This window comes from Manacus vitellinus, unplaced genomic scaffold (assembly GCF_001715985.3).
Source record: "Manacus vitellinus isolate BGI_N305 unplaced genomic scaffold, ASM171598v3 scaffold_57_pilon, whole genome shotgun sequence".
NCBI lineage: Eukaryota > Metazoa > Chordata > Aves > Passeriformes > Pipridae > Manacus > Manacus vitellinus.
The window spans coordinates 855,239-927,327 of NW_021940666.1; the positions used below are offsets into that span (position 1 = coordinate 855,239).

The window sequence follows — 72,089 nt, forward strand, 5'->3', positions numbered from 1 at the left end:
TTTGGGTTGGAAGGGGACCTTAAAGACCATCTTGTTCCAACCCCCTGCCATGGGCAGGGACACCTTCCACTAGACCATGTTGCTTAAAGCCTTATCCAACCTGACCTTGAACACTTCCAGGGATGGGGCATCCACTGCTTTTCTGGGCAACCTGTTCCAGTGCCTCACCACCCTCACAGTCAAGAATTTCTTCCCAATATCCAGTCTAAACCTCTCTCAGTTTAAAGCCATTCCCCCTTGTCCTATCTCTACATGCTCTTGTAAAAAGTCCCTCTCCAGCTCTCTTGTAGTGCCTTTGGGTACTGGAAGGCTGCTGGAAGGTCTCCTCAAAGCCTTCTCTTCTCCAGGCTGAGCAGCCCCAGCTCTCCCAGCCTGTCTCCATAGCAGAGGTGCTCCAGCCCTCTGAGCATCTTTTCTGGACTCACTCCAGCAGCTCCATGTCCTTATTATTTTAGGGGCCTCCGAGGGTAGAGTACATATGTGTACAAAAGAGACATACATAGCTTATAAAAAACTCAGAAGGCAAGTCTTTCTAGACTGCTTAGCATCTAGAATATTCAGAATATTTGAGACATTACAATTTTTGCAACAAATGCCTTTTTAGTGTTGGAAAGGCCGAGTTATTTCTCAGGATTCCTCTCTGGACAAATATGTCCCTCTCTGGACAGCGCTTACATTTGTTAAACTTCTTAGTGCTGTCCTTGATACAAAGCACTGCACCTGAATGGGTCTGTTAGAGCACTTGTTTATTTATGTAATGAATGGTTTTCTGAAAGCACAGCCTCCTCTGCTTTCTTGTTTGTCTTGTAACTGAGAAGAAATAGAATTCATGGGAATAAAGCCTGAAGAAAGCACCAGATCACTTGAATTTTTTTATTTATTACAGGGCTGTTCCAAGTTCAGTATGTTCTGTCTGACTGTTAATATTAAAAGATGGAAAATTCCTCTCTTGTGAGAAGGTTTCTTCAACACCTAACCATCCTAATGGTAAAATTGGTTCCTAATTCTAAGCTTGAATTTGCTTTATTTCTTCTTGCACGTTTTGCCTTAAACTGTTGTGTTTTAGTGTCTGATATATACTGTTAAAATAAACCCTGAATGTTGGTTGGGTTTGATAAAATTAAAAGATTGAGCATGTTTAAGTCACGCACAGATGGATGTTTTATCTTAAATAATTTTTGTAATTGTTCTTCATTTTTTTCACCTTTGTAACGTGGCAGTTAATATCACCAATTAATTAATGTGGCAAGTAATAATATGTATTTCACTAGGGGGTCTCACTGATACTCCTGGTGTGCTGTTTTCATCCTGGCTGTTTAAGTCAGTACAGTGAGAACAATTTTTTCAAATGAAGTTTTCTGTCAGAACTATGGCAGACAACTGACTCAAAAAAGTGCTAAAAGGGAAAATTCTGATTCTGTTTCTTGGGAACAATCAAGAGAAAATAATTTGTTCAACACTGGACAATGTTGAACTTCTTTTTTAATCTAGATATTAAAAATCCTTGAAAGAGTTAGGATTATTTTAAAATTAATAGTGGATTTTGTTAATAGTGGATTTTTTTCCTCTTTTTTTTTTTTTTTTTTTTTAAGAGAAGGGGGTCAGAGATCTGAGTGTTAAGTTCTTCCAGAATTTGTTTTAATTGGATCAGGTTTGTCAACAGTAAAAAGGAAAAGTTTTGTCTCCCAGGAGATGTGCATATGATAGACTAAATGTCATAATGATGTGAACAAATGAGATGTAACATGCACGGAAAATATATGTTTTCCATTAAATTTCCACAAAAATGATTGAAAATGTCTTGGGAACTATTTAAGCAATTTACAATATTGTTTAAAAAGGTACATCTGGGCACACTGAGTACAGTCTTTTGTCGTTCATTAGCAATGTATTTAATGAGGGTTTTTTTAAGTGATAGATAGTTAAGGTAACAGACAAGTGACAGATTGTTTGTCTTTAACGATTTCCCTATTTCAGGCCCATTACAAAGCAATTAGAAATCTGACAGCATTTTTACTCTGCATTACTGATCATCTAAAGTGATGAGAAATGAGAGGTGATGAATATTAATTGTATATTTTCATATAATTATCATAAATTATTACCTTGTCTAGTGCGCTGCAGGTGGAGTAAAATCAATGGATGAAAATTCAGTCAAATTTGATAATTTGAAAGATTTCATGACTTAGTTTTTGTCTTTAAAGTGCAGTGTCAATCAGTGTAAACCAGGCATACATTAACTGAGGGAAAGACAAAGATACTCACACCTTTCCTCTCTCTGCTAGCACTGCTCAGCATGGCATTTACTCTTGTGCCCTGTGACAAATTATTTACTGATGCTCAAAATCAGGTATTTAGGAAATGTGACTAGTGCTTGTGTTTTTCCTGGGAAAACCACTTTAGTCTTTTAAGACAAAAACAAGAATGAAATCACATTTTTCTGAGGCAGCAGACCTTACCCATGAGATAATTCACTCTTTTACTGCATTTTCCTGCGTATTTCTGGCTCAGAGAAGTGACTGACTTGGAGGAATCATAAAAAGAAGTTATTATGTCACTAAGCCTGCCAGAATCCATGTACTTAAATAAAAACTGCAAGTGCAAATTTATGTTTTTTTATCTTGATTTTCAGTGCTTGATTTTGCAAACTTGATAATTTAAACAAACTGCATTTGAAAAATCACATTATTAACGTGATGTTTTACTTTCCAAAATTGCTGTGTCAGTAAGGAAGTGTGTGGTGTAAGGGTGTGGAGTGTTTTCTCATGGTGGCAAACCTCACAATCATCTACTGCCTTAATTTGCTTTCTTCAGTGACCACAAAACCAGGGTTAAGCATGTACTCTGATAGTGACCAGAGGTGGAGTGAAAGGGTAACAAGAAAGAGCACTAGTGTAGATAAAACCTTCAGGGGTTAAATCCTCTGAAATGTGTATTTTTCATATATGTATTAAACGCTTTCCTGGGTCAACAGCACACTGTTGTTTGAAAGTAAAGGTCTCATTCGTCAGTAGACTGCCATTATTGGTCACACTTGGTCAGTGTGGTATATTCTAACCCCCATTTTCATCCTAAAATGGAAAAGGTAGCATGACTAGGCTGGTACCACCAGGCATCATGGTCATTGTAAGGCATCTTATTTAAGAGTTGGACCTTGTCTGAAGTCAAGGTCCAGTTCTGTTCGAGTTTAAATTACAGATACATAAAAGTTAGCTTATTTCCACCCCCACCCCCCCAGTTGTATGCTAGTACATTCTGTAGTAACTGTTTTCAGATGTTGTAATTTCAGTCCTAGTTTTGTCATGTAGGCTCAGTAGATTTACTAAGGAATTGTGTGATGCTCTGTGAGACTGTAAGAAAGGACTGCTCTGTCATACACATTTTTCTCAATATCCTTCTGCAACTGTGGAAGGAAAGAGTGCCATTTTATGGCTTTCCTTTTTTCGTGTCTGTCACTGAACACAGAAGAGTTTTAATACCCATCCACCCTCTCAGTATTAAAATTGCAGTTGTGCCTGTCCTGCATGTGGATTTTTCAAACAAAAGGACCTCTTTTCTTCCTCTCCCTCTTGTCAATATGTTCACATTCTGCTTGGTCACATGCTGCTACCCATGTGTGTAGAGCCACATGTTCTGTCATATTCTTTTTTAAAATTCCTGTAATGAAAAGACTGGATAAGACTCCTTTTGTTGCCATACCTGGATCTTTATTCTGATAGACTTAAGCCAAATATTCAGGGGTTTGAAAAGCCTTTTCAGAACTGGGTGTGTTTAATGTCACTTTGGTCACTTGCTACTGCAAACTGCAATATACACAAAGGCAAGGGAGCAACAACTGTGGTGTCCACAAAGCCTGAAAACATGACAGATTGACAGTATTTCACAGCTTATGTTAAAACCAGCTTCTTTAGAAAGGTAGTTATAAAATGAAATATTTAGTTCTGGTATTCATTTTATTCGTTTTATTTTAATGGGCTCTTTCCAAGATAATTGGTTATGTTTTCACATGTTTGTTCAAAAAAAGTACCAGGCTAATTGGCTTTTTGCTTATTTCCTTTAGAGATACAGTTTATAATTTATCATTTGATGTACACTTTTCCATTATGTGGATTCTTTTAAAGACCAAAGTACTTTATGAGTATGGCAACAAGTAGTAAAGTGCCTTTTAGTATTACAGGGAAGAATATAGTTGCTGTTCCTCAAATGCCATTTAATTATATATTCCTATACTACATATATTTTTCAGTCTTACCTTAAGGAAAACTGTTGCCTCTTCAGTTTGAACTGAAAGGTGTAGTTTGAAGATACAGCTGTGCTGATCTAATGACCAGTTGTCAGCCAAAGTGGCAAAATTCTCCTGCCATTCCTTCTTCACCTGCTTCAGTCGTGTGCTATAGATCAACCCAGTCAAATGGAAATAAATGTTACTGAATAAAATTTGCATTTCTTTCTGATTTTTGTAACTGGTACTGAGATTCACCTGGTTTAATATTAAAATTTTATTTCAGCTGTACAGTTGGGGTTTTTTTGGCTCACAGAATTACTCTGGTCTACTTTATTATGTTATTGGTACCAGTTACCTTAATGTTGATTGGGGGCTGGGGGAGGTTTTCCGTGGATGTTTCAGGCAAGTTCAGGGCCCATTGTGTCAGACTCTGTACAGACAAATCATTAACAAAATCCTCTCAGCAAAAAAATCAAGTCAATCTATTTAACAAAAGATCTAAAAGAAAGAGTAATTCAAGAAATTTGGGAGGGCAATGAAGCAGCAACCTCTTTGCATCACTAGTCAAATGGATCAGTTTGTGAGACTTACAGGTTTTGTAGCTGTTTTCAATGAACACAATGTTAAAAGTTGGTCTTGCTAATCTAAATGACATGATGATGTGTCTGCATTTTGTGGACTGTGAAAATGATAATATATATATTCTTCAAATGCAAACATTCATTTAAGAAATGCACAACAGGGCTTCAGTCCTGCAAAGAAGTGTGTATACTTCTATTTGCCCTGCAGTAATGGGCACACTGACATGCTTAATATTAAACAACTGTGTGAGTATGTGCAGAAATTGGCTCTTAAACTGTAAGGCCAGCTTCAGGTTTGCTTTAGTGTTTACTGCTACTGTTAGTTTTTTACTGGTAACTGTGATTGCTAAGCTGTTACACACATCAGCCCAGAAAATCTTGTCCCTGAAAAATAGTGCAGCCGACTGTGTATGTAAATTGTGTGTTGTTTTTTTTCATTAAAAGGAAACATATTTTCAAAAATTGATCTTGGTGCAATATTAAAGCAAGCACTCAATTTAAGAGCTTACTTTGTTAGACTTTGCCAGCAGAGCTTTTGCAGTAACAGCATGAAAGTTTCCTTTTCCCAGGTAATGGATGGCAGATCATATAAGTAAGAAAAAGATAATTTAAAGTTTTCTCAACTGTCCAGCCTGTATGAATCAATTACAGGTAAAATATTAGACTCTTTGTATGTCCAAAAGTCAGTGATCTGCCTTAGGTTTGAATTAGGTGTAAATTCTGACCTGGACTCAGATAATTTTATCTGAAGGTCCATTGCATACTTTTCTTCTCCTAAATTATAAATAAAAAAGAACCCTTCCTATTAAAAGAAATAAATAATTACAAAGCTCATGATTTCCTGGTGATGTCTATGTAGAGACAACTTCTGAAACACAGAAGTTTCTCCATTTCAGTAGAGGTAGAGGAGATGGGGGCAGCAGGGAGAAAACAAGAGGTGAAAAGATGGATTTATTGAAAATCTGTATGACTTCAGGTGTTTCTGATTTGATTGTATGTACAGATAATCAGATTAATCTAAATCCACAAAGAATGCAATTTCTCTCTTTATTTATAGCCTCCAAATTTTCATTTCAGTTTCAAATCTTGCAGCTCCAGAAAAGAGGAATATGCAAAGTATAGAGAGATTCCAAATGAAACTGTCTGAATCCCACCATTTTCTCAAAAGCTGTAGAGAAAATAATGATAAAAGATTGGTTCCATTTTTTAAATCACTGTTTTATCATCAGTCTTAAAAAATTAACAAATAGCCTTCACTTTCACTTTAGTTACAATCTTTTGTACTTCTAAACAGGAAATGGCAAACAACAGAAGTCTGATAAGTGCTCAGGAAAAATGCCATATGGCATGTGCATCATCACAAAAAATACGATGAGCTCCAAACTCTGCAAGTGTCTTCGTGCCACAGGGATGCACAACCTGCATTAGCAAAAAAAAGTGTGAGTAAAGAAAACCATGGCAACTTTTCACTCATGTAATTTGTCAATGATGCTTCATTTGCTTCTGCGTGATAAGTCGAAAAAATATAATTGACTAAATATTTTGTTAGCCTCAGTCTCAGAGTAAGGATCAAGAGATGTGGAACATTTAAAATATTTGTATAGTTTCCCTGTATGATGCACTCTCAGTTTCATTCGATATATCTCAAAACCCTACAGGCACACTGATTTTTAACTTTGGTTCTCTATTTAAAATTTTTTAGTTCTGAAAAGTGTTTGTGAATCCTTCATTCTGGGTCCACCTGCAGCTGACTTAGTGGTCCTGGAATGTAAAATAATTTTCTTTGTCTTCTCACGTCTCTTTGTCTCCTTAGATACCAGTTCTTGCTCTTTGCTCGAACAGCAGACCGGAACCCCGAGCCGTGGTGTTTAGAGTTGATTTCGGTCAGGAGAGCTGAGGATACTTTTGTAGCAGAGGAAGTATAAGAACGATTAAAACCGACGAGGTACGGCGCGGCTTTATTGAAGGGGAGCGATCCCAAAGTGTCTGGAGACCCTCAGCAGGGCTGTGCCAGGCGGGCAGCCTTGCCATGGAGGGGCGGGAGCGGGGCTCAGGGGCACAGCCGTGTGGTGCCGGGGTCACAGCGGGGCGGAGGGGCACTCCTGGAGCGGAGCAGCAGGACGGGGCAGGACGGGGAAAGAAGGGCCGCGTGTGTGGGGCCCGGGCAGCCCCCGCGGGAAGGAGCGGCCCCGCGGGGCCGTCTGGCGGCTCCCCCCGGGCCCTGGGAAGGGGGATGCGCTCGGCTCCGCTCTGGCAGAGCTGGCTGTGAGCCCAGCAGCCAAAGCCCAGCGCCAAACCCCTCCAGCCACCGCGGATCCCAGGGTGCTGCTCCCCTTGTTCCTCCGCCGCACAGAGAGCAGATGGCAGACACCAACTTGTGCGAGTACGAATGACACTTCAGTCTCAAACTTCTGTAGCTTTTATTTGGCCTTGTTACCTACCCAGCTAGTACAACTACACTATGGTAGCTCAGTTATCAATTTCTTTAGGAGCACTTGTGTATATTCCCATTTTTCGCCCCTGTTTCTTTTCCGTAGTGTGGCATCTTCATTCCTTGGACATAAAGTAGTTTTTGTCTGATCCGTGTCTCTGGGGTGAGACAGAAGAGATGCACTGGGTGCTGTCTAGTTTCTTGGCTAATTTCTAAGAAGAGATAGTAAATGCTCTCAGATTATTGCTATGACCAAAAAGAACTGATCAAACATTTTCTTGTGCATTAAGCACCAGTTGCTTCCCTGAGCAGTCTGGTTTCTTTTCTTTAGTGTACTGGAGAAAAAGTTTCTGTGGCCAGAGGTCTGTGGGATGCCAAGGTTTCAGTGGGGAAGTGACAGAAAGGAGAAACAGTTTTTTTCTATTCATCAACTCAGAGATCCAGTGTAAAATTTTCATTCAAGCCTTTGGCAAAATTCCCAATAATTTCATTGGGACAAGAGTTTCACTCGCAGCCTGCACTTACTAGGTTATTACTCAGCATGTACTCATTTAGAATGGATTCTAGTTTTGTGATAGCCTGTAATTGGAAAGAGTGTTAGGAGAAAGGTAGAAGATATGTTTTGTTTTTGGTTTTGTTTTTTTAATAAAAGGAAAACAATCATCACTTTTTCTTTCCAGCTGCTGTATGAGCTGAGATCAATTTAGTTTACTTGGTAGGTGTGAGGTTTGCAGCATTATTTGTTGAAGAAGGTCCTTCTCAAAATGATAAAGATTGTGTGTGTAAAGCTGTCCTTTGTTGAGTGAGTTATTATGAAGGCAGCTTCCCAAACATTGAATTTGATAAACTATCAGGCTTTGGTTTTTACCTTGTAAAACATGTATACTGTGGGTTTCCTGTATAATGAAATGAAATTTAGAATTTTCACAAGTCTTATGATGATGTTAATGCAGACCTGTACCAGAAAATGTTTCAGGACCATAATATATGAAACATCCTCTGCTTACTTATCAATATAAAAATATATTAATATGGTTATCTGGGATATACATGCATGCAGTGCAACAATAATGTAAATGCAAACAAATATGAAACTCATATGACGGCTCAAGAAAAACAACAATGCAAACAAATAATGAATAATATAAGATTTGCTTAATCCCTCCATCATGGTTAAGATCTGATATTGCCATTATTTTAATTTTTATTACCTTTAATAGATAAACAAAATGTCTTTGCTGTTCAGACAATGCTTTTCTTGAGAAATCCAACACAAAGTACAAGTACAGAAATAAAAATAAGGTAAACGTAAGTAGCAGAATATTGAAATAAATCCCCATATCTTTGGAGTAACTACTGAAAAAAAATAAAGCAAAGAATACATGCTTGTCAAATATGCAGTATAAATAAATAATTTAGGTGCAAATGGATGACTAGAAATAACAAAGAGACGACCAAATAATGAAAGGCTAAAGGGTGGTTGTTATATCTGATGTACTTCATTGGATATTGTAAGTAATTGCTATCCATAAAAAATCCCATGGCTTCAGTATAAGAAAAAGAGACAATTTGACAGGCAACACTGGCAGCAAGAGACAGCAAGTACAAATCCTTGGCAACTGTCATTATCCTGCTGTTGAATTCACATCCCAAACTGTGTGATAACTTTGACCTGTATCACTGTTACAGAACCAATGTCTGTTACAGTAACTATATTTTTCACTTATCAAAGGAAATCATTAGCCATGTGCAGATTTATGTCTTAGAAAACTGTATGGACTATTTATTTACTTCTCCTTAGTACACTGTTGTTTTCTATTTAGAGAAGAAACATGGAGATGTGCTTTAGTTACACAATAATGAGTAATTAGAAAATTGCACCAGAGCAGTAGAATGGAAATTTGGGTCTGATGTAGCTAAACAATTTCAGCATGTAGAACTAACTGAAAGTAGAAGTTCCTTTTGCAATAATTACAAAAAAGCCTCAGTGTTTTGGCCATGAATAAACAGCAGTTTAATTGCTTTTGTATGGGAAAAAAGAGTTGTTAGAGCTCTGCAGGTTTTTAGTTGTTTTCGTTTCTTTTCCTGTTTAAAGTTCTGGTTTCAAAATCTTTTCTCTCTGTTTCTCTATCTGGGCATCTTTCCTTGCGCTGTAGAAATAGGATCACAACATCTTGGTGTTAGCAGCTAGCAAAATTTTCCTTTAATATGGAATAACATTCTTCCTGACTTGTGAATGCCATTTCAAACTGACTCTTTTATGCAATTTCTACATATTAAAACTTTAATTTTATGGTGTTCAATCTCCAGGAGAACGGGCACTGGAGTTACATCTAAATCTGAGTTTTCCCAAACTATAAAACAGCTCAGCAGTGCAAGGGTAAGATTACTTTTGGTAATTGCACTCTTGCATCTTCTGTTTGAAACCACCTCAGTGAAGGAATTGGAGTGTGTGCACAAGTACCCTAAGGTTTACATACACTGTACACACAAATAGTTGTTATGATGGGGGAAATTGTAAGGAAAAGCTGGCCTAGGACTGGGGAACAAAAATACCTGTGGTATATTCCTTGTATAGTGTAATTTAGTGACAGTAGGTTTCGTAGGTGTATATATATTGTTGAAAATATATACTTACAAAATGTGTGTTGAAAATATTTGCTACACCAACCCTCTTACATGAGGGTTTACTTGTCCTGTAAGCAAGGTCCTTGGTAGGTAATGCCAACAGTACTGTTTTTATTCCATCAGAGTAGTTTGTGAGTGGCAAGTTACGATTTTATCTGGTAAAGAATCAAGGAATCTACGGAGTAAATAATGGCAATTAATACATTTTTATTGTATAAAGACATTTCTTCCTGGTTTTGTGGTTATTTTCTGCTTTTGAAGTGGGTAACAAAGTGGTCTTTTAAGGAAAAGGGTATTTGCAAAAAATAATGTCCTCTTGCTGTCACTAGTCAGAATGAAAACACAGCATAGTGTAGATCTCATAATACTAAAACAAGTTTTCTTTGATTGAACTCCAATATTTAATATTCCTGAGACAGTATATTAGTTTAAGATTTCCTAGGAAGAAATACTGCAATTCATGTGGACAAATGTTAAAGTTCCCATTTGTCGTGATATCATTTTTGTAATTTATAATGGGAATGTTCTGATACTTTGGAGTTATTTGAATATGAAAGGAGAATGAGGGCTTGATCTTATCCAATTCCTTTCTTGCTTCATCTTGATCTTTAGTACTGCTCTTGGCACAGTTACACTAGTGCTGATTTGGATCTCCCAAAGACTGGATAAAATTAGATTGCTTGATCTTCATATGGGTGAATATTCCATCCAGGCTTTTGGCCTATGGCACAAAGTAATTTTGTGCCATTAATAGTAGCCTCAAATTGAAAGTTGGAGGCTTTTGTTCTCATTATCTTTAATGTCATATGCAAATAAAACCTTTTTTTCTAGCTTATGAGGTAATTTAATGTTCATTTTGTACAAAGGAAGGCTAGCACAGACTTCATGCTAGTGCAGTGTGGCATAGCTGGAATACCTGCTGTACTTCACCATAATCCTGTCCTACAGCACTTTATACATTTCCCTTCTGATCTGGGCTTGTGCAAAGATTAATTCAGCTGAATTATGAAATAATGTTACAGTTTGCAGAAATAGGAATCGGTTTCATAAGGTATTTTACAACTTTAATTAAGATATTTTAGGCTTTTCTGAACTCTGTACAGTTAATTAGTACTAATTTAAAGTAGTTGAAAGTCCAGAGCAAAGAGATAAAATTTTAACCACATTTATCATATTTTTGGGTCAGAAAACCTTTCCCTCCCTACTCAAAAAAGCTGTTAAAATACTGAAGGGAAGCAGAGCTCTAGACAACTTCTATTTGCCCCCAACATTCGCCTGCAATCAGCAATGGTATCAAGCAGGTCAAGACTTCAAGATTGTTTTACACATCAAACCAAATCAGTTCAGAGCTGTGATGGAGTATCAGATGTATAGACAGCTACAAATCAAGCAGTACAGACAATTTCTGTCTTATATCACCATCCAAGAGAAACAGAGCTGAAAGTGTTCCCCCAGGTCAACTAAGGTAATCAAAGCTCCTCTCTGTTGCTTTTAATCAAGAGTGTTGCAGTTCAGTCACCTTGTAATAACCATTCTGTTGATATTCTAAACCAGACCCTGCTAATTTTTATTAAGATTTCTTGACCTAGCAATTTCTCAGGACACATAGTTTTTAAAAAACATATTGATTCCATCAAACGTTCCTGGAAGACCCAGTTACAATAATCAGATTTCCCGCTTGGTTTTACAAATTTTTAAGACTTAACAGTAGATAGGTAATATCCAACAAGTTGACCTCTCTGCAAAGAAGAATGTGATTCTCCATAATTAATCCAAAATGAATTGATCCTGCCTGTCTGGAAAATCCAAGGGAGCAATTGGATTTTGCAATGTACCATAAAGGTGATTAAGGAGAAGACTTGGTGAACAAAAGTGTACTATAACGTGTTCAGTTTAGATCTCCTCATCAAAAGCTTTTTGTTGTATCTTCTGTTTTGGGGAAGGAAATTGTTATAAACTGAGGCAAAGCTAGATGATTAAAGTTGTCATGGTTTAGTACTCAACACTGAAGTAGCCACGTTGATTTAATAGCACAACTTGCATTACAAATACTAAAAAGAAGACAAAAAAGCTGGGATTTTTATGTGGTCATTTGGTCTTCCAAGAGATGTGGAAACTGTAAAATATGTGAGATTCACCTGGATGTCATTATGGTTTAAGTGAAGTATCAGTTCAGTGCTGATTTAAATGAATGGGAAAATTTGCAAGTTTTTTTTTATGGGAGAGGAATTCACATCTCAGGCCTCAAACCAGTTTTGAGTTGTGCATGGGAACCTCTTGTTGAAGGTTGGAAGAGAGACTGTGTGCACAAATGTTCTTGTCACAAATGACATTTTGTTATAAATCTGCTTTCCTCTCCTTTTTTTTTTTTTCTTCTTAAAAATAGTCTTACTGTGTTATTATGCAGGAGTCATTTGTGGAATGAGGATTTTAAAACAGTATTATGATGTTTTTATATCGATTATTAGTTTATTTAATTTTATTCTGGCAGCTGTATTGAATATATTTTGCTCTCTGGGAAACAGAAACAATTAACAATAAGCCCCACCTCTGCAGTCACTGTACAGGCATAATTGCTGTCAATTTGATTGAAATTTTGCCTGAGAAAAGATTGTCACCAGTTCTTACTTTTTAAACTAGAAGCAATAGCCTACATACTATACACTGAAAGCACTCTTTAATTACAAGTTTGCTCAGAATCAAAATTTTTTTCCTATATTTATTTGAGCTGATAAGTTGTGAAAAATACTTTTAAAATTAGGTGATTTATTTTCTTGTGAAGTTCTTAAGACATTTCATAAGAGGACTTTATAGCAGCTACTTTTCAGTATTTTAGAAGTTCTGAATAAGCTCCACGTGGCATAGGTTAAGTCTATTTTGTTTAGAAGAGTTCAATTTCTCTGTATTTTCTACATTTAGAACTTAGATGCTGTGAACTAAATTCTTACACTGTGGAGAATTTTAGTGACCATGCGCTCAGATTGTTTTTTTCACACAATTACAATAAAAGTTCTAAAAAAAAAGTAAAAAATAATAATATTGGATTGTTTCTTTAGAATCCTAAACTGAATTTTCTATTTCAACAGAACTAACTGTGCTCTCTGTTTCAAAACCCTGGCAAATCCACAGAGCATTTGAAGTATCCAAAGTTATTAAACAGCAGCCAAATGTAATCAAAGTCACAGCTCGCAAAAATGGCACAAGAAAGATCTTTGCTAAAGTTTCTGAGTCCTTAATTAAGCCAAGAACCTTGAATGCAAGTTTTCTTGCAAGCAGAAAGTTTCTCTGCAGCTTTTGCTTCAAACCCTAATGTAAATCCTTTTTTTCCTTTAAATCAAGCTTGATGAAACTTTGTGCACTATTTCTGAGATGCATGACTTGTTAAAAATATTTATAAATGCTAAGTGAAAGAAGTTACAGAATAAAGCACAGTATTATTTGGCATTAAAAGGCAAGAGCACAATCCCTTTAAAGCAACATTTTTAAGGTTATGTGTTTTTCTCCTCCTGTGCTTTCTAGTAACAATCTAGTAATAATTTAGGAATAAAACACAGTTAATACGAGCATTAAATTTTTTATTTCCAGTTTTATTTTTTCTAACCAAATATCACCCATGAAACAAATATGTCTGTAAATCAGTCTTCCTTACCTCTTGCCTTCATCTAGCTGCTGGGGGAGTGCTCTGAAAAGCTGAGTCTGAACATGGCTGCACAATGAGTGTTCTTGGCAGGCAGCACTGCAGCACGAGAACCCAAAGACGTGCCCCGCGATGCCGAAGTTGAGATTTCAACTGGAGAAAACCTTTCTGTGCCCAGGAGAAAAAAAATGAGAGGTAAAAACCTAAGGAACAAAACTCAGAAACACCCCCCCACACACACACAGCAAAGTGGCTTAAGGGGTGCAATTAAAAATTATTTTCATCCTGTCTTTTTGCATGGTTTAACAAAACTAATGTTTACTCATTTACAGCTCAGTAAGAGGATAATGTGCTTAATGAAAGAAAAATCTACTGACAGCCACATTTATTGCCCTTCATTAGCATTGGTACTTAATTTAATATAGATCTGAATAGACATTAGGGAGCCTGCAGGAGGTTAAATGGTGAAAATGTAAAGAGATTATTGAATTTACTGTTTAGTTTCAGTGACATCAAACAGACATAATTAATTAGGCTTATTCCACTAGCAAAATAATCCAGAATGTAAGATTGGATTAATTAATGCAGTTTTTTAGGGTTTTTTGGAAAGTTTAATACAACAATATGGAATATCTACTTTCCTATGCTTTATTAATTTTAGATATTTTGATAAGACCATATTAAAATTTTTCTTCTCTCCTTCTCATTCTTTTACCAAAGTGGTAATTAATTATGTTTTAGTTTTCACCAGAGGTGAAAAATATTTCTGAATCCTCTACAATTTAGATATGAATGTAAATGTTTCTCACTGTCATTTTAAGACCATGAAGTACCTTGTGAGATTTCTGCTGCAAATTTGTGGTAGCATTTTATAACCATAGCTCAAGTAGGGTTCAGTATCAAGGTAAAGATACCAGTTGAGTATTTTATTAAACTATGAATTCAACCAGCACTTGTGACGAAGAACTGTTAATTGATAGAATCTTATATATTCTGAAAAGCTAAATTATTACTAAGGTAGTGTATGTGTAGGTAGGAATCTACAATTCCAGTGTACACTTCCAATGAGAAATGTAAATAAGGTCAGTTTTTTAACAGAACATGAAACATCCCGATTTTTGTAATCTTATAGTGGTAGAATGTGTGATAGGTTTTTTAAAAAATGAGGGATTGCAAAGAAAAACAAAAGCAAATAATTCACATAGTTTGCATATTTCGTACATATGTTGTATGTATTTTATATATCAATTACTTTGCACTTTGGGGCAATTTTTTTTCTTATGTACTTTCTTTAGAAACAAGGCTTTGGTTTTATTTTCCTACGTATTTTTTAAATAGCATTTGTTGTCTTGGGAAGTATTAAGAGACATATTTTAGTGTTAAATTGTTCATTCAACATTTCAAAGTATTCAAATGAGCTTTCACTAATTCTTTTGCAGATTGCTAATACTACAAATGCATTTCAAGAAGATATCCACATTATACTCATTACTGGCTCTTTGACTAAGAAAATTACTATTATATAGCTCTCTCTATAAACACAAAAATCTAACACTAATTAGTAGAGCCTTTATAATCTAAGTCCATTAATTAAAGGTTTGTTTACGTGTTCATGGATATATTTATAAAAGAAGCTTATATTTTAAACCTGTCTCTTACATAATCAATTTTATATACTATAAGGTGGTTTTGGTAACATAAAAATTATTCTGAGTACAATTCAGGTGATCCAGTCACTAGGATGGTTGTAATTAATGGCCTATATATTCAATAAAAGGCACAGATCACTGTGTTTATTTTTGCACAAGTGGATGACAGAACTGCTGTTTGTGCTGAATGAATCCTTTCCACAACCCTATTGTGGCAGTGTTTTATAGGAGTACTGCTATTTGTTACAAAGTCTTCACTGGTACATATATTACAGTTTCTCCATGCACACGACTTGAGTGTTGTGATAGATTTCCAAAGTCATTAAGTGAGTCTTTTTTTTCTATCTCTCATTTTCCTCTTGCAAGCCAAGTTCAAAACAAAAACTTCTGTGCTTTGTCTGCATCTCTTTGGCTGTGTTTCACTGTGACATGCACTGCTGTTCCTTTAGCACCAAAATGTTGGCACACATTACTGAAAATTTCACACCATCTCTTGCTGGATCAGCAAGCTTAACCTACCAAAATCTGGTGTTGTTGAATGGTTTTTGACTGATAATCAATCTTTTTGCTGCTCGACAGTTGTTGCTGGGACACAGACTAGAGCAGGTGGCAGATGTGCCTTGTCTTTTGAGAAAAGAAAGAGTAGGTGAGCTTGGGCACGGAGTAACATATTGTGTGTCCATTAAAAGGGTAAGTATAACAGCAAAAAGTCACTGCTATAAGTAGAAAAGCCACCAATACCAGAAAATAGGCCTTTTAACACCTCTGTTTGCAAGTTTAATAGGACTGGAAAATGACAGTTCCTAGTGGAGAATTCCATGTTCTCAAAAATCAGAGCTGATGTTAAAAACATTCACAAATTCTCTGTATAAGATTCCATAGTACTTTTTTTTTTTTACTTTTTCTGTTTTAATTTATACATACAATTACATTACAATGGTAATATATGTATTTTTAAAAAGCTACAATACATTGAAGAGAGGTTTTAGAGACATATGGAGATAGACAGGACCTATTTTATAATTTCTTTCTCTAGCCCAGGAGTGGGAAGAGAGTGTGGAGTAGCATGACTTTTCAGTGTAAACATACTAATGGCTGCATTTGAGTCCTTACCATACAGATAACAAGGTCAAATGTCAGTAGCAAATCTTTTTTGAATGACAATGGAAGGTCAGTGATATATAGTGTAAAGCCTTAACCCTGCATATACACGTACAGGTGATCCTGTGGAAATCAGACAGACCTTTTATATGTGTAGTTAAACATAAATATTTGCAAGACCAACATCTTTGTAGAAATTCGTGTTTCAAGTACTGTATAAATCACAAAGTCTGTCAGAACTGTATCATCTTGCATATAATTTTACTGCTTCAAGTGGCATCAATACTTGGATGAAATATAATTCCCAGTGATGTTGATGTCTTGGCTTATTGGGATTTATTCTGCTTCTTATCTTTCTGATGCCCTAAAATTTAACTTGAGGTTTTGGTTAAGTGAATAGGGATTCAAACATAAGGTGACAAAAGGTCTTGGATAAACAACAATAATAAAAAGTTCTTATATTCTTCTAATATAATTCAATTTTTATGATAAATACATGTGACATATCGGTTATAGGGTTCCATTCCAACAGGAATTTAGCAATCAAAACCCTGTCAAGTTTCAAGCATTTAAAACATATTTTTTGGCAGACTATTGTGGAACTAGTGTGGTGCAGAACTGCTCCAAAGAGTTTATTCTCTGTAGTGTGTTGTTCATCTGTGTAATTTGGTGATGGTCAATGGTTGTATTTAATTAATTATCCTTTGGAAATTTATGGGAGAACACATACCTCAGTGTTTGTTTGCAGACATTTATATATTTAGCAGTTACTGAATTTCAAAATACAGTGGGTGTTCTTATTTATTCTTCTAATACCTTGTGTTTCTCCTGCCAGCTTTTATTGTACCTCCACACTTCTTTACAATTGAATTTCAGATGTCCCCAGTGTACTGCTTCATACTTTTTTCTTCAGTACTTACCAATTTCTTAAACTGATACTAATTTATTTCTATTGAATTTCATTGCAGTGACTTTAGCAACCTGACCTAATAAAATAGTCAATTGTCCATCACTCCTTCATAAAATAATTATGCACTTTCTCAGTCATACTATTGTGGAAAAAATGTCTTCTACACTTTGTCTGCCATTCAGTAATTTTTCAGTTTCTGTATTTGCCATTTACCTTGATCTTCCTTCAGAGAGTGACTACATTTAAAATAGGACATGTTTTCTACAAGGAGTGTCAGTGAAATGATGGATTCTTACCACTCTAACTATTGACCAATTTGGAAATGGTCCAAATGGTCCAAATTTCAAGCAGCACTCTAAATAATATGTCTTTTTCTCATCAACACATACAAATCAAAGTTGTGACATCTTATTTTTCAGAAGAAATGAATCTTCTCTGTGAACTTGAAATTAATACACTTTATTGCCAATTTTTCTGTAATTCCTGTATTATAGGATGTCATTTCAGTGCATTTGTACTGGAATTCTGATCTGAAAAAGGAATATGCTATAAAAATAGTCATGAAATATGCAGAAATATGTAGCTCATCATATATTATGAGCCAGTCCTTCTTGTAGGTTGAAGATCTCAAGGTTGACAACAGAATGATTCAAGTTCTCTCTTGAATCATCATATGTCAAATCATAGAGGTGATTAGTTGGAAAAGAGCTTGATCAGGTCCTGAAAGATAAAATAGCAAAACCATGATCTTTCAGATGCCAGCAACACCTAGATTGCATTTTAAGTGTTTCTGACAGAAAACTGATTTTACTACTTTACTATGGAAAATTTAGATTCAAAGTGTTATTAAAGATTCTTTTTCTGTTTTGAGTACCTTTTTGAAATCCGAAATATGCCCTTTTATGAGCTATTTTGGAACCCTCACAATACTGAAGTCTCCCTCCTGGCCACTCAGTGGCATTGAAGTCTTTAGCTTTTTTTTTTTATACAGGAATCTGGTGGTAATATTAACGAATTCTACTGCTTCCTTTGGCACAAGAATCAAAGGTACATAGAGTGTTCCCTCAAGAGCTTCCACAGCAGATTTTGATAAATATGGTCTCCCAGACAACATATATTGATGGCACAATAACCCATTGCCAATGTGTGTTGTCAGGCTTTAACTTTTCTGCTCTTCAGCTTCACCCACCTGTCCATTAACTTGGGTGGTTTGTTAAAGAAAAAGGAGAAAACTTTGTGATACTTTAGTTTGATGATTTAATGGTTTGCAAAGACATTTTCCAACATGCTGGTTTGAGCAGATGCTGGATTTCTGGGAGCAACCAGTAGGCTTTATGGAGTAAACATGACAACTTACCTAGATGCTGTAAACTGATAGCCAGAAGTTATAATATATTTATACACACAGACACACAAACACATATATGTAAATAATGCCAAGTAAGGCAAGTTGATCAGGGTAAAAAAATCACCAGAGGGAATACTTTTTCTGTAATAGCTTGGAAACTTTTTTTTCCAATCAAAAAATTCAAAATTTACATAAATTCTACAAATTGATTTGTTTAGGTAACCAGTAAACACTCACTATAATGTGAGAAATGGCTAAACCCTTTAAATGTAGGTTCCAGTTTTTCGACTGATTGTTTGTAATGATAGCATCTACTACATTTTATATATATATATTTGCACATATATATGTGTGTAAACAAAATGCCCTAATTTTTACCCTTTTACCCTCTTAAAAAACGCTGTTTCCTATTATACTTTGGTTTAGGGCAGCAAAGTGCAAGATGATACTGTATTAACTAGTTAGGTGTCAGTACTATGTTTTGAGGGAATGCAGACTGATGCCTTTCCAAAAACCTACTTGAATTTAAAGGGAGAGATACAACTTCCTTCACAAAATTCTGCATTGGACTCAGGCTATAAAATGTCTGTATATTTTTGTGATATCTATATTAGTGGAAACATAATCCTGATAAAGAAGTCAGCAATTCTGCAATAATAATAATGAAAAAGAATAATTCTATTTTCTAGGCTGCAAAAAATGCTTTCCAAATACGACTTAAAATTGCATTTTGAATAAAAGAACATGGAAATAATAAGCTACAACCCAAACAATGTAAATTAAATGTTAGAAGTACGGCTCTATTTAATTAGTAGTTGAACTTGTGCTAACACCTCCCCAATGGTATCCCAGAAGACAAATCCAGGGAAAATTCTGAGACATCCTTGTGTGTAAAAATGACCAGGAGTGGTAAGAAAGTTTTGTCCATACCTTTTACATAACAACAGATAAGGGTCTCGGCCTGTAGAACCTTTGTTGTAGTCCCTTTGCACTCAGCCAGGGTGTTTAAAAGACAAACACTTCAAGAAATGCAAAACATGAATATCTGCATCCCCACTAATCTGTAGATTGCAGTAAAAATCTGTTTAAAATAATTTATGTTTACATCTCTGACCTCTGCTATAAAAAAAAAAGCTAAACCAAAAATGTTTGTCAACTGTGCTGAATGGAGAAACTCATCCCAATCCTGAAGAAGACAATCTTCCAACCATTATCATTCTAGACCCAGTGGACATAAGTTCAGGAGGAAAAATGGAGAAGAATGGAGAAGATAAATACAAAGTACTGATGAGTGAGAGGCATTTTCTCTCTTCTCTCTGCCAACTGGACTAAAATGGTTTGCATTGTAAACTATCAACTGATCCATTGAATTTTGGGTTGGCAGCCAAAAAGCCAGGGAGTTTTAACATTTCACCCAGTCTCTATGTGTTTTCATCATTCTGCATTGTTGCTGTAGTCTCTTCAGGGCTTGTCTTATTTATTCTGTTTGGCATTGACACCTGTTTAATCCCCAAATAATTTTATGTTTACTTGAGTGTAAATAAGGGAAGGATTCTCAGGAAATTGCATGGCCAAATGTTAATTGCTTCTTTTTAACTCTTCCAAAGCCAGGTTTTTTTATTTCTTCAAATAGTGTTCATTACCTCTGGACTGCTCAAATATAATCATAGGAATTTTTACTGAGTTTTTAGTATTAATGCCCCGATTGGTGAGACATGTTGGCAGTTTTAATTGCTGATAATTTACATATTTTCGATTATTTTCCGAAGTAAAATGTAACTTCCTTTTTTGAAAGGAATTCTAGTGTGATTTTTGCAAAGTAAGGTTTACATTTTAGATTCCTCTCACACAAAAAGTAGTAAAAACCACTGATCGTTCGTTGATGAACCTAAATTTTTATTTGTGTTTTGTGAAAAGCCTCTAGGAGCATTTTCACAATCTGGGGGCCTTCTTTAGTTCAAAAGGACACTAAGGCCATGACCTATTTTCCTTCAGAGTTCATAGAAAAGTTCAGGGCGAGGGGATGAAATACGTTGATTGGCAGAGAAGATGGGATGTTTGTAATTTTAATCAAATTTAGTATTAACACATACCTCAAATAATATGTCAGACTAGTGTTAGTGAGTTTAAAATCTAATGACAACTGCTGTCATTATTAGTTAAATATAGCCATTGTGCCTGTGGCAATAAATGATGGCACTTCAGAACATGCAGAAACAAAAAGCTAAAAAACTCTCAAGTATTTAAAAAAAAAAGGGAGTGACTGTAAACATAGTTAAACACAGGAATGTGACCTGGGCATAATATGTTTCCCAAATACAGAGGCATCTGGAATTTGAACAGGGGACATAATTGAATGGAACATTATGTGTTGTTACTGCTAGGGTTTAAATTTTAGGAAACTTGTGCCTTTCTTCCTGTTTCATAAATATAGATCAGGGAGTTTCATATTTGTTATATTAACACTTATTTGTATTACTACATAAGATATATTTCAGATTCATGTCTCTGTTACTGTTCTGTGACCTTTAAAATGTATCACTCAATTTTTTGGAATCTTAAAAATTGGGAGCTGAGAAAAGTCAGTCCTGTTTTTAATAGATGAAAATACTTTTTCCCAGACAATATGTTTTGGATTCATGAAATTATGGGGTTTCTTCATGGCATTGATTGATATTTATTTCAAGGTGAGGAAAGAGAAAGAAGTTAATGCAAGATGTGTCTGAGTACATAGGCATAATATATACTGCACAATATCACTATATGTGTAATACCATATGCTAGTCCCTTTCAACCTATAAGTTTATTCCTTTTTATTATTTAAAGCAAGTTTCTTACAACTCTGTAAATCTTATTTAAACAATGACAGTAAAAAGGAATTGTGGATGAAAGGGATAGATGTCAGGAGACTAAGAAAACTGAATTTTGGAATAAGTTCAATGTAACATGCAAACCTGGGCTCAGACCATGAACAGTGTAGTTCTTAGATAGGGACTTAGGAGCTGTCAAATGAGGATTTTAGTGCTCTGTGAGTTTATACTGTTATTGTACAAGTGCTGTTCCTCAGTCCTAATAGTAAACTTCTGTGCCATCATATCATTAAGAACTCTTCTACTGGAGGAAGGTATTTCTTGACATAGGGATTTGAACTATAATTCTACTGTCTTGAGCTGATGAAAGATTTACAGCTACTTTAACCAACAGTAACAGTGTTACTGTGTGGTTTTTTGGAGGGGTTTCTTCCATTTAGGTAATATGTTCTGTTTGTCCACAGTTCTCAGTGTAATATCTGTTTGTTAAATTAATCTCCACTGTCTGTACCAAATTATTGACTAGTGTCGTTGATCTTGTTTAAATAGTTTTAATATCTGACACATAATTTAATTTTTGAAAATTATGGTGAATTCTTGCATAAAAATTTATGAAAAAGATGAGTATAAAAACACCAAGGTTAAGATTTGTAAATTTGCATTATCAAGCACTTAGTGTTCACTTAGTGGTTATCAAATTAAGGTACATTATGTTTGGTAGTAGCCTGTACAACTGTCTGCTACATGGTGGCAGATTACTGAGGATCACAGAATAATTTGCCTTGAAAAGGACCTCTGCAGGTCACCCAGTCAAATCTTCAACTTGTGTTGAAGTAATGGTAGCAGGTCCTTGTAGATGATCTAAGTGTTCAACCAAAGCAAGAAGAACTTATATATCAAGCAGCTTCTCTGTTTTTTTTCTCACTGTAGTTGTAAGTCAGAGGATATCCTCTCTCCCTACAGACCTTGACAATCTTCTCCTTTTCACTGTTAATATTTGCTCTACTTCTATTACTTATCCTGGTCATAAAAAGACATTAAAATATTTTCAGCAGGGCTAGAAGTGTCCTTCCAATTTCCTATCAAATCACTTCTGTTCCTTACCCTATTTCCAAATAAGTGCTTTATTATCTGTGGCCTGCAAAGTCAGATTCCCGTGGCTGTCCTTTCTTTCTCCTCCCAAGAATTTCTTTTTATTGCTGCACAGGCCAATAGCAACAGGAGAGAGATCTCATCCAGCCTGCAGTCTGGAGACTGTGGAAGCATTCTCCTGGGAATTAAGAAATATGGAACTAACTCTGTCAGACTGAGAATGTTATAGAATCTGATCTCCCTCTACCCAGAAAATAAGAGCATTGGCCACTCTATAAAAGAGGCTTTACCACTATTCTTCAGGTCATTTTTTGGTTTAAATGCTCATGTCTGTGTTACTTTGTGATGAACTCAGTGCTACTGGTGTTTGTCTCTGCATTGAATGTATCTGCATTTAGTATATCTGAGTAAGGGAACTTTGCTTTGGAGATTCCTGAGCCCCTAAAGACTGGTGGCTGCTCAATTTATGAGATCAGACAGGATCATGGTAGCATAAGGATGCACAGAAGTGTCGATATATAGACAATCTCAGGTGGCAGGAGTAATTTATTTTTGAAAATAAGGGAAAACAAAGACCCTCAAGTTCCTGATTTTGCATCTGTGCTGCTCTGGAGTGGCAGAAGTTTATTCATTACCATGTAGTGCTTTCCATGCACACAACAACCTCATTGACATCTTCTTCATTCAAGGCTAGGAAGAAAAAGTCATGCTTCACATTTTAGGCCATGCAGATTCCTAGAGGGCTTATTCCTGCTGTGCTTGAAGCTTCCTTGCAGGTTTATACTGTGGAATACAGGCAGGATTGACCTTCACTATAATTCTTCAGCCAGCCTTAAGGAGTACTGTGGATGTAACCTTAAAGGATGGGCAAAATTTTTCTTTATCACATTCTTTGGTTTAGGCAGCTGTAATCTTCCTAAATTTGCCTTTAGGCATCTACTTACTCTTATCAGTCAATGCCAAGCCATCTCTTTAGTTTCACCTTATGTCATCTCTCATTATAATCTAAATCAACTGCCACTTCTTTTCCAAGTGCTGCTCAAGAGGAAACCAAACTACACTTACTTACTGTGGCTTACCTGAACTGAGAACATCCTTTGCAGCTGTATGACAGACAACTTGTAATACCTGCTTATATGGGAAATAACACCATATAAATGAATATCCTACCAAACTAAATCGTTACCAAAAGGTACAGACTTAGACTAGATCTGTCAGTGCAAGTTAGAGCCCCTCCTTCCCAGGCTTACTCACCTTCTGCAACTTCTCTGAAAACACAATGTTTTCAAAAATTCCCAAATGGCAGTCAGTCCATCTTTGTACTCACTGGTGTTGTTTAGTTGAGATTTTAAGATCTGTTTTCCTGTGTTAGTAAATGTGGTTTTTAACACTTAGTTAAACTGGTCTTTCCACAACCTCTTTATTACATTTTCATATGATCAGAAGGGGAATTCATGGCTAAGTCACATGCAGGTGTGATTCAAGATGTGTTGCTCTTGTGAGTTCTGGGATATGTCTGAGTGGACAGAGTGTCTTATACAGTCAGTTAAATTAACCTTTTCACACAAATATGAGTAACTAACATAAAAAATAATGTCCATAAGAGAACTGTCTTCCAAAACTGCTGTTGTTCATGAAATAAAAAAGAACTTTTTGTCTGAATAAATGGTTGCTGTATGACCATGTCCTTGTAGAGAGGAGACTATTTCAAGCTCTTCTGTGAGATCCTGTACAGTTTTTCAGGAGTCCCATTTCTAAAATGGATTTAGGAAGCCTTGCTTGCTTTCTAAATGAGTAATGAATCAATAATAAAAAACTTTTCCCAATTGTTAATAGTAAGGACTGTGAAACACATGGAATTTTTAATGCCATTTCCTGCATTTCCCGTTCTAGCATTGTTACATTTACTTGTGGAAGTAACAACTAATGCTCATTGCCCATCTCTATCCTACTTGGCATTCCAGTTTTAAATGTACTATGTGAAAGGCTGTTTTGAGCCTAAGAGAATACTCTGGCATCAGCAAAGTTATTTGATGCTGGAACTTGATCAGTGGCAATGGGAAAGATTAGATTTTTAGCAGAAGATTTTAACAAGTTCATACTGTGTGCACAGGCCAATTGGCTTGTACAGCAACCAGAGAATGACTTCCTGACAATGCAAGTGCACATTTGTTCTGTTTCAAAAGCAAAGATAAGGCAAAATTCATAAATTCTACAATGAACAGGAAGGACTCTGGAGAAGGGAGCAGAAAAATGAAACTATGTCTGTGTTACCGAGTTGTAGAGGGCCAGAGAAACACACCTTTGAAGGAAGCTGTTGTTAGTATTAAGGAACTTCATGTCCACACTACACACATTTTAAAAGACATTACTCTGGGCGAGCTCTACTCTGTGCTTTGGACTTGTGGAAGGGCTTTAGGCACATCTCTGGAGCACATCCCTGCATTTAGTTTCATCCAAATGATATCTGTTTGCATGCTTTGAAACTGCCCTGTGATATAAACCAAAGTACATTAAGTGGAAACATTAGGTTCCTCACTTAAAAATTGCAGTCTGTCTTTGAACTAATGTAGATGCATCCCCATGGAAGAGAACAAACAGCAACTTTTCAAATGTAAATCTGAAATTTGCTTACCCGTTGAGAAGTAAATTTGGTTACAAAACCTTACTGGATTATTAATTTACAAATTTACATTCTCAGTCCTGGTAAGTTACTGTAGCTGTACTGAATTTGATAAAGTTATCTAATTTACATTCACTGAGGATCTAATCCATGGATTTGAGGATCCAGTGTGAAGTTCCATGGGTGGACAGCCACTGAAGCTGGGAAACTAACCCATGGTTTAATGACAGGGTTCGGGGTTTTTTTTCAAATTGATTGCCAATATCAATGCTGATGAGAGGATTAATTTTCTTTTGTCTTAGAATTTTAAATCACTATGAAAGGCTCAGCCATTTATACTTTAGTGGATTTAGAGACATTTATTAACATAATCAACACATCCTTTATATTTTAGAATAATGTAGCCTCATGATATAAAGACTTGTGAATTGAAACCAATTTTTCAAAAGAACTGTCATGCATCTAACATAATCCAACTGTAATAATAGCAGTATGAGGCTTACATTTTCAAAATTATGTGTATAGACACATTCCATTAACATTAATGACAGTTTCAAGGCTAAGGATCAAATTTTTCCTGAGTTAATCCTCTAACTCCCACTGATTTTAGTGATCTTAGATTACTAAATAATTTTTAAAGGCCTTCAGCCCCTAAGTTTTTAAATATATCCAGCTCAGAGTGAATTGTTACCAGTCCAATGATTGTGTTTATTGGCACAGTTTTGATCTGTGTCTGGATAGCTACTGATTATATTTCTGCATGCAATGAATGTGCAACAATCTCCTTTGAAGATTTAATTGTAAGTGCATTTTGTGCAGAGGCAGTACACCATTTAGAGGTCATTTTCTAGTGTTTGGGTAAAGAAGAAAGCTAACAGTTCAAATGAAATAAAAATGTCATTTATACGATGCAGTGTCAGATGTGGAACTCAAACAATGTCCAAAAGGTTCAGACTTAATTTTTCTGAAGCAGAAGAAACAAGAAGCATTTCATTTTTGTGGGTGAGAAGTGAAACGTTCCTCTCTGCTCACCGATAGAGGCATGCTAAGGTGAATTTTAATTATGACTAAATTGTGGTATTACTCTTTCATACCCTGAACATCTGTTCCCTTCAGGAACGATGATTTATGCAGGCTATCACTGCAGACAGCTTGCTACAGCTTATGTCACGGTTAGTAGGAAGCTGGTGGTACTATTTCAGAAAATACCAGCATCTAAGTGGAGACAGGCCAGTGTGTATTTTTAAGGTAGTAGAGAAAGGGCAGCATGATGTGTCTGTTTTCAATTTTGAAGCCAAATATTGACTTTACTTTTTTTTTCCCTTTTTTTTTCTTTTTCCTTTCAGACCATCTGTCATTAATGAAGAAAGTATCTCGGCCTGGTTCTTCCTAGTGGTGGCAAGCAAAAGAAAACCAAACCTGTCGTTGTTCACTGCATGTAGAAAACTATTGAGAACAGCTCTGGCAGAATTTTAGTGTTTAAGAACTGCAAAGGACAGGTTAACTATGAGATTATTGCACCACAAAATCCAATTGAAAAGGTAACCTTTTTTTATTAGCGTGTTTGCGTGAATGCATCTCTAAAGTACCTTCATTGTTACTGCAGTTGTACTGCTTTTGTATGATTACAGATTAAAAAAAAAGCAGGCAAAGAAATCTCTGAAATGGCAAAGCCTTGGAATTCAGCAAAACAGGGATTATATGTATGTTCAGGTTAGATAAGGGGAATTTTACATCTTTTCTCCCTCTTTCCTGAAATCCCCCTTACTCTTTAACCTGCTTGTCTTTGCCTAGTAGTCACCTTGCTTCTGATTATGCCTATTTCTTCCCCTACTTTTGTGTCTGCTAACTAATAGTACATGATCTGAGGATTTATTACCAAGGAAAATAATTTCTAAGATTACCTGAGGCATGAGTTACATATGTTATGTATGTTTGCACATATGGTCAATTCTGGTTCGGTTTGATATTATAAATATTCAGTAGTTAAAATGCTTGTCTTAAAAGAGAGAACACTGTAACCATATAACAACGTATTTTAAAGTTATGTTATCTACAAGAATCTTTTTTCTTCTATGAGGTATTTTAATACTTTCTTGGCAACTCAGTAGGATTTAGAAGAATTGATTTGCTGTCTTTATTTTCTAGAAGGGCATATGTATTTGTCCCAGAACAATTATGACACATATGCTTTATACCACATTTCCTTTATTAGCCTGTGATATATTTGAAAAAAGTTTTTAAAAATAAATTTTAAATACTTTTCAAACCTAGGGTTGATCAACAACATGGAATACTTTGTCAAGATTTCCACTGAGTGCAAGGAATTTTGAATGCCTGGACTATTAGCATCCAGTCCTCTCTGAATTATGTAATCCAGGTTTAGGGGTTTTTTTAAGTCTGTAGGACAATATGAACATTGTAGGACCCTTCCAACTGAGCTATCCTATTCACTAGAATTTTCATCCACTAAAATAATACCCAGGAGAGCTCTATAACCACATCTGGCACAGTTAATAAAAAGTCATGTGTCTGTCAGTTTTTGATAGGCATTGTTCCATATTTTGTAATATAAAATTAATTGTATTGCTGTCAACATTGGTGCTAATATATATCAAGATATTGCTTTCAAATGTGAATAATAACACTTCAGCAGTAAATGTTCCTAGAACCTCTTGTCTAACTAGAACATTCACAATACTTTCATCATGATGAGGAAAATCAAAACACACAGATCAAACTTGTCTGTGTAGAGGAGCAAAAAAGTTCAGTGATGATTTTTGACATATAATATTAATCAATCTTTGGGGTTTTTTTCAATGAGGATATCTTGACCTAGAACATAAATTGTTAAACTGATATCCATGATGCCTTATAGATGTCTGGACTGCTTTGAAAGGGTGACTGGCCAGGGAACTGCAGGAGTTCTGCAATAACAGGGCAAAAGTGACTGGGGCCATAGTTCTGAGCATATCTGAAGTCAGTGTGTTGCAGTGCTGTTGATAAAAGAAGCCTCCACCACTTGTGCCCTGTCGTTGTAGGACTTCTGCAGCTCCCTGGCCAGTGCAAGGGTTTTGCTCCCCCACTCAGTGAACCAAATAGAGAAGACATGTGCCAAAAACAAACCAGCTAAAATCACCAAGTTAAATCACAACAAAAGGCCAACACATTTGAAATAAATTGCAAATCGGTGTCTCAGGTATTAATGCAACAGTAAGTATAAAAAAAAATTAAAATTTTCAAATGATATTTCCTCCAGTCAAGTGATTTAAAAACAAAACTTATTCCTTGCTTGTAAATTTGCAAACAAATCCTAATTGCCATAAAAATTACAATACTGTATCAGGCTGAACTTTAGTAGTCCAATATCCTGTCTTTAGGCAGATGTCTAAAGAAAAGTGGAAGAATAAAGGCAACATATGATACATGTGCTGCATATGTTGATAATTTCCTAGGGTACTCCCCTCATCTGGGACAACCCCAGTTATGGTGCAGTCAAATCACCAATATATCAGAAGCAGAGCATTTTCTTTTTCCTTGAATACAAATATTATTTGTTCCCTGAATGAGACATTGTTCTTTCCCTTTGCTGTGTCATTCACTTAGTGTGATTTAAAAAAAAAAACAATTGAAATGTGGGGGGTTTCTATGTATAATAAGCAAAGTGCTCAGCAGATTGTTGCTACTGTCTGAAAAGTGTGTTCATTTCTCTGTAGTCAGTATTTCTTTTCAGACTTTTACCTGTTAAAGAAAGAGTGGGCCAGCTAGGCAGAGTTATGTGATTTCATCAAATCTGGTGGGAGCTTGGCAGGGAAGTCTGAAGCGTAGCCGAAGGATGTTTGATTCTCTCTGTTCTGAAACCCAGACAAAAGTGACACCTGTCTCACTTCACTTGTGCTAGATGTGTATCACTGAATGAAGGAGAAAAAAGACCCACTGAACAATTGCTGTCTCTGTTTCATTTCTCAAAAAAAATGCAGGTTTAGCAGACTGTACAACCTTCACAGTTTTCCTCCCATCCCCACTTAGTCACTGATAGAATAACTGCACACCTACTATACAGCAGTCAATATACAGATGTACAGAAAATAGGATTCATAATTCATGGAAGGAAAGGATATTTTCATGCTGAAAGTACCTGTCTTTATGCAGTTAAAACTGGCAAGAATGTTAAATATGTTTACAAAATTTGAAAGAAGACATGAGATATATGGTTATTATTTTCTTTTTTTTATACTTATTTTTATACTTATTTTGAACTAGTATGAAACAATTTTTCTGTCCCAAACCAAAGTTCAGAAAATGCCTGAAATACTGTTCTGTTTAGATTTGAACCTGGTTCTCCCAAATCTACTTTTACATAGTTGTTTTCAGTTAGGCAACTGCCTAGAAAGATAAGGAACCTTAAGTTATAAAGGATTAGAAGCTACAACTTGTGGAGGACCTTGGGGCCATTGTAAGAAATTGTGATATATTTGAATGTTTTCCCACCTTCTATTCTCTTTTGCAAGGAAAGTTAGAACTGGGTCAAAAACATGGCATTTGGGCCTAAATATGACAACTATGTAGAAAAAATGGGAAATGGAGGGGAATATGCTGAATTTTAGCAATCTTGGGTGGTTTGCAGCACCTTCCAAACAGTTCCATATTTGTGAGTGTTAGAACTGCATTGAAGGTACTGTAATTACAGTTAAAATTGAAAAAAAAAAAGAAAAAAAAAGAAAAGAACCCCACAAAACTTTAATGATGGTGTATTCTCTTTGTCTTATTTTAAATTGGATCTCTCTGGACAGGCAGCACCTCTCCTAAGTTTGGTGTGCAGTGTCAGTTGTGGAATGTGTGTTCTATTGAGGCAGAAGATGCATTTTCCACATTTGAACATGTCTTATCGCAGTTGAATGTGTGGGATTTTTAAAACAGGACACATTTTTCTTAAAATTTACAAGATCTGTAAAATTTTTGTTCACACTTTGTGTTCTCTATGAGCACCTTGAAAAAGGCAGCTTAGGATATTCCCTGACTGACCTGAAATAATAATGATGGTTGAATAATGTCATTAGTATTTTCCTCTTGCCTCTTCTTTTCAACACCTCCATGAACAATGAATTTCTCCTGGTCAAAGTATTGCCATTTCTGTCATCAAAAAAGTAACTTGTGTACTGTCTTTCTTAGACTTTCTTTCAGAGAATGACAGGTAATTTCACCAGCATCATTTCAGTGACAGTTTCTGCTTTAATCACACAACTCCTATAGTGATGATTCACCTCTTTCATAATTTTGCATTCCCTGAAATAGTGTTGCACAATATAAAACACCTATTGTATATGTTCTCAAGTGTTATGATTTCTGTACAAGCTGGAGGGAGGTAAGCTAAATATTCAATAATCAATTCTTTTGAAGTAAGTGTAGCAAGCAAATAGTATTTAAAAAAAGTGCTATCAAGAAATACGTTTTACATTGGCTGAGCTATGTGGCTTTAAGTTATTCAGTCTGAAAACCTGGTTCAGCATAAAATCACAGCAGTGGGAGGATTTTCTCTAAAACAATAGCTGTAATGCATGACTAGGAACGATCAGAACAATGTGGACATGGCCAATAAGCATAATTTAGAATTTGATGGTGGGCACAAGAAATGGTTTGTGGTATTCCTTGTTGTGATGGGATGAAACAGGCCAAAACATTAATATGTTTGGGGTGTGTTATTCTAATGTTATCTAAAGGCAAGTTTCTATCTTTGCTAGCAGAGTTAAACACTGAAGTTGAAAATAACTTTTTATTAAAAGTTATTTAGGTTTAAACATTGAAACTAATAAAAATCCATGTACTTGGATGCCAAATGGGAATCAGAAGTTGAATTTAGCAGTTGTGACATTCCTAGAGTTTAGCATATACTTTTATTCAAGGCATGCATGCTCTAGTCAAAATATACTGTTAACATAAACATGTAGTAGGGAAAATCAAACCCCTCTCTCTTCAGCACCCAACGAAATTCCAGCATAGACCACACACTTTCCACTGCCAAGGAGTCTTTTGCTGGAGTCACTAAGTTCTAAGACATTGCTACATTATCTTGTTTTACTGCCATGGTCATCTATGGTCAATGGATACACATAAAAAATTTTGAACAACATAGTTACCTTTTTGTGTGGCTAAACTAATTAGATTTTATAACAGTTTTGTCTCACTTTGTCTATAAAGTCTTTGAAGATCTTCCTGTTACATATCTGTGCACAGCATCTGAAGTGTAGATTCATCTTTCACAAGCATCTAAATTTTTCTTTTTTATTTCATACTTTTTCAGTTGGTAAGAAACACAAAACATTTTGTTAGACCCACAATTGCTTTTTTTCCCCTCAAAATATTTCTTGGAATATGTGATTTCTTGTGTTTCTAATGAATTTGCAGGTATAGAATGCTGTACTTGAAAATGTGTAGAGTCATTGCTGGAAATCAACTGATTGACAGCTGTTCATTCTGCATTTTATGTGGAGGATAGATTGCATTGCATTTGTTCTCTAATTGATACATGTTTTCTTTGTAGCTGTTTAGAGCATAATCATCCTATGGCTTTTTTGATTTTCTTAAGGTATTTGCTAAAGAAATAGGTTTTTATTATTTTCAGTAACACCTTTCCTTTTTTTAAGTTTTTCAGATGATTGCACACTGAGGATAACTTATTTCTCCAGTGAAATACTGATACAACGTATAAGGAATAAAAATGGGCAATAAATGGTAAGTAGCATTTGTTAGAACAGGCATTCTGTTTACTAAATTGAGGCATTGAGGACTTTGAACTGAAAATAAAATCTGGACTTCTTTTTTTAAATAATTTGTGTGGCTTAGTACCCTTAAATGGAACTAAAAATGGCAAATAGTCAATAAATAAGCTCATGAATAAAGCTATTGCTTTATGTAATTCTAGCATTGTAATATTTACATAGTTTTAATCCATTTTACAGTGATTGACTGGCCTTTTTCTATCAGTACTGCTTTAGTATGAGAACTTTTTCTTACAGTTTCAATGGGATACCACACACAGTTTATCTCTCCTGCCCTTGTATATGCTCTGTAAATAAGACATCATTCTAACTCTGTGTAAGAAGGCTGAGAATTATTTCTCTGAGCTTTCCTTCAGGGATATTTTTAGAAAATAGCCATATCTTTGTGTTATAAATTTAATTAGATATTTATATATATATCCCTAGGACTTTTGTTTCCTTATTCCTAAATATGTCTCTTTGTTATTCAGACCAAAGATTTTTAGTACAAGATTTTAAATAAATATGTTCAAAAGCTTCAGACTTTAGAAGTGCCTGTGCCTATTAATAATCCTCCTATCATGGGAGAACTATATGTGGAAGATGTAGTGTTTGGAAACCATTAAAAGAAGTCTTCAATTCTTTAGGTTTTGCACCTCCACAAATGTCTGTAAATGTCTGCTTATTTCTCTTCAAATCCTACCCACTTTCAGAGTAGCAAATCAGATTTCAGCCCAGCTAGGAGTAGAATTTTTCCAGGGTTTTTGACTCTCCTCACAAGCCAGATAGCATGCCCTGGCCATATTTAGGAAGAGAGAAGAAAATTATGAACATTTTCTTGTTATTTCAAAGTTTACAGATGCTTTCAGATCAAAGGTATTAAAAGAATTTATTCTTGATTATAAGAAGAAATATAGGGAATGCTCATGAAAATTGTTGTAACAAAAAGAGCACGAAAACCTCAGCTAAATGTTCTCCCACACTGTCCCAGAAGAGACTGGACTTATACCCTGTCAGTATTGCTGAAAAAGCAACCCAGTGATATATCCAGAGCCTTCCTATGTGATGAAAATATTTCTCTGTTCAGTGGCATTTTCAGTTTATGGTGCAAGTGATATCAATGGCACATTGGATAACAAGACATGGATTAAGCCAAATTTTCTTTAGTCACAGCCTATGTAACCACACCTGCAGCATTTGTTTATAAGCATAAGTTACTACTGAAGTACTTTCTTCAAAGCCAGTTTTTAAATATAACTCAGTCACGATGGAACCCTGAACCTTCATTGTGAAATCCTGTTCTGCAACAAAAGTATCTTTGATGCCAATTACATGACCTGTCTAAGAATCAACCCAGATATTTCTTTTCTGCACCTCATCCTAATGTTTCAGTTCAGATTCAGCCTAACATTTCTATCCTCAGGTGTGAAATATAGTGAGCAACAGCTTTTCTGACAGATCCAAGGCAAGTTAACTGGCATTGATCCCACAGCTAGAGAAGTGTTTTTATTCTTAGCATCAGAATTCTGAATGTAGAAGCTCATCTCTGTGGAGTGTTTATCATTACTTTTCCCATAGAGGTATAAAAATTTGCTCTATGCCTACTATCAGGTACTTTGTGCTCCATATTAGCTTTTATCATTTTATACCTCTACTGCCTAGTCTTAAGGGAGTATATTCATTGGTTTGTCAGACCTGTAAAAGTTGGCATCAGCAGATGCAGCTAATTATTTCACCTATTCAAACCAATTTATAGTGTACCTAATATAATATAACAGAATGTAGTATAATATAACACAATATGATATAACATCAACCGTATATTATAATATACAGAATAGTATCATTATATACTTATATAATATATATAAAATATATATAATAGATATATTATATATATTTATTATAATAAATTTCTACTGCTAAATTGTATGTATTATTATATATACCATATATAATAATAGAAAGATTATACATTTTACATAAAATCTGTTACTTAAATAAAACTAAGTGCTCCACCCGTGGTTCCACTCACCTGTGTGATATTCTCCACTGGAAAGCACAATGGAATCTGTTGAATTTCTTTGACATACAGAGTGTACATACCTTATTCTGATTAGTGTAGAAGGCATGGTATGAACAGGGGAAATATCAAAGATGTTTGAATTGATCTGGCAAATGTGTACCTGCTGACACCATGGATTGTAACCAACAGAGCACTAAAGCAGCATTAAGTTCTTTTATAATGCATCTTCTCTGGACTCAGTAAATTAGAATACAAAAAAATAACAAGAGATCAAACCTCTCTGGCAGTATGTGTATCTGGTTGAATGGAGAACACCATCTCTGGTTTTTCATAATTTTTTTAAAAATAATATCTGGAGTTTTTGTTTTAAAATCTGAATATATTTGTTCATATGTAGGGGTTTTTTTAACTGTACTTCATTAGGAGTTAATATTTTGCCTGAATGAAATTCATATATAGGAGGTCATAGTTATGAAGATTAACTCATTTTCTCCAGGACCTTTCTCTACCTTCTACTTAAGTTATATGCATATTGAATTAGGCAGTATGTCTTCTTGCTTCTTTAAGTCTTAAAGAGCTTTTGCACATTAGAAGAACTGCTGGAGGAAGAATGCATAAATAGGCAGACAGGAATCCCAGAAAGTTCAGCAAAGGGAAATGTGAAATCCTGCAGCTGGAGAGCTGTAATCCAATCCACAAGTACAAGTATATATACTTGGGGGAGTAAAGAACATCGATTCCCATTTTTCCCAGTAGTATTCAATGAATGGATAAGAAGCAGTGGACAAAAATTGAAGTGTGGGCAATTCCACTTCAGCATAAGACAAAGAAGTGGTCAAGAACTGAACAGTCTTCCCAGAGATGTTATGAAGTCTTATGCTCAGAGACATTCAGAATAGCACTGGAGAAAACCCTGACCAAGTTAGTCAGAATTTAAAAAAGAAATACTCATTAGTTTTTGTAAAAGACTTCTGTAGACTTGATAAACATCTTCCAAATGGTGGTACAGCTCCTTGCATAAGTATGGGAAAGCCTCCCAACTACAATTATGAGCCAACAAAGTCACCATGAGTCAAAATAATTAAAACTTAGCCTCATTTAATACTTAAATATAGAATCTTGACCTCAGCAAGGTTTCCCTAGCGCTAGCATAAAGATAGAAGGAGAAAAGAGGGAAAAAGATGGGGATTTTCAAAAATGAGTTTTGAAAAAGGCAACTGCTTCATTCATAATTGCTTCCTCTGCTTCCTTCTCCAGTGTTGCATGGAGTGAAGCCTCCCCAAAACTCTTAATGACAGAACTTGTGCATGGACTTGATTGCTGCAGGCTTGTGTTATGTTAACATTCATCAGGATAAATATTGACCAAAGAAGGGAGATTAAAAATCTAGTCTGGCACAGCTTGGATGAAATGGAACTAGGCTGCTGTACCTGTTTTAATATGGTTGTAATAATCACGAACATACACAGAGGTATACACGCAGTACACTCCTTTCCACTTCTCTTTTGTTTAATTCCCTTTCATTTCATTCTTTACTCCTAAATGAGGAGCAAAAGTAGTCACTTATTACTCTGTATTTCTCTTTTGGTCTTAAATTTATCCAGATTTTAGTTTTGTCTCTGAACTTTGGCACAGGAGCAGGTGGAAAACCTGGTTGTGAGTCTCACGTGACCAGAGTCGTTCATTCATTCCAAGCTGAACATTCCCTTGCAGTGAAATCACTCCTATAGATTGTTTTAAAACAGGGAAACAAGTTGGTGTGTTTTATTCTGAGTTGATGATTTGTACCTAGAGGAGCTGAGGTGGCACAGGAAGTCCAGGGAGGGTTCTGTTGCCCAGACAGAACGGTGTGAGCACCCCAGCCAGTCTGATGCTGACACGCATTACCTTTCTTGTTCTGTGGAGATGCTGTGTGTGATTCCTCTCCTGCAGGCCATCACAACTTGTCACTTCTGGTTGCTGTTGGCTTGTATTTGCTGTTGTCCCACACACTGCTGCTTGCAAAGTCACAAGCTGTGCTGTAATGTCTGGAAATATGTGTCATTCCTGTGCATGAATGGATTGAGGAGTAGAACTAAGGCTATTGTAACTCTTTCTTTCTGCCTGGAAAAACAATTTTCTGCAAAATATGAAATTATAATTCTGCATTGTGAGTAAAACTTTACTGAGCTTTTTATAGCCTGAGTCATGCCAACGACTTAATATTTAGGTAGTATTGTTAATTAGCAGGAGGACAGTCACTTCAGTCCAAGGCTATTTTAACTTTTACATAGCAAGATGCTTAAATCTATTAATTTTCTATGCTGACCTGTTATAAGCTATTCTAGTTAAAAAAAAAAAAAAAAAAGATGTGCAGGGTGGTAGAAGTGAAGAAAGAGGCATAAAGTGTATTGGAAAACTACCAAATGTCCCCTGCAAATGGACCCTATTCAGAATCAGTAAGCGTATGATGAGTGAAGTGGTTTTGAATATCGCCTTTAGATTCCATGCTGTTACAAGGCCAGCCCCGAACATGGCAACTCTTATTTCCACACACAGTACCTCTTCACTCTCAATTTAACCCAAAAATCTGATGAACCCATTACTCCATACTTGATTTCATGGAACAAGGAGTAGATATAGTTACAAATGATCAATCACAAGCCGTGAACCAAAGCAGCAAGGCATTAACAATTCACACCATTTCGGTCCACTTGCTCAAGCAGAAGATGTGCCAGCATATTTAATGCACAGCTACTTCGTGCAGTTCAGGAAAAGACATGACTCATGCTCATTTTAGGAACTGAGGACACTTCAGAGGTTTTCATGCCTACCAACCACCGAGGGTTAGAGTTTGCACTTCTAAACAATTAACATAACCAGGTGTCCAGTAAAGGTCAGGGAGACGGACGGGATTTTAAATCAACTTTTGCTCAGGTTGAAAATCAATGGAAGGAGGGCCCGGGAAATGGTTCCCACAATAAAGCCAAGTTGTGTTGTACGACTTTGTGGTGTACAATCAGCATCTTGTTCAGCAGTATTGTAACATTGCAGACCCCACAGGCATGTGCCGTCAGTTCAATGGGATCAGTGGGAAAGCGAAGCAGCTGTGAAAGATTGCTTTAAGTACAGCAATCGTGTACTTGTCATTCTGTTCAATGGTGGAAAAATCCAAATTCGGATAGGCATCACTATTTAAGAAAATGACTGCTAAAGCATCTCTCATAAGTACCTTGGGGACAATACGATTTGACATATAGCATGTAAACAAAAGTACACAGCAGCTGTTAGATTAGTTTTTGTTGGAGTAAAACCACACTGGTGTAATTTCAACAACACAGGAAAATGCATGTTCTCCATCATTTTGTTTCCCTCTATAAACCACAATTTTTGGGTAGTACATGCCAGTTGCCCTGGACAAAGAGCTGCATCATGTTTGCTTAAAATAAGAAACACTGCACACTAACACAGTTTCATACCCTCTCTGTTACATATATATATATACACAGAGTACAGGGCATATTGAAAGTACCTTCAGGAAAAGCCTTGTCCCCAGGAAGTATAAAAAGAACTTCTGGTATTTTGGTCGTATCGAGAGATTCTTTTTTTCCGATTCTGGAAAAGCTGTTGATGGTTTATTTCCTGTTTTTCTGATACTGTTACTTGTTTTTTAAAAAGGATGCTTTTACTGCTTGCTGGCTTATTTGCTAAGAGAAATGGATGTGGAAAAGAGCTCAGCATAATACTAATGTCTGTGCTCCAATAATGACATGAGTTCAAGTAAGAAGAAAGTTAACAAACTGAATTTTGGGCTATTTGTTTTTATTTTTTTGCAGTCCACTTGTGATGATTGCAAATTGCCAGAGGGTGATTTTCCCATTCCTTTACAAATGATCTGCTTACTTTTTGTGGATACCCTACTGGGCTTTGGATTTCATGCTTTCTGTCACTCCGTTTGGTCAACATTGCACTCTTATAATTTTTAGCAAGTTTAAAGACAAGACAATGTAAAAAAAAAAGTTTTTTCTTTCCTGTTTGCCACTGTGGCATCATGTCATTATCTCCATCATTTTAAAATCTCTGGGTTTTGTTTTAGGGAAAATTTCTCGTCTCTGTTCTTCAGAGGAGTGTAAAATTACACTGTAAACCAATTATTTTCTTCAAGGAAATTCGATGTTTGTCATGTGATATGAAGCTAAAAAAATCAATAAGGGGGAGAATAAAAACAATGAAGGTGTATTTGTACTGTTCAGCTTAGCTGAGGAGCAAAGATCCTTGGGTCCTCTCCTTTTATCCATGGCTGACTCTCTAGCAGCTAAGACTGCTGCGAGGGAAAAAATGACTCAATTGACAAAGTGCAGTTTGGTTCTAATGCATTATTTATAATTCTGCATAGACATTATAAGGAAAAGGAATTTTGTCTGTAATTTAAATTTTTTTTCCAAAACTTCAGACTCTCTTTGCTCTCTAACCTTCTGAAAGACCGACATCACGGGGACTTGTTCCTAAACCTCACAAGTCAGCTCATGCACTTGCTTTCCAAGGGTTGGCTTTTGCCTTCTCTTGGTGTGGTCAACACACTGTTGCTGTCTTCATGGTCCTGCCTCATAGCTCAGTGTTTGTAATGTTTGACCAGCTGGAATGGTGACTGGACTATGCAACACTTCACAAGAGACTTGCAAACCTTCAGGAAATTTTGCCTATAGGTTCTTCCCACCTTGCTTTGTAGACTTGTATAAAGTATCAAAGCACCCTAGTGGAATTGGGAGCTGTACTGTGGATGATACTCTTAGTTTTCAGAAAGATATTAGTTCAGACCAATACCTTCTTTGCTTTAGGTAAGTCACCAAAATGTATGGAAGTCTGGAAGTAGATACCTGTTCATTGGAAATCAGTCTTGCATCAGTTCCAAATGAGAACAGCAGAAACATTATTAAATAATTTTTGAGCAACTGTGTATTTTTTATCTAGAGCTCTAAAAGTATCTTCTGGAATCACCAAACAGTATAAAGTTGTGGAATATTTCAGTAAAATACACTCTTCTGAAGTTACTGCCATAGTGATCTACCTTTATTCCTTTACCTTTCTGGGGGCACGTGTTTTTGTACTTCAGTGAACACTTAATAATTTAATACCATCAATATCTGGAATTTTAAAAAGGAGGTCAAAAGAATAGGGGGAAAAAACAGGAAGAATAGAAGCTCTTTGTGTCTGTAAAACTGGAAACATTAAGGCTGAGTGTGGAATGAAGCAAATACCGTTATGGATAAAATCAGCTGATGTTTATGGAAATTACTATTGTTTATAGAAAATTATGTGGGTCTGATGCTCAGTGTTGCTGAGTAATTTGGGTGTTAGGTGTGTCTGAAAGAGGCGACACTTTTTTAACCTCCAAGCTACCCCAGCAGGTCTTGGAAATATCCCTCTCTGGTCCTGAAGGTCATTACCTTCAGAGAAAGTGGATTAGCATGGCTGCATTGTACTAATCCTAAAATTGTTTGTGGTAAAATACTTAATAGTATTATAATTAGTGTTCAAATGTAACCTTCAATTCTGGTATACACACATTTTCTCACAGCTATGTTCAGTCTACTTACATACTCAAAAAAGCACCACTACTTTCATTTATCTTCATTTCTGTAATCATTTTCCTGTGGTAACTAAGTTAAAAAGCACTGAGTAAAAGCCATATTCACTTAGGGTATTTATAAAACTTCACTGAGATCAGATTTTCATCCTTTTATTTTGTTTGAACTAAGTATGACTATAACCACTGCTCATCACATAACGTGAAACAGATTTCATTCTCATGCTGCTGACAATATATTCACTCCTAGCAGTGCTCCTGATCAGACCTTGTTCATTATCTTCTTAATTTTATGTCTGAATTCCGTGGTAAGGAGTAAGTACATTATTAGAATAATCTGGAAAGGTATTAATTCATTAACTATCATCTTGAAATAATTTTACCTCATGTTCAGTTGCATGGCCATGTCCTGAGAAATCAGATTTTAAAAGCAAATATTTAATGGTCTATAGTAGGGGTTCTGGTTTAGAGTTTTTGCTTTGATGACATATTTTGAGAAAGTGTTGCTGTATTGCTTTTCAGGGTAATCATTAGTGTAGGTTAATATACATATTAACCTTGTTCAGTAGATCCTCATCAGTCTTAGTTTGTGAAGTCTGGTCTCTTTTTAGATAAAAGAGAAGTAAGCATTCTATATGGAAGCTCCCAGGAGTGTTTATGTGAGAATACATAAAGTTACTGACTAGGTGATAAAGTTCTATCTTGAATTTGTGGAAGTCAGAAGACTTGAACTTTAGCATGATTTAAAAAAAAACTAATGCCTTTCACAAAAATAAACACAGTTTCAGTTAACCATGTGCTTAAATCATTCATAAAATGCAGTGACTTTAGAAAAGTACAGTCTGTTGCATGATTACCTATTTCTTTATCCTTGAAGGTGAATTTAACTATATGATATGCTCCTTCTTGATCTGTCCAAAAGCCTCTGGTTATTAATGAACTTGCATATGAAAGTTTCTTAACTAAGGTCTCAGTTCAGACTCTGTTCTCACAGCTGAGTGAACAGCTATTGAGGCTAAATATTTGCCAAAACCAAATGGAACGTGTGTCTCCTATTCTAACAAAAATACCTAAAGTGTAATCCCCATTCCTCTGTTTTCTCTGACAAAACCTATGGTTCTGTGTTAGTATTTATGTAGCTAGGAAATGCACCATTTATACCTATATAGCTAATATGAGTCTTTATGACTATAGCCTTGCCTTGCCTTCCCTTCCCTCAGGTAAAAGCCTGAAATGCTGCTTATTGTTATTTTATTTTGTTGTATCAGAAAGGCCCACATGTGCTACACAAAAATATCTGCAAAGCTCATGCACCTTAGTAATGCCTGAAACCAAAATAATCATCCCTTATTTATCTCACATATTGACATTAGGACCCTTTGAGAGAATGCTTTCAACCTTTACAGTGATTCAAAATCTAAAAGCAGCAAGAAAAAAGTCTTGTTGAGAGCACTGCCACGAATCAATTTTATACATCTTTTCATTTGACCTTTCCTCATTATTAAACAGCTACACTGAGCACTTTTATTCGCTGTAAGTTGTTTTTAAGGTAGTGGCAATGAGAAGGTTATAATAAAACAGCTTATGAGGGTGCTGATTCTATTCTATGAATGTTACCATTTTATAATCTTGTAGGTGTATGTCAGCTCCTCAACAGGAAACTGTGTACAGAAACACCACGGACCTTGCAATTTTATGAGGACAATGCAAGTAGGTTTCAGCAAGGTTGGTTCCAACTCATCTGTGATAAATGAGAAGATAAGGCAATCAGTGCACACCATGACACTCCGTGCAGCTAGTTAGGCACACTTCAGAACTATTCAGGTGTGCTCACCGAGCTCAGGAGTCTTTCCTGAGGGGTGTCTCAATACAAATACGTCCTTCATGGTGGCCACTAGAAATGCAGGAGTTGCTTTTCCAAGACTTAACCCAGGTCAGATATAAATAATAGATATTAAGAGTTAGTTCTGATGCTGAGGCTGCGTTAGAGGCTCTGTGTTTCAGTTGGGTCAAAAGAATGCGTTTGCTTTTGGGGTTGTTTTTTTTTCTTTTTCTTTTTTTTTTTTATTTTTCCCCTTTTTCTTCTTTTCTTTGCATAGCTCCTCTGCTTGACAGATGCCTGCAAAATTTCATCACACCTTTGCAAGGACCTCTTTGGGTCTTTAAGAGAGAAGGTTTCAGCCTCTCTGAAAGGAGCAAAGATTTATATCCAAGGAGTTCTATTGGCCCTGCACCAACGATTAAAGTCTGCAAACTGTTGCAAACAGGTGAGTTGTCCCACTCTTTAAAAGTCTGCTTTTCTGTTTTAGTTCTCTAATGTACTAATTGTATAAAACCAAGGATTGGCACTGTGTCATAAAGAAGTGTGACATATATTGCAGGAGCTGCAGTGCCTGTTAGGAAAATGAAACGCTTCTCCTAGAATTGCAAAGCCAACAATAAAGCAGTTAATTGTGTCTCTCTTTTGGAGTGGGATGTCATGTGCCTCATCTTTTCTTGCTGCATACTGTGCCTAGCTGTGATGTTCCTTGTGTGGATATTCTCTAAAGCAATCATTTTTCATTGCTTGTTCTGCTCGTGCAATTTTTAATGGTCTCATAGATCTTTCCATGAAACTAATTTAAATAATTATTTAGTTGAAACATACTTTAAATAAATAAGTAAACACTTCTAAGTATAGCTGGTGTTGCACTATGAAAAATTAAATAAACGTATCATGTTTTAAAACATCAATATTTTAATTGTGCCATCAAGCAAATATACCAGACACACATTTTAATTCGAAAAAATAGTGGAAAACAGATACTGAATATACTGTTTAAAAGTTTAGGACTAATAAGATGATATTTTTTATTAATCAAATGTTTTATTTTAGGAAATATAAGTAAGAAAACATCGATTTTCCTCAGCATAGTAACATAAGTTCACTTATATGTGTAAGGACATACATATTTTTGAGAATTAGATGAGTACTTCATAAGAATAGGAGGTTTTGGAGGAAAAGTATCACACAGAAATTAAGCAGCCAGCTGGGAACCTCGGATTTAAAAGTGCTGTCGGGGCCCAGAGCTGAGAGTGACTGCAGCAGAGATTTGAGCTGCCAGGCTGCGCAGGAAGGGGGAGGAGAGGAGCAGGCGAAGTGTCAGTCACACTGTTTATACAGCACCTCCTGCTGTCAGATCCATACAGAGAAACGAGAATTGACTCTGGGGACACTGCTCCTGTGTAGAGCTAAAGGGTGGTCAGCAAGGAGAAAATCCAACAGAAACAAAAACAAAAACGACAGAGCACGTGAAAGACAAACAAGCAGAAAAGGAAAAAGAAAAGCTTGTTTCAGACCGTTTCTGAGGCAGTGGAGCGATGTATTAAAAAGTCAGAAATATCTTTACACTTTATGTTGATGATTCTACACTTTTAAGAGAACACTGCCTGTCACAAAAGCCATGGAACTGAAATCTATCACAAAATATAATATTTACTCTTAAATAAACACATATATATATATATATAATGCATACAAGTACTTAGCAAGTACAATGGCAATTAGTAGAACAAAACAGACAGTGCAGTTTCTAAATAGAAATTCACATGGAAGTCGTTTATTGACTACTTTTTACTCTTTTCTGTGAAAAACATATAAAGACATTTCAGTAAATTAGCTCATATTAGTCATTCCTTTGCTGATTATCCATCAGGGTTCAGCTGGAAATTGTAAATGACAAGAAATACTTAACAATTTCAGTGGATTTGAAATTTCTTCTGAAGACAAATGATTCTCTACAATGAAAGCCTTGCCTTTAGGCATATGATCATATAACCACGTTGGCCATTTGTAACTTTTAAGAGTCCAGATTACAAGGATAAATGTCAGTACAGCTCTGCCAGTTAATTGTCTACAAAAAACTTATGATTAAAATAATTTAATAAACAATTAATAATAATAAACTGGATTAATAAACTGGGTTAAGTGCCGAAATGGAAATTTTACAGCACAAGAATGTTAAATGTTTTGTGCAGTTAATGTGCCAAAAGCTTGTGTTATTTGGAGTTATATTACTCCAAAGATAAGATGAAACATATAATTTGGTGTAAAGTGTCTCTCTGTTAATTTTTCCAACCATTTTCTAACTGAAGTTATATTAGTACTGAACATAAATGAAGTAATTGTAGTAACTGCAGGTTATTATATGCTGTAGGTATAACAATTCTTACCACGATCTTACTGTATTTTGCTTATGCTGCCCTTTTTTTTCTGAGTAACTGAAACAAGTTTATTTTGTAAAGAGCACACTGTGATACAATACAGATACAAAATTAGAAGGCATGTTAATTAACAAACCATTCAATGAAAATACTCTCACTTTGTCCTGTGGTGCTGAGGCCTGACAGGGTAATGCTGTGATGATTGTACAGTATTCACAGCAATATAACCTCTAGCCACTACTTGACAACATTAAATATATTTTCTTGATTTCTATTTCTCTCTGTGCTATTTTGACATTTGAATTACTTGTACTTACCTTATCTTTTCACGTAGATAAAAAAGGATTGGAAGTAGAAAGGAAAAAAAAGGAACATTCTCTGATTCAGTATTACTCTGCTAAGACACTTTAGTCTGTCCATTGAAGTCAAATAGCACATACAACTAATAATATGCTAACACACATACTTCTATAATAGTATGCTAATACACATACTTCTGTTAAATCCATCTGGACTTCTGTTTAAAATGCCTACATTGAATTAAAACAACACACAGTTTCTGGTCCACACAGTGCACAGTGTCATCTTTTAATCACTCTGTTGCTTCTTGCCCCAGAGGAGTGAGGACTTACTGTCTCTTTGCTGGGGTGTTTGTAGCCTTTTAAAGAGGACACTCAGTGTCCCTTAAATAGTATTCCTTGAGTTTAACACAGGTGAAGGAAAACAGGTAAAACTGAATGAGTACTTGAGCTTTGGGAGCTGGTTTTACTTTTACTTTAAATAAACGAGAAAGTAAGGAAATATATACGTATAACCACCATACTACAAAAAACCTTCTATCATTTCCCTTTAAATGCTTTCTAATTGCAATTACATATGTGCATAATGATCTATAAGCTTCCCTAAAATCTTGACAAAGTTTATATTGGCATTTTAATGCCGTTAAATTCTGGGACTGTAAAATGCAGTTTTCTAACAAAAAACAACAAACAAACAAACAAACATAAAAGAAAGGAAAATTTAAACAACAGTTCTGATAGAATTATTCTACTATTAATATTTCAGTTGTCAGCCTTTTACCAGAATTTTAAACATTCTGTGTAGGTGTCTGCTGGAATTTCTGGTATCCTCAAACCTCTTTGGAGGTTAAAATCAGTTAATTTTGTATATAATGTACATGGTTGGGTGAATGCACGTAAGATATTTTTTTATCTTTTTTTGTGGAGCCACCACAGTTTCTATTAAAAATGCTTTTAGGTAAAAAAAGCGTCGCCAAAATGCAAGTGCTTTGAAGTGAGCTGTGCCATGTAACAATAGGAACAGCACTATATCTGATAGCATGGGATATAGTTCACACTTTGGGAGAGGGGGGATGTCCACCTCATTAGCATTCTTCATCTGTAGTGGTGCTGTTGGTGGGGGTGTTGGAGTAGGAATGCCATTGTGCTGGGTTCCAGTGTTTGGGGACAAACACTGCTCTGGAGGGAACGTGTGAAAAGGCCATAGTACTGACAGTGAATGAGGAAGGCTGTGCTTTCTGTGTGCTTCAAGCAGGGAAGCTGTCATTCACAGGCCTAGCACAGCTAAACAGAGGCCAAAAGAGAAGACTCAAATACTTTTTAAAATGATATTAATGATTTTTAAACATTTTCTTCATTTAGAGTTAACGCTTTGTTCAAGCTGTTGATCTGTCCTTTACTAAATGATATAAAACGTTACGTGAACAGGTAAATAGAAGAATATCTCATTGCCACAGTAAAGATTTGTTATGGAAAATGTGTGTGTATGAGTATTTGAGAGTCACAAATTTCTTTCAACCTATTTGAATGTTTTTGAGCACATGTTACTTGCAAAGGTCTAACAAACGGAGCTGGTCCAGGGGTTTTATTCTATGTGCTTTTATTTTTACTGGAAGTGTGTTATGTGTGGGGAATGAGGAGACTGAGCTGGGATGAGAAGTGACAGGAAATTGTGCTGAATGTTCATTAGTTTGATCTAGCAGAACTTACAGTAACAGTAATTAATCATTTGAACCACAGCAAATTACATTACATTAAAGTAATGGAGCTAGTATGCAAAATACCCACAAGAAAACAAAAGAGAATAAAATTATTGACTGATCCTGCTACTCGCCATTTTGGCTATAGAAACACAAGCTTAAATGTATTATTTCAAAACTGTATATCAACAGTTTTGCTGTTATTATTCTAAGCTATATCCACAAACAACATAGTTCATAGTTCTCATTTTTCTATGCAGATCCATAAAAATGTTACTGACTTTTAAACAATTGACATACTGCCAATACCAGAACAAAGGAAAAAGAAAGTCTATATTTCTTCTATTTTCTTGTGTTGTTCTCTTGAAATTGCTGACTCAAGTACTGGAGGCTGCATACCTCTGTGATACACAAATGCTTTTCTCCATAACTTTTCTTCTTTTTTTACTTTATAAGAAACATGTCTATCATTACTATTCAATTGTTTTTCACAGATTACAGTAGTTGCATTGTTCAGTAAGAGCTTTAATGACTCGTTTGGGTTTATTGCCCCCTTACAAATAAAATGTAAACTAGCTTTTAGGAATAATCATTTTGCAGGTGCTTTGCCTGGCAGAAACTAATAAAATGATACACTTCTACAAAGTATTTTTAAGTCAGGATGTTTTTCCTATAATTTTTATATCCATCCTTGTTCATAGAGTTGTCAGAAATTTATACCAAAGGACACTTACCCTGTTTATAGTGCTGTTTTTAGAAAATTAGATTATGTTGTGATAAACTCAGCATAATAATTATTAGATATTATTGCAAGAAAATGAGAACTTCACCAAAATGCTTAACTCGATTTCCAGTTTAACCCAGTCTTGTATTTGTGTTTTTATGGGTTTTGAAAGTGTATTCTTAAAATAACTTGAGTATCACAGCCTCTGTCCAGTAACAACCCCCCTTTTTTAGACTTAAATTATTTTTTCCTCTTCCTTGCAGCTTCTGCTTTTCTAATTTTATATGACATTGACTCACACCATTGAAGAGGTGTTAAGTATCTTTATTTCCTTCTTTATAGGTCACGGAAAAATAGATTTTTTTTGTCTGTTTGACCTGTGTAGAGACCACTCAAGAAATAATCCCATGTTAAAGTGAACTTTGTGTAGAGCAAGATTCGAGATGAAAACTGTACTATTTCAGCCTAGCTTCTTATTAAAATAATATAAAAATAGTGCTTTGGTAATTTTGAAATTGAAATAGAAAACTGCCCTCTTGATAGTTCAGCTAAGTGACTCTTAGAATGTTGTATTGTTTATAGATTTGAGTGAGGCTTGATTTTTTTCCCACAGCAGAGCTGCATTCTAGTTACCAGAAATATTTTAAGAACCTTAAACTTGTGTCTTTTTCTAAGTGTCATGCCTTGAGCAGGCCTAACATCAGTTAAATGAAGTGAAAATTGCATTCTTGTCTTGATAGAGATGAAAATGGATTTCTGGTCATGAAATAGATGTAGTTGTCACTTTTTTAAAAAGGTGTCAGCAGTTTGCTTCAGCAAGTAAGGTGCCAATTCAGTATGACAGTAAACTTGTGATCTGAGCAATCAATAAAATGCTTCAATAACTTCTGCTTCATTACACTTATAATAAGAGGCTATAGATCTGTGGCACATAAAATGTTGATAAAGAGGATATGTAGGGACTCAGTGTGACATTTTGTTTTAGTAATACAGTTAGTGCAATATTGCCATCTAGAGTTTGTGCATAGGTAATTATCCTGAAAGCAAAAGCTCCAGCGAGAAAATAAACATTGCTTTTTCCAAGCCCCGTTTATTTCCATCACTTAGTGGCACGGATGTCTGTCTATCTGGAAGAGTTCATTTGCCTTGTCTCAAAATTGTTTAGGTCAGGAAAAGGAAGACGATTCGTAGCTATTTTTCTGCTTTTTCATTTGGTGACGTGTAAGGATAAGATCTCCCCCCCCCAGCCCCAACCCAACATTTAAATGCATCTAAAAAACAATTATCATCTAAATAGATTTAGTTGTTACCAGCTACTAACAAAAATCATAACGTTGCAGTGATTTGACACCTGTAAGGGGGAGAACGGAAGCTTTGTAGTCACAGGGAGTTAATGTTGGGATGTTTCACATTCTGACCAAGTGTTCTTTCAGTTGATTTATGTATTATGAGACCATAAATGGCTCCTGCTGATTTTTCATAAACATACATTGCAGGGGAATTGTCTCTGAGCTATTTATCTTGTAAGAAAATTATTTTGATATGTTAAATAGTTTTTTTTTTCCCTCCTTTTAATATGGACGGCACCTGATTGATAGAACATATAAAGAGTTTCCGCCATATGCCATATTGCATTTCTAATAAATAAAACTTAATTTAGATCCAGACAGACTTTTACTTCCCAGGGAAATTACTGGAAATCCTAAATTCTTCTGAAGTGTATTTTTAAAAGATATAGAACCAACTGTTCTGATTAGTGAGCATGAAGGATGGGCTTACTGAATTCAGCAATCTAGCACTGTTTTATTTTGTTGAAAAGAAGTGGTTGAGATTATTGAAGACTGGGTAATTAAAAACTAGTTGCACAGATATAGCATGTTTGTTACAAGAATGACTGATTAAATCTTTTCCTTTTTATAAGCAGCAAGAATAACACTGCTTCTGGTTTTCCTTCTACTTTGGTATGTAACTTGTAAGCAATTTGCCTTTTAAGTGTCAGAGCCTTATTGTTAATAGGGTGGCTACTCATGTTTCATGTTTCTGATGAGGTGATCTGGTAACACTGTCCTGTACTTTATCCTCTTAATTTAATTGTTAATTGTGTCTGCACTGATAATACATGGATGAGAGTAAATGGTGGAAATGTGTCTGAAGTTGTGGCAAGGAGTTAAATGACTGCTTTAAAAATGTAATTTCTGGATTGTTTTTCACCATGAACTTGCATTATCTTTTCTCTCTCCCTGTTTGAACATGAATGTTTGCTGGAGACATATGGTTTACGCTAAAAAATTACATATTAGTCAAAAGACCACAGATGGAGGATGATATTCTTTTGCAAATTAGAAATTAAGCGACCATTTGGGACTAATGAAGTTTTAATTATAGCAGGGTCCAACATCTTTGCCCAGTGCATTTGCCACTCATATGTGATTAAGCCTCGCTGGCCACAAACCAGTTCACCTTTTGAAGATGTGATGTGCTGAGGTGCCTCCTGCATAATTAGGTGAATCCAAATAGGACATGGATTCTTTGGTGAGGACAGGGAGGGAAAAGGAAAAGAAATTTGTTACTTTGCTTTTTATTATCAGTCTTCTCATTGGATTACCAGAAAATGCCCGTGCAAGAGATGTGTCTCTGCACTGAACTATGAATTTGATTTTTTTTTAGCATTTAAAGTTCATGGACTCGAAAGTCTTAAGACTTAGCTAAGACTCCCTTTGTTTGACTTTGATGGCATGTAAAATAATTTTGATCATCTGGGTCCAGGTTCTAAGGATGTGTCAGACAGATGATAATGTTCCTGTATTTTATCTGTCTTTGTGCACACTGAGATTATTTCAGGTAATCTCAGACTATCTGTCTTTCCTTGGGGATTGTGCAAGGTCAAATTGCATCACATTTGCCATGGACCCAAAGTGAATAAATGTTCCCTCAACCAGATCAGTTGACAAAAGGGGGGTTGTTAAACAGTAAATTGAATGTGTGCCTGAGTCTGGGGGCACCGAGAGATTCTTCTAGTATAACTAGGCTTGTAGTAAATTTATGAGTTTTCGATTTTGTTCTAGATTTCTGACTTAAGAAATACAAAGTATATCTGTTAGTCAGGAGACAGAGGTCTTCAGTTATATTGTTCATAAATAATCTGTAAACCCATGTATTATTACACAGATAGGATTGAATCCAGCTTAGTTCCTGATGTATCCTCTTAGAGTTATGTAGGAAAAAAGTTAAATGTGGACTATCTGCCCATGTGAAGATGGGACTATACTTGCAGTAGTGTCCTGTCTGTTACCTACATGCAGCACTGCCTTTTTTTCCTCGTTGTGAGTTAAATGAAATGCTGCACAATTATTAGGTTTACTCGTTGAGTTAGATCTTCCACTAAGCTTGTTAGAAGTTGCTAAACTAAAAAACAAAAGCTCAGTGTAGAACTTCCTGAACATACTGAAAATAAATCATTGCATTTTGCAACTTTGAGAGTAATTACAGAATTCTATTGCTAAAGTCAGTGGAAGTAGATTTGACAGATTTTTCTCTAAATTACTCAACCACCTACAGGTATTATTGCCGAGATTCTTTTGAAATGAGAATAAATTTTATGGAGTTACAACAGTAGAGTGAAAGGGTAGGTTTGATAGATTCCCTGAACTGTTTCAACACCCACAGGTATTATTTGTAAGAAAACAATCATGCAGAGCCTTCAGCTGGTTAGAGAGGGCACAGCATTCCATCTTCACCTGACATCCTATCTGTTCTCTCAACATCCTGTGCCCCCTGCCTGCCACCCACTCCTCCCAAAACAATGCTCACCAAGAGAGTTTTGTCTGAATGGACAAGAATATGAATGTTTTTTAAAGGAATCTGAACAGTATAGAAAACACATTGTTTGGGGGGGACGAAAAGGATTGAGATGGGAGAAGAAAAACTGTCTTAAGGATTGATTAGTATTCTTCACATTCTTTCCTAATTAATCAATGTTATTCTTTAATTGTTAGAACCTCTCAAAAGCAATTATTTACTGGCTTAAAAGCTGCATGTAAGAAAAAATACTCAAAAAGATGAAATTGAAGGTTTTATTTGCTTTATTTCTCTCTTTTTAGTTTGGCTTGTTTCAGACTTGCAAAGACTAGTTTGTTTTTTCAATTATTCTAAATAACTAAGTCCTGAAATATTCAGTGTGGGTTCTTCACATTTCATAAACTTTACCTAAATGGGTTTAACATGAGGACCTTAAGTCTGTAAAGATCAGACATTGTGATGTTGAGCATTTCTCAAAGATGCTGGTTTCATGTTATGGTTTTATTTCAATACACTTTAAAAAAAAATTATTCCTATATTCTCTAAAAGATCCAAGAAGACTGGGCCTGTTTATAGTGCATGCACTTGATTTATTATATGTCACTCAAATATAGTTTCCTGTACCTCATAGTGTAATTTTATGAAAATTTAGAAGACTACTATTATATACTTTAAAATTTGACCATTTTTTCCAAAGAGCTTTTAAACATGTTTACATTCTTTTTCTGTTTTAATAATCTGCTGTGTTTATTGTTTTGAATCTTGATTACTTAAATTCAATATTAAAACACAAATATTTCCGTTTAAAAATAAAACTAATTTGTTTTTATTTTGAATATATAAGGGATGAAGATCAAAAGTGTCTTCTCAATTTGTGGTCACTTGCAGTTTCCAAGGACATTAAAATAAATTACTGCTAAACTTATTCTCTAGAAAATGACACTAAATCCTAAATCTTTCTCTTTGTCTTGCTGAATAATTCTTTTCATAACCCTTACACTAAGAAATAGAGAAATCACCTTACTTAACTTAGTACAACTGAAAACAGTGAAGTGCTGAACTGCCAAACTGTGCTGACTGAGCCAAGGTTTTTCTTAAGAGCATCCAGAACATGGGAGATTTCTGTTGTGCCAGCTCAGAGAGCTGCAGCCCTGTTGTGCTCGGGTCTGATTTATAAGCTGCAATCTTTTGCCCAGAACTAGTGATAAACATCTGTGTCCCATCACCATTCGGGTCTGGTCACCAACCTGTGTTTCTTTTTCAGCTTGATCTTCTCTGCAGATTCTCTTCTGCACAGGCACAGACACGCTGACCTCTTAGAAGTTCAGAATTCCTTTCTATCTCAGTGGCTCGAGAATTTCATTATCTGAATGGCATCTGATGGATCTTCACTCCTCTGTTTTTGTCATATGTTCTTCTTTCAGCAGTCAAACCAGGAATCCTACCTTCTTGGACTTGTGAAGAGCTCTCCCAGTTTGGACAACAGGCAGACAACTGTGTGCTACGAGATGTGTTGCATCCTGTACCATGAGCTGAAGTGACTGTTCACTGTTCTTGTGATTCTTTTTCTGCCACTGTAGCAAAGAAACAGGTTGCCAGTATTCCTCACTGTGATTTTTTCCCCTGAGCCATCTCAGCTGCTTCATCCAGCTAAGTCATCTGGGTTCCATGCCCTCTGTCAAGTTGTCAGGCTCTAGTGTCTTCTATACAAAAAACTATTTCACATAATTTATAGGTAAGTGGGATGCTTTCCGAGTTTATAACCTCGGATCTTAAAGGCAGCAGTTATTCAAAGTAAAGGTACCATTCCTTTGGGCAAACTAGCAGAATGTGTGTGGGCATTATATATCTAATTCTGTAAATTAACTGCAACCCTGAGTTGGCCTCTCAGTCAAAGTTGCAAACTGTTCACTGGTTCAGAGACAAATTTACTTCTTAGCACAAATGTGATCTTCAAAGCACTTCAGGAGAATGGTTGAACTTCAGCTTGCTTTGCCCACTTGGAGAGACCCAAATGTTTACCTCTTGCTAGAGCAGGATGGTTGACTGTGTACCATTTCTCTCTCATGACAAGGGGACATCTCCCCACAGTCATTTTTGGCAGTGTCCCAGTGTTGCCTGCCAGGAGGAAAGGGGAATTTTATCAGTTACCAGGATTCTGGCAGTTCTTGTTTGTGCAGGTAGCCCAAAATGCAGGTGTATTTCAAGAAATGATTTAGTTGTATTAAGATAAGAAGTATATTCTACACTGCTTCCCAGACCGGGCTGTAAGCAATAGTTTAACAAGCACATCTCTGTCCCAGAATGTAAGTACCTCCATGTTTTTGCATTAAAGCTTACTTACAGTCCATGATCACTACTAATCTTGACATCTTTGAAAATGTAGAAGGAAGAAATGGTATGTGAAGAAGGAAAAAATGGTCCTCAGTTAGGAAAAAAAAAAGTATTTCATGAGCTGCTCTCCCAATCTTTAATGACATACAGAAGGAAAAGTATTCTCAAAGACCTTGATATAACCATTAACTCTTTAAAAGGTACAGAATGTGGTCTAAGGACTAGTTTCTGCAGAAAGAGACAATTATCTCACAGAAGAATTTGGATAATTCACAGCAGACAGAGTAAAGCCTGCAGTAACATGGTTTTGCCCTGCCAAGACTGAAAGTAGAACAGACTTTTCTGGAAACAAGTTTTGTATAGACAACCAGGTGTCTGTTGAATGCTTTGTGGTTAATCACATATCTCCCAAAATCCAGAAAATTCACTTCCAAAGCCTGTAAACAAGGGAACAGGTCACCAGTATTGACAATAGCTGAGATAATTGACAAAATTTTTTTTTGATAATTGAGAAATATATCTTTAGAATTCCAAATAACTGCCAGGAAATAAAATTTGAGATAGCTGTTATCTACCAGCAGTCCTTGTTAAAATCCAGATTGAATTAAGGCTTTAAAAAACTAGAACAACCAGGAGCCATACAGCATTTTTACTTACGAGAACAAATTCCATCTAAAAAAATAAATGTGGAAAGACTTGGAAGAGTCTGATAATATGGTCAAGCTTTCATGTGTAGATCCTTCAAAAGCTCAGAATAAAATTATACTTAGTTGTTCTTCACTCCTTATTTCTTGATTCCTTGTCAACTTTGTCAAAACTCTGTTTTCTCCTGAGTTTGCTTACAAAAATTATCTCTTTATTTTTGGAAATAGTTTTGTTTTACTTTGTGGCACATTTTTACTTAATTTGACTTGCAAATATGGAGGTGTTATACATAGGGTACTCCAGTTATAATAGAGGGAATGATAGTATTCTGTTTTGCTGAAATTCCAGCTGGTAGAAAATGAAGTGTGCAAGCAGTCATGCTCAGCAGAAGAGTGTAAAACTGAGAGGTGTGTCTTGTAGCTGCTTATTTAGAGGTCAGAGTTTTTTTCATTGATTCCTTCAGCATTAATGATGGTAGTTAGAAATATATGTTCTCCTATATTTTGTCCTGGTTTTGGCATTGAGATGGAAGACCTAAACAGTTTTTCTTCTTCATAAGGTGCTGATTTGTCTATAAACAGGCAGTTCTTTAGCACTGTTTGAAGCCCTGATTGCTGACTCCAACCGTGATGTTCCACCACAAAGGGCAAGGGAGATTCTCAAGCCTAACGCTCTGGTTAGGAAAATGCCATTTAAAAAAGTTTCCAGCTCCTTTTTCTTAGGTGACTCTTAGGCTGTCATGTGATCCAAGTCTTTATCAAGTGTTGTGCTGCTTGGTTCCCACCAGTGCCTTGGGCAGGTTGGCTCTCCTGGGTTGTAGTCAGCACTTCAACCAGGTGAAGGGCTCGGACAATATGCAGGAATTGGATGCTCTGAAAATGTTCGGTGAAGAAGGTCTGTAAAAACTCTATGCTGAAATTTTAACTCTTCAGATTTGCTAGACCATTTACCTAACCTTTATTACTATATTTAGTATCATATATTCTCTCCCCTCCCCCTCTTTCTCTGTGTTTTCTTTAAATGAAGACCATGTCTTTCTTATGTCACGTAAACGAAAATGCAGTTTTGAAGATAACTGCAAATGTCACTGAACAATGGACGTTACATGAAGGAAAACAACCTGATGTCAGGAAATATAACAATCAAGGGACTGTTTTCCAATGGCAATAGCAGTTACATTATTTCTAAATTATATAAGTTTTTTATATGTAGGGAACTTGACATCTTTTAAGTAAAGGTGTAAATAAAGATGATTCCAGCCACAATTTACTATCGAAAAGCATATTCACTACTTACATAAAACATAGATTTTTTAGGAAAGAATTACTTCTGTTGATCTTGCAGAGATGTATTATTGCTATACTTAGTTTGTAAAATACTTGCAGTATTCTTCTAAGGGAAGAAATTTGCTTAAAAGCTCCTTTTCACATACAACTTTAATAACGCAAACTCACATTTGGTTTACCCTTAATGTAATATGCTTGAATTTTACAATGTATATTTTCTGCCTGGCTAAGGCTACACGTAGCTCTTTCTCAGAAAACTTTCGGGGCTGCACACTTTTTATCAGTATTGTTTAATTTATCCTTGCATGAAAAATCCCACTACACGTAATGAAAATAAATGCGAATATTGGGCTTCTGTTCAGCCCTGAACATCGGACCGGTCTTATGGCTTCTCTCTGAATGCCAGTCACAGGATGCAGATATTCCTGCAATTTTACATATTTTTCCAGGGCTGGCATCTGGCTGCTCTGTAGATTCCTGAGGCAGTTCTGTTAGCACTGTTGAGATGCCTCCAGGTCTGCCATGTGACGGAGTTGCAGATGGAGCACTTGCGCAATGCACTTTCCTTTTTTCCTGGTTTAATCAGACCAGGGAGTCTGTCGTGTTTCTTTGTGAGAGAGAGTATTTGTACATGCTAAAAAAAAGCTATTTCACCCTTTTAAAAATTAATAAGCCTTCAATTTTTAGAGAAAATTTGGAGAAAATCTGCTATTACAGGGAGCCTTTCCAAACTCCTATATCTCTAAGCTATTTAATTTGATGCCATATATAGAAATTTGTTTTGAATGCTTGTTTATCAAAATTCATTCCCTATGTTTAAATACCAGCTGAGAAAAAATCAGTGGGGAATTTAAGACAATTACTGAGCAGATACCTGATTAGGGATGCCTCTATTCATTGATGTTAAAGAACTGAAAAAAAATTATGCATGATAAATAGCATAATTTCTGAAGTCAAAAAAATATCTAGTGCTGCTTCTGTACAAATGTCTCAAATATTTATGGTATAAAAAGGAATTGTTTCGGATTGTTCAAATGTTGGTGTTTATAATTACTGTAATGGGAAATAATGTAAATGCATGTTGCATGTAGCATGTACTGAAATCTGGGAAATTTGGACTGAAGTGTGGCTTATTCTTAACTTTGGATTGTAGAAGGCCACTTACTAATTAAAAGCAGTAAAATATTCTGGCTTTATTCTTAGAAAAACCATTACAGAAGAGATTTTTTATTTCTAGAAAGGTGCATGTGTAGCTAATCCTTTAATAAAATGGCAAACTTTTCCCGAGCATATGCTCATTGCATTTTATCATACTATTTAGGAACTATTCTTTGTCTTCATAGCAGTCTTAATTTAATATTTGCATAAAATTCTTCAGATCATTTCATTATTTTGTTTAATAGTGTTCTCCTCTTAAGATTACAGCCTTTTCCATTAAATTGCAAATTATGCAAACAAAGTACGCCCACTTAAGTTTGGCAATTTTTCATTGCCAAATGACTATTGTTTCACTGTTCATTTGTTCAAAGGATTACTTTTTAAATTAGTGAACTAAAATGAAAAAGTGCATGTTTCTGTTCTCTTGTTTGTAACCCATAATTTTCCTAAGGCCAATTTAAGGTATATTGTCTTTTAGAATGACATTAAATTAGACCTCAGTCATCTGCTTCCTGTCACTTTCTATTATTTTGTACTTGTTCATCAATCCTTGGGGGAAATCAAAGCCTGTGTGGCTCCCATTTGAATCTGCATAATTCTCAGTGATGGCTGGGTCAGGAGGTGCCTCCCCATGATATTTAAATTTCTACCATAACTGGAGTCATTAACCCTTCAATGACATGGTCATTCTAATAATCTTGTTAGCATGTATTGTGTTATTCATTAGAATAAAGTACTTTCAATCTTAAATTTAATTCTAAATTATAATATTTTTATATTAATAAGAATGTCAGTGGAGTTTTATAATACTCATATTTTTTAATTCATGTATATATCTATTATTAAATCCATTCTAGCTACATCCAACAGCAATCTTTATAAGGATCCTTTAGTCTTTTTCTTCTGTTCCTAAAATGATTTAAATGTATTAATTTGGTTTCTTAATATGGAAGCTATTTTGCTCCTAGAAGTTAAATTCTGGTTGTGCTTAAGTGCTACTTGTAAAACTCAGATTAACCAAGGGTAGCTCTGGGAGGCCAAGGGCTGGTGACACTGCAGCTCATTGTCACAACAGCACCACCAGAATGATGTAAAGTTATAAAGGAGTCAAATACCTTTATAGGTGAGGAGATAGGGAGATTTTTTCCAGTTATTTTACTAGAAACATCTGATAAGAAGAGACACTGAAAGATGGAAGTGCTCTGTTGTTCAGGAACACGGCATGGTAACAGCTGATCCTTCAACTGAACAATCACATCCAGTGAATGCTGGGCTCTGTGTTTCTTGTCCTGGCTTAAGTTTACAATCCTTATCTTGGCTTCCACTCTGAATGCCTGGGAAAAGGCACTTAGTAGCTTCTGCAAGTGTTCAGATCTATCATATGTGTTGGTTTTATAAGATGCTGTTAAAATCCTCATCTTGTTAATTCAAGACAAAGTAGTATTAATTTTAAAGCACTGTGCATTTGCACTCTCTGTGAATGCCACAAATGCACCACAAATGGTGGTGAAGTTTGAAAAGCTCTACTTCCTTCTGTCTGCAGGCAAATTAAGTCACTAATGTGTGCCTGGTTAGGAATCCCTCAATCCACTGGATTCTCTGAATCATACGAATCTGCTGAGAGACAAGCAGTTTTTTTCCAGCCATCAGATCATCTGAGAGGTCTCGGTCAAATACAGTACTTAAATACTGTACCCCTTTCACTTTATGGTATGGCTTTTACCTTATTTAATGTATTGACAGGTAAAATCTTTCATGAAATGGTATAAACACTGATCTTCTCCCTCATGCACACAAAGACCTGGATTCTTCTGTGTACCCAGTTTACACCGTGGGGCTGTCAGGGAGATGGTTCCAGCTCTTTGATTTTCCACGTAGCCCCAGGCCCCTGCGTTGCTGTAGCCTCTGCCAGCTGGCAGTGGTTCCCTAGGGACCCTTGCAACATGGGCTTTAGAACTCCCTGCACTTTGTCTGTCCTTCCCCAGTTACAGCACACAAGGCTGCACACCCAGTGGACAGAAAACAACCCACCGACAGCGCCTCTCGGCAGGGAGCCCCAGTAAGACCCTGCTTCTTTGGGAGGGGTGGATATAATGGTGGAGATACCAGGCCAGAAAGAAGAAATAGTTGAAAAAGTTTGTATTTTTGGTCATGCCATGCAGAGTGTACAACTCAAAAACTAGCACTGATCACAGTCTCTTATTTTTGGAGCATATCCTCCACGTGCTTCTTGGGTTGTCACTCCACTTTACAGTGTTGTCTCAGTTTTCTTGGAAGCTGGTACAGTGCTGTGTTTTGAATTTCCTGAGAATAACATCGATAACCCTCTGATGTTTGCATTGTTGCTGAGTATCCAGGCATACTCCAGCCTCTTACAGAGAAGGTAAAGGAAACAGTTGCTTTATCAGATGGTTTCACCAAAGGGACTTGGTCAAGATGTGGCCCATCCCAGCCATTTATGCAGTAGGTCTGACTTTTTCTTTTGAAAGGATCCCGTGTAATGGCTCCAGATAATACCCCAAAATCTCAAGGCGTTGTAGAGCTGGAATTGAAACAAAAAATAGTATTTTGATGGCTCTGATTAGAGAGGATTCTTCCATTATTTTAATATCTGACCCAGCTGCAAGAATTCCCCAGTTTTCAGCTGATGAGAAGCTCATGGACCTGAGTGTTCACTCTGTCAACAGAGACTGGCTCTTACAGCTGCAGCTTCTCAACTGAGAGTCCCACAGTATTGTTGCTATGGCATTTCTTGAGGTTTCAAATATACTTTATGGTGTCAACTATCTCTGTTTTTTAAATAGACTTGTTTTGTAGATGTGTTGAAAGTCTTCAAAGTCCATTGCTTTTTGTGTATATTCAGCAGTTCTAAGGCCCTGTTCTCCAGATCTGCCCCCATTCTGTTTTTGGTTGTGGTTTTTTTGATTAATTTTTGTTTTCAGATTTTTTTGTGTGTATATAGATCTTTACTTGGATTTTTTTGTGGGGGTTTGTTTGTTTTTAGTTCAAAAATACCAGAGAATTTCAATTAGTGCACCACTTAGAAAAAAACTAATCAAGAATACCTGAATAAATTTCAAAGCTGAAGTATCTCACTGTGGAATATTCTGTGATGTGGCAGGCAAAGGCATAAAAATGCATTGTGAAGGGAGAAAAAGTCAAATAGAAAATAAGAACTCTTTTTTAATCACCAGATCATTAACTTTTGAAAAAACTTATTACCAGATGTTCTTCATTTATCAGTCAAAAAATTGCATTTAGTTTTGATATCTTTCTAAAACATCTATATATGACTTCTTTTACCTAAAGAAATTCCCTGGTGTTTTTGTTATCTGGCATCTTAGGAGAGGCTGTATAACACCTTTTACCTTGTCATTTTGTGGACTAAAACATAGCTGGTCAGTAAATTGCACCTGTAAAATCACCTGTAAAACCTGTGCATCAATCAGCCAGAACACAACAGATCCTCCAGCCCTCCTCAGGCCAGGACCTGCTGGGTGGAGAACCAAACCCTGCAGCAAAGAGCACTTTGCCCATTCCTTTTGTGTGAACAGGGAGAAAAGAGTTTCAGGAGAGGAAGAGTAGTGGACAGAGCACAGAAATTCCTGCATTTCTGGTCGTGACAGTTCTTGAAGGCTTTTTGTTGGCAGCTGGGGCAGCTGTTGAGCTGTGAAAGTATCCTTGATGCAAGGCAAGGGGAGGAAGGTACAGGGAAGAAAGAAGGGGATGATTGTAGCAAAGATTATAATTAAGACATCATTGAGACAACAGTGAACAGGATTTGAAAGATTTTAAGTGAAGGAGGCCCAGAATATGTTTATGTTAAGGCCTGCAGCACGTGATTTGGGAAAACTGAGTGGGATTGTTGGTTTCTTATGACACAAGCTGCCTTTTGGGCAAGCCACTCTTCCTCTCAGATGAGAATAACAGCACATGCCTACATTTTGTAATCTGAAGAGAGGTAAATAAAAATGGAAACACATTGAGATAAAACAGAATAGACTATTAATTATTCTAAGAATATGAAATCTAGTTTTATACAGTGGCTATTTTAATTAGTTTTCAGAGAAAAGCAAGATGAAATAGTACATGTGTATCTATAGAAATCACACAGAAGTGTAGTATTACACAGGGCTTGGTGTTTTCTTTCCTTAATTCTACTGACTTTTCTTGATGTAATGTGACAGTAAAAAGTTTACAGATTCATAATCTCTATACAGAGTAGAATAGATTTGCTTATTTATGTTACTTTTTCTGTGAATACAAACTATTAACCCACTGTGCTTCCAAGGTAAATTTAATAACAGAACTCCCTAGCAGTGTTTAAAACCTTTCAAGACAAGCACACCTGGCAAGGTTTGCAAAACGATGGCATCAGTTCTTTTATGGAAGTAGATAGAAGTTTGGTAAAGCTTGACCAATTTTTATTTGCTACATTTTTCTCTAAAATGTGGAAATGGCCTGAAGTAAAGGCCTGTGACTGACAAGACATTTATTTAAACTAAAGCAGAGGAGATTAGGAATTAGAAATCTTCATGGTGGATGGGTCAGGCTTTTAAACTTGATGGTCTGAATTTAATCCCTGCATTTGGAAATCTCTGTCTGTCAGAGAGTGGATGGCACCACTCTGTACCTGAACTCTTTGGTTTGGGGTTTTTTTTCTGAACATCCATTCACTGCTGGAAATAAGTGTGGGTGTACTGTTAGTTTGACATGTTGTGTCTGTTCTAAATCCCTTGTCTGATCCTTCCCTGCCTTGCTCTTCTGTCATCATTTACCTCCTACATGTAATATCCAAAATCTCTACTTCCACATTCCTTCTATCTGGTTTTCACTAAAAGCATATAAAGATGATAATGAGAAATATAAATTGTAAAAAAATGAACATATTTTCCAGCTGAATGTTTTGCTATCTTTTCTAAATATACTATACCTTGTTGTGTATTTGTTAATTTATGGATTAAATTGATGGAAGAGTTTAGACAATGGGATGCCTCATAGACAGTATACAGATCTAAACTGTACAGGAGGTAGGATCCATTCCCTCAGTGTGGAGATACTTTGTTTTCATATAAACTCTGAAATAAACTTTTTAAACTGAAAAGTTCGAGGGATTATTTCAGTTATAAATAAAACTATTCTAAAGATACTGAATTAATAAGAATTGCAGTTACTATATGCACCTTCCTGCCTGGCAGTATTCCACTTCATTTGAATTTAACCTTGAGATTATGTTGCAGTGCACAAGGATTATTTTTTTTTTATGAATTGACACAAGAACCACAGACTAATTAAATGTTCATATTCACAGGGGGTTGGTAACATATTCTATACAGTGCCATTATTTTCAGGTCCCAAATATCCTTTCTAGAAATTTGATAAAACCTATTTTAAAAAAGCTGCCTCCCTTTCCATTAACTGGAAAATGAATTTAAATGCTTGGTTTTGACATAATTATTTTGGTCATGTATTTTGGAAAGGATATCTCCATGCCTTAAAAAAATTCTGAACTTTAGAATGAGGATTTTTTTGTATTTGTGAAATAACCCTTACTACGTGTCATCCTATACAACACTCACCTCCTCCAGAAATCCACCTGTAGTGTTACAAGTGCAAAGTTTAGTTATTCTAAAGAATTCAACTCCTATTCAGGTATTAAATAAAATAACTCAAAATATAATGGGAGTATTAAACCTTATAATTACTGTAGTTTCCAATATAATAGAACTGAAGTTGGTTAAAGATTGAGTAGGAGACAAAATGGGAACAAATTGAGAGGTGTTTTTCTTTAAAGCAAATAGACTTTTTATGTATTGTAAGACACAGACTTTTTTTAAAAAAACAACTAAAAAGCATAAAAAACCCAAATGTGCCAGCTCTGACATTTCCTGTCTGATGACAACGATGAGATCCAGCCTGTTAGGGCTTAAAATGAATGTCTTGTCTAATTTGTGCTCTTCAAATTTATTTCTTTCCTCCCAACTGTCTCATTTTACCCCACCTGTCACACATCACGCTTTCACACCCCTACCTTACTTTTTCAGATTTTACAAGCTTTGCCTTTTGTTTTTCCTCATCTTAAATGTGATCCAGCCTTTTCTCTTTAACTATTCACTCGAGGTTTTTGCTTCTTTGTTGTTTAATGTCCTCATTTGTGTACTGTTTACTCTTTCATTTGTTAAATGCATTCTAGAACTCTTGAAGAAAAATACAACAGTAAATTTAAATGGCATTGAACATAAATAATAAAAATATTAGTGCTTAAAAGCATGGATATTTCCCTTAAAACCAAACAGTAATCACATGATGTCTTTAATCATATAGTTTAAACAAAATATTAATGGATTCTCTAGATGTACTATTAATGTTATAAATGTTTAAGATGTTTATTTGGATCTTACTAGAAATCTGGTATTCTTCTTAGAGGTTTGGAAATTCTATGCAGCTGAACAACAGCAGAGTTGGAATAAGCACTGGTAAAGGGTGTGCAACTTGCAAGTCACCAACCTTTTTCACATATTGAGATTATATTATTATAATATTTCACATATCTGAGATATAAATTGACTTCTTATAAATTGACTCTGTCTATATGTTACTTATTTTGAATGATTTTATGTTCCCTAAACCAAGTACTTGCAATGTTTGTATATTGGGCATGGGTGGCTAACTAACTATAGGTAGTCTGTACTGTTAATTTCATTAATAGTATTTTTTTATTAATAACATTTGCGTCTGGACTTGAGTCAAAATATGCCATAGGGTGTCAAGAAGTTTTGTTAAAGCCTCTAAACCACTGGAATACAGATGCAAATGCCAGAAATTTAACTTAGTAATGATGTCAGTGTGTGATTTGAAATTTGGTTGACTTGCTTAAGCAGGTAGTTAAACCATATATTCTTAATTTTGAGTTATAATTGACAATAAATGACAAGTGAATTTAGTTTCTTTTTAACCTGTTGAATACTTACTTTCATAGTTCTTTTCATTTCTTTTTATTTCACGCTGAGAAACATTTTTGGCTTTAGTTTAAAGAGGGCGCTTCTTCTTTCCTGTCATGATAATCCTGAATTTTATTTTTGTTTTGTTTTTGTTTTTTTTTTTTTACAAATATCACTCAACTTTTTCATTTAAGATTCCTAAATACATTCTTTAATGCTGCCTGTCACACATTAATGTCAGTGACTCTAAGCTATGTTTAAGTTATCCACTGGCATCTAGTAATTATCCAGAACCATGAAGTACAAGGCAATATTCCCTGATGTGTAAAATTTCAATTCTGTATGTAATGCTTCAGTCTTAAACACATCTAGATCAAAAAGTCTCAGTTAACTTTTGATATTAAATGTTTTAAAGTTTTTGTTGTTTTTTTTTTTTTTTCCTCATGGATCCTTTAAACCTGAAATTATTGTAGCACAAACCAGCTTAAATACATGTCCAAACTGAAATGGTGTCAAGGTGATCACACAACATATGTCACAAACCTCTTTCATAATTTATATTGATTTCCTTGGTTCTGTTCTCTGAAAAGCTTCTTATGAAAGGTTTAAATTAAATCAGAATGAATCATAATATGTTTTGCTGGTAGGGATTTAAACAATGGAGTCTCCTTTACACAGAATTGGTCTAAACCATTGATAATTTTCATCCTGTAACATGCTGAAGGTGTACAATAGCAATTCTGTAAATGAGCATAACAGGGAGCTCTTGCATCCTCCTAAATCTTGTGGTTTGCCCTTTATTTTGAGATATCACTTCACACAAACTGCTTGCATATAGACACAGTGCATTGGTATCAGACACAAAGTATGTGGATTCTGATACCTTTTCATCAGTTGTACACCAAGAATTCTATTTTTTAAATGATATCCTGCCAGCTTTTTCACAATCCATTAATTCCTGGATCAACATCAGAAGGAATGTCAGAGCCGAGTGAAATTCTTGTAAGACACAGATGTCAGGATCAAAAGTCAGAGACATTCTCAGCACAGCAGGGAAGGTTGCTTGTTAGACCTTAATCGTAACAATTAGTATCTGCCATGTGACATTCTCTATACCCTGCCTATATTTCTGTGAAGTTCCAGGCATGCTGAAAAGAGAAAGTATTTACAGAAGTTGGGTAGAAAAGTACGTGGGCTGTAAAGTCTCCTTGTTTCCCTTTTTTGACACGATTTGCAAACTTTTCTGTGGTGTCTTACCCTAAATGGTAAATTAAAAATAGATTGCATCAGCCTGATTTTAGATTGAAATAATTTGACATTAAAAACATGTCATTCTTTTCTGGCTCTATTATGTGAAGGTATTCCTTTAATGTACATGGTTAATGATTAACTAATCTTCAAGGGAAAAGGCTGCTGGTAACTGGATTTATCTGCCCTGATATTGTAGTTTGCCTGGTAGAAAAAAAAAAACTTGTATTCTTAAGAGTTAATGGTTAGAATTGTGCATGATTAATAAGTTTGTTGTTGTTTTTAACCATCTGAGCTCCAAATAGTTTGTTTTCAGAATAAAAATCTCAGAATTAAAAAAAAAAAAGAATCTCAGTGGATTAGAGAATAGAGGGCACTGAAATGCTCACCCTCCTTTCTCTCACTGTGTTACATTATGGTATTGGCATTCCAAATTTAAGCAGAACTTTCAGGAACAGACAGGCTTGCAGGCCTGTATGTGTCATTCCTCAGTGTGCTATGCTATAGGCACACCACAGGTTATTTTTATCACAATTCTTTATCCTCTTAACCTTCCTTTAATTATTGCACTGATACAGCAAAGGCTGTCAGGCATGAGAACTAAACTTTTCATTTTGGTGTAGTGGAGAAGAGCAGGAAAGAAAAGGGGGAAGAAAAGTATCCCTGAAGTGAGGAAACAGGATCTTTGGAGCATTGAAAGTGTTAATTAATAGTAACTTTAGTAACTTATAGCACTTTATATAATATATACAACATTACACATAGATATCATATAGATGAATAATACTAAATATAGCAAGTTGGTCTTGTTAGAGATGGGTAAGTTAAGTAAGCTACCCCAAAACCCCTCATATTTTCCTCTGCATTAAAGATAGAGAGAAATGCAATGTGAGGAAACAATGACAGAATGGCTTAAGGAGCCTCACATTTGATCTAGAGGTGTAAGAATAGGTTTCCCTCTCCAGACAGTCTGAAAGGAGTTGGTCAGTTTGGCTGGGGAATCCAAAATGTCTGAATATAAGATTTTGAAGAATTTAATGACTACAATCAAGCAGCAGATCGAGGAGGATGAATGTTGAACAGTAAAATTGATAATTAGTCAAGAAAATGTGATTGTAGACCTGGGCAACATTTTCCAGTGCCCTTTATCTCATGAAAGGAGAGGGTCTACAATGGAAAGAAATAGGCATTTCAGATAATGAATTTAAGGAGTATGAATGTGATGAGTACCAAGAGAGAATGGATTCTGACAGTGTTAGGTTCTTTATAATAGGAGAATTAAAATATTGTTAGGAAAAAAGGTCAAGTATAAATAGAAAAAGTTATAACTTAAGTTTGGGAAGATTAGATCAAAAACTGGTCAGAAATTTCAGCCTCAGAAATGCAGGAGGTAGTGATAGGTTACAGAAGAACAAAATAATGGGAGAAGAATATATCCTTTTGATTTTTCAGTTAAAAAAATCAGATCTGGAAAAAAAAAGGAGGGGATAGAGAGTGCACATTGGGAGATAAATATGAGGAAGGATTTGAGAAAGAATTGTAGATGGAAGAGAAGCAGTGAGACTGGTGTCCTCTAGAGTGGAAAACAGCATCTTTGAACTGAGAATACGGCCAAGATATGAAAAAAAAGAACAAATGTCTAGTGGGAATGATTTATATATTATCAGTTTAGATACAAGAATTATATTTTGTACCAGCAATTTTATCCAAATTGCAATGGGAACATCTGTGTTTGGATGTCTCCAAGCATGGAGGCTCCACAGCCTCCCTGAGCAGCCTGTGCCAGTGCTCAATCCCCCTCACAAGGAAAAAGTGCTTTGTGATGTTCAGATGGCACCTCCTGCCTTTCATTTTTGTGCCCGTTGCCTCTAGTCTTGTCCCTGAGTATCCCTGAAAAGAGCCTGACTGTGTCATCTTTGCACCCCTTCAGCTATTTATATCCATTAAATGCGCTTTTTAATGTATATAAAGCCTCCTCTTCCCTGGGCAAAGCAGTCCCAGCTTTCTCAGCCTTTCCTCATGGGAGCTGCTCCAGTCCCTTAATCAGGTTTGTGGCCCTTTGTTGGACTCTCCAGAGTATCCAGGTGTCTCCCATGCTGAGGAGCCCAGAACAGAGCACAGTTCAGCTCCCTCCTGCTCTAAACTTCTGGGATATTTTACAGGTTTCCCCAGCACACCACAGGCTGTAGCAGAACTTGCCACCTGTGGAATACACACAGGTGATAGGAAACAAGACATATTTTTGTTCTTAAATTTAAACTTTAGAGAGGCAAGTGTGCTAAGGAGCTGTCCTTTTTCCTAAGAAGAAATGTATGCCAAAGAAATTAACTGTTTTATTTGTCTGCATTTTGGCTGAACCCCTGATATCTTGGGGATTTCGGACACACATAAATAGCAATAACACTTTATTCTTATGTGCCACATGTTTTGCATGTTAATATCTGAGAGGAAAATAGCAGCCTACAGGAAAGCCATTAATCAGAAGCACTAAATGCCAAAGGTAAAAATTAATTAATGCACTAATAGCTTTTTCTTCTTTCCCTGCTGCTGTCATTTGGCTGCTTTCACTTATCTGCAGTTTCCTCACTTTCCAGGAGTATTTACACAAACATGCCCACTTTCAGCGTTGTGAGAGTGTTTAATACTGAAACAGAAGAGGGAAACAAGTAATGCTCTTGTGTGATTTGACTAGAAACATAAAATTACTGCCTTAGAGAGAAAACAAAGTCTGTGAGAAGCTGGAAATGAGTCTCACAACTAACCAAGCAGACCAGGTCTTCAAAAGCTGTGAGCATTACACTGAAATTGGTGTCTTGAGGGAGAGGGTTTGATTGATCATTCTTTGCGTTTGCCAGGTGAGAGAAATTCTACAGCAACTGCTAAAAATTATTTCTATTTACTTAGGTTTTTTTATTCGAGAGAGGAATCGTCTTCAAACTGTGCATGTGTGTGTATTTTTACAGTGTTGAAGAATAATGTTAATTCCTCTTTTACATAAGCGTGGACTCAATGATCCCCATGGGTCCTTCCAACTAGAGATACTCTATGAATAAATAAGAGTAAAAGAACAAGAAAGTAAAACTATGTTTTGAAAAGGCTTAATTAGCTCACTTTTGATTGTCATCTCACCTGAAATACTAGCAGAACAACAATTAGCTGTTGTCCATGTGTTTCATTTTCCTAACTCCTGGTTTTTTGGTTGTTTGGCTTGTAGTCAGAGGTTTGTTTTCATTTTATTTCATTCCAGTTTTACATCGTTCAAATATTTAAAACCCAAGAAGTGATAAACCCCAAGATTTGTTTTGTTTTGTTTTCATTTTAACACATAAAATAAATATCTTCTGGAAATAACTTTAAAATCTCCAATCTAATTAACTTAATTGTAGTTGGTTCTGTAGTATCTACAAACTGAACGTGGACAAGGAGAAATGCCTTTAATTTAAAGATGAGGAAATACCAAAGAGCTTCCAATGCAATAGAGAATAGCTATTTGGAGGCCCATTTTGTAGGTAAGTCAGGTCCAGTGTGTTCTTTACTTAATTCCTTGACTGACTGTTAAAAATTTGAAGAGGTTCATCCATGCCTCTTTAAAGAGCTTTAAAGAGGTTTATGCCTCTTTAGAGATGCTCCATATTGCAGCTTTTCTGACTTACATGAGCAATTTTGTGTTTATATATTTGTATTTATGTATGTGCATAGGTACCTATCTGCTAATGAAAGTCTATCCTCAGAGTAATTTACCATATATATGTTAACCATCCAGGACAAAATTATGCTTTTTCACTCTGAGAATGTCTTTTTTCCCCTCTATGGGCTGTATAAAGTCAAGAGGCACTAAAAGTAATTAAGTCTCAAAAGAGCCTGAATAAACTAAAGCAACTTGTGGATTTAAGGTAAATATTCAAGGTGGTTCTTATGTAAATTCTTCTGTGCTGAGGAGAGCCAAGGCATAGAAACCTGTTTGATTTTTCCTTTTTGAGAAGCACCCTGTTTAAAATAGAACTGGACAAAGAATGAATTATGGCACTAAGAACAGCTTTTGATATATTTGATAAGACACTGATTTCTAATATTTGTCTAGTCATCAAGTGCTTTGACTCCTGAAACTACCATGAAGTTCAGAAGTGTTCAGACACAATGCATGAGAAAACAGCTGGGTTATACTTTTATGAGCTCTAAGAGCATGCAGCATTTCACATTTTTAAGAACATCCTATATTCATTTACTTTTAGCCATAAGTCAGTGCTAAAACCTCTCTTTGTACTAAAGCTGTAGAGGTGTCCAAATCTAAAGAAATTAATGACATATTCAACAGCTAGGATAAGAAAGAGATGATCCTTGGGAGCCTTACTTAATAATAAGTCTTTCAAAGTAATGAAATATATATTGTTAAATGCTGGCAAACTCATGAGGATCCAATTAGATATTCCAGGGTGGTGTTGGCTCGTGGGTTGCACTCGGTGATCTCAGAGGTCTTTTCCAACCTGATTGATTCTGTGATTCTGTGATTCTTCAGGTACTGAATGTACTGTCATTGACATCTGACAAATATTTATTCCAGCCCTACTCTTTAATTCCCATCCACCCACAATTCTTCAGTTTCCCTACTTTACAAGGAAACTGTATGTTTTTTGTCAAGAATGACATGACATTAATTAGCTTCTATCTCAAATATCCTGAAGAGTGTCTGGATTTTCTGAGGTGGCTGTGACTTAACTGGCTTCTTCCAACTCAGTGTTTGATTAAGTGTCCAACCACTGGCCTCTTTGAGCCTATTAAATGTTTTCTTTTTTCTTGCATTGTTAACATCTGAGCCTTATTTTTTTCTTTCTTTCTTTCTTTCTTTCTTTCCTATCTTTTCTCTATTCCCCTATTTCTTAAACGTTTAGTGCCACTCAGTTTCTACTCTTCTTTCTTTGGTTCTTATTATTCCAACTTTGTCTCTAATAGTTTCTGTCATTGCTTTCTTTGCTTATTCTAGATTCCTTAATCCTTTACCTCACATCTTATTTTTTTCTACTACCAAATTTCTCTTACTTTCTTACTCCTCCACTACTCATACTACCTATTATTTAGGTCTTGCAATTTGTGCATTGAACATTCCATTGCTTGTAGAGAATTCCATGCATTTGGCCAGTAAATCTAATGCTTACCTTACACTGCTTATGACTCTCTAGCTTCAAAGTTATCAATTAAATCTATGTGTTAAAAGCAGCTCCTATAAATTCTCAACGAGCAGGCATCTGTTTTACACCCCTCTGGGTGTGAATGGCAGGTCAGGATTAGTCCAGAGAATAGACCTGAGTCTTTGTACTGTGCTACAGATGTGAAAGAGGTCTTGAAAACCAATTCTTCTTATTAAAATAATAAAACACAAAAACATTCTTTGGGATGAATAGTCCCACATAGTCATTTTACAATGAATGATTTGGGAGGCCACTATCCCAGAGTCATATTATATATCTTTTGCTTAAGAAAGAAATACAGATTGTTAAGAAGCACAGTAAACCAATTGATAACATTTGAGCAAGGGGGCATTTGGAAAACCTGAATGTAAACAAATTATATGCTCTAGAAAAATGTGTACTATAATTCTAAGTAAAAATTTAGGAATTCAGTTTTTATATCACTGGAAATTAGCATATCTACAGCTTACACAGTTTTGATTGCTAATTAATTAAGTAAATAAGCCAGTCTTTATGCCAAAAATTAGTATTTGGAACTAGGTAGGGATTTTCCCTGTATTCATTATTATTTTTTTTTTATTATGATAGCCTTTATAATATGCCAACTCAAAGTTGAATGCTACATCAATCAGGGATTCACAAACATTTTCAGAACTTAGATCTTTTGTGCCATGAATAGTCTTTATCTGAAGGTCCAAAAACCTTCCACATGACACTGAATGGATCACTTGACTAGAAAAGCTTGTTTAATTGTCTGATATAGCAGATCCCACCTGTCCATTTGACTGTGATACTTGTATATTTAGCTTCATTTATATGCAAACATTGCAAAAATGCTACTGTAGTTTTTCCTGCATTCCATTAAAGGGAAGTAAATTATTTGCAATTCATGTTTATAAAAGAGAGAAAAGAGAAGGACTTCTGAATGTTCACTCTGCAATTAAATATGAATTAAACCTCAGTCTGCAGCACCTGGCTCACAAACTTAACTACAGATCTTTCCTCTTCTGCTGGGAGGGTGTAGTTACATGACTCAGTTACATGAAATCTGGCCAAGGGAGTTTTCAGAAGGTATAACTCATAAATGCATTCAAAACCAATTCCTGTGGGTGGCCATGAAACCACTAGATACTTTACCAGGATTGGAAAAGACTAAAAAGACAAACAACAACACAAAGTCATTGAACTATATGAGGGCCTGGATAGCCAGAGCATCACATCTCATAATAATGACTGTTCCAGTCTGATTACCAGGGACTGCTTCAGAGTTTGTTAGACACTGTGAGAGAAAATCTGCCTTGAGGATACTGAACATAAGTAACTCTGAATGCCACTTAGAAACAAATTAAATTGCTAGGGGGCAAGGGTTCTAGTGCAGGTTAGTGAGGGGATAACCTAAACCAGCTCAGTCTTGAGCTTACTTCTCAGAACTGAGAGCTCAGCAATAGTTCTGCTATTGGCAGGCATTTGGAATGTTGACTGCTCCATTCAACTGAGTTATTTATCTAATTGTCCGAAATCCTCTACTCTTTGTATTTACTTAAGTAAATTTCTATGCAGGGTTCAGAATTCCTCATATAAAAAGCTTTACCCAGCCCAGTCCAGCCTAGAATCCAGCCCAGAACAACTTATTTTTGAACCAGATTTTGAATCATATAAATACTGAAAGTGAAAAAGTGTGTCTAAGAGTAGGCTACATTTCACCTGTGAAAAATATTCATACTCTCAGATATTCTATTCAGAGATAAAACTTCGGCTAGAAAAAACCCGTGTTTTCAGTGTCACTAAATGTAAAACCAAAATTATGTTCTAATCTGTTATTAAAGGTGGTGCTGGGAGAGAAACAAAGGAAGAGTACAGAGAACTCTGAAGCTGGAGAGAATTACAGATCTCTTCACAATTGCAGAACACCTGGTGATTATGTTAACTGCCAGCATTAACTACCTTTCTCCTCGTTTGTTTAAATGGTGGAATGTGTACCCGATAACACCTAAGGTCTTTTGTGTCCATTCTATTCTAGGATGACTATTTTTTAGCCATTTAAACAAAAAAAACCCCAAAAGACGAAAGTACAACACCCCCCCCCAAAAAAACCTCCCCAAACCCCCAAAAATTCAAACCTTGAAATAAGCAAGAAAGAGGTGATGCTTTTGCATGAAGTGACTCAGGACAACAACAGCAAAATCAGTTTATCTTATGGGATAAACAGAAGGACTGAAGAAATGCCATTAACTTCCAGGAAGTAGAGGATTTCAAAGTGTCCTACATTACATAAGCATAGACTGGCTTACTCTAAGTTAAGACTTGTTAATTTATTCCTATGTCATGTGGCCTAGTGAAAGGTATCAGCTTTCTTTCCAAGCCTGGCCTCCCCCCTACCCTCACAGCACAGCAGTTACAGCTGTGCCATTTTCACTGCTGCTTTCACCAGCCTGGTTGCCCTGACAAATGAACAATCCCATCGAAGGTCATACCTGTTTGAACAATACACCTTTTCTGTTGGGTAGCCATTTTTTTTTCCCTCTCCTTCACACCCTTTTCAAAAGCAGATTTATTTCATGAGACATTTTTGCTTTAGTCTCTTCATAAAAGATGCATAACATCATGGGCCCTCAGTCTCAGTTTCCTGTCTCTCTTTTAATGCTTCTGCACCCTTTCAAGTCAATCATCCTTTTATTTCATATCTTATGCTTGCATGCTGTTCAGACAATTGACAATACACCTGAGCTTTCACGTCTAAGGCACTTACCTCATACTGATGTAATGACAATAATTTCTATCAGGTTTTTCTGTTTTTCCTGCTGTAGTTCTGCTCAAAATGTGTTTTATGTGGCACCTTGTCCAAGAGTTTCTAACCACAGCATCACAAAATTGTAGAATCATTTAGATCATTGAGTGTCATCATTAACCCACTGCTGCCAAGTCCACTACTAAACTGTGTCCCCGGGTGCCACATCTACATATCTTTAAAATACCCTTTAAAATACTCAACCACGCCCCTGGGCAGCCTATTCCAGTGCTTGGCAATCCCTTTGGTGTTAAACCATGATAGGTTGCAGAGATGGTCTCCATCATTTTTCAGGTGAAAGGCAATCAAAGAGAACTCTTTTTCTTTTTTACGTTTCGGTTTCTCAGCATCACGTTCACATTATTATCCCATCTAATCCCACACCTGGCTCAGC

General features: G+C 35.8%; 1 long non-coding RNA gene across 1 annotated transcript; it reads left to right on the top strand.

The window, feature by feature from the left end:
- Positions 1–6,137: 6,137 nt before the first annotated feature.
- LOC108641226 lies at positions 6,138–31,767 on the top strand. Its single transcript, XR_001921843.1, has 4 exons — positions 6,138–6,245; positions 26,382–26,576; positions 31,013–31,081; positions 31,680–31,767. It is a non-coding gene; the product is annotated as an uncharacterized LOC108641226 (long non-coding RNA).
- The last annotated feature ends 40,322 nt before the right edge of the window (positions 31,768–72,089 follow it).